The sequence below is a fragment of the Oncorhynchus keta genome, chromosome 24 (genome assembly GCF_023373465.1).
Source record: "Oncorhynchus keta strain PuntledgeMale-10-30-2019 chromosome 24, Oket_V2, whole genome shotgun sequence".
Taxonomy (NCBI): domain Eukaryota; kingdom Metazoa; phylum Chordata; class Actinopteri; order Salmoniformes; family Salmonidae; genus Oncorhynchus; species Oncorhynchus keta.
In genome coordinates, this window is record NC_068444.1 from 2,284,079 (window position 1) to 2,356,167 (window position 72,089).

At 40.8% G+C, this 72,089-nt stretch overlaps 2 protein-coding genes across 2 annotated transcripts; one reads left to right on the forward strand and one right to left on the reverse strand.

The window, feature by feature from the left end:
* Positions 1-4,555: 4,555 nt before the first annotated feature.
* Positions 4,556-6,550, forward strand: LOC127911258 (uncharacterized). Its single transcript, XM_052477421.1, has one exon. It carries the CDS (start codon positions 4,556-4,558, stop codon positions 6,548-6,550), a length of 1,995 nt encoding a protein of 664 aa, XP_052333381.1.
* Positions 6,502-35,561, reverse strand: LOC118380112 (isthmin-1). The gene is made up of 6 exons (XM_035767107.2): positions 34,292-35,561; positions 29,713-29,937; positions 24,551-24,872; positions 13,712-13,855; positions 11,042-11,131; positions 6,502-7,360 (listed from the first exon to the last, which is right to left on the reverse strand). The coding sequence occupies exons 1-6, from the start codon at positions 34,430-34,432 to the stop codon at positions 6,843-6,845; spliced, it is 1,440 nt and encodes a 479-aa protein (XP_035623000.2). The 5' UTR covers positions 34,433-35,561; the 3' UTR covers positions 6,502-6,842.
* Positions 35,562-72,089: the final 36,528 nt, after the last annotated feature.

The following is a 72,089-nucleotide window of genomic DNA, read 5'->3' on the forward strand; positions in this document are numbered from 1 at the left end:
AGAGCAGATCCATAGGGTAGAGTGGAGGGCAGATCCATAGGGCAGAGTGGAGGGCAGATCCATAGGGCAGAGTGGAGGGCAGATCCATAGGGCTGAGTGGAGGGCAGATCCATAGGGCTGAGTGGAGGGCAGATCCATAGGGTAGAGTGGAGAGCAGATCCATAGGGCAGAGTGGAGGGCAGATCCATAGGGCAGAGTGGAGGGCAGATCCATAGGGCAGAGTGGAGGGCAGATCCATAGGGCAGAGTGGAGGGCAGATCCATAGGGCAGAGTGGAGGGCAGATCCATAGGGCAGAGTGGAGGGCAGATCCATAGGGCAGAGTGGAGGGCAGATCCATAGGGCAGAGTGGAGGGCAGATCCATAGGGCAGAGTGGAGGGCAGATCCATAGGGCAGTGTGGAGAGCAGATCCATAGGGCAGAGTGGAGGGCAGATCCATAGGGCAGAGTGGAGGGCAGATCCATAGGGCAGAGTGGAGGGCAGATCCATAGGGTAGAGTGGAGGGCAGATCCATAGGGTAGAGTGGAGGGCAGATCCATAGGGCAGAGTGGAGGGCAGATCCATAGGGCAGAGTGGAGAGCAGATCCATAGGGCAGAGTGGAGGGCAGATCCATAGGGCAGAGTGGAGGGCAGATCCATAGGGTAGAGTGGAGGGCAGAGTGGAGGGCAGATCCATAGGGCAGAGTGGAGGGCAGATCCATAGGGCAGAGTGGAGAGCAGATCCATAGGGCAGAGTGGAGAGCAGATCCATAGGGTAGAGTGGAGAGCAGATCCATAGGGCAGAGTGGAGAGCAGATCCATAGGGCAGAGGGAGAGCAGATCCATAGGGCAGAGTGGAGAGCAGATCCATAGGGCAGAGTGGAGGGCAGATCCATAGGGCAGAGTGGAGGGCAGATCCACAGGGTAGAGTGGAGGGCAGATCCACAGGGCAGAGTGGAGAGCAGATCCATAGGGCAGAGTGGAGAGCAGATCCATAGGGCAGAGTGGAGAGCAGATCCACAGGGTAGAGTGGAGGGCAGATCCACAGGGTAGAGTGGAGGGCAGATCCACAGGGTAGAGTGGAGGGCAGATCCACAGGGTAGAGTGGAGAGCAGATCCATAGGGTAGAGTGGAGAGCAGATCCATAGGGTAGAGTGGAGGGCAGATCCACAGGGTAGAGTGGAGAGCAGATCCATAGGGTAGAGTGGAGAGCAGATCCATAGGGTAGAGTGGAGAGCAGATCCATAGGGCAGAGTGGAGAGCAGATCCATAGGGCAGAGTGGAGAGCAGATCCATAGGGCAGAGTGGAGAGCAGATCCATAGGGCAGAGTGGAGAGCAGATCCATAGGGCAGAGTGGAGGGCAGATCCACAGGGCAGAGTGGAGGGCAGATCCACAGGGCAGAGTGGAGGGCAGATCCACAGGGCAGAGTGGAGAGCAGATCCATAGGGCAGAGTGGAGAGCAGATCCATAGGGCAGAGTGGAGAGCAGATCCACAGGGTAGAGTGGAGGGCAGATCCACAGGGCAGAGTGGAGAGCAGATCCATAGGGTAGAGTGGAGAGCAGATCCATAGGGTAGAGTGGAGAGCAGATCCATAGGGCAGAGTGGAGAGCAGATCCATAGGGCAGAGTGGAGGGCAGATCCATAGGGCAGAGTGGAGGGCAGATCCACAGGGTAGAGTGGAGGGCAGATCCATAGGGCAGAGTGGAGAGCAGATCCATAGGGCAGAGTGGAGAGCAGATCCATAGGGCAGAGTGGAGAGCAGATCCACAGGGTAGAGTGGAGGGCAGATCCACAGGGTAGAGTGGAGGGCAGATCCACAGGGTAGAGTGGAGGGCAGATCCACAGGGTAGAGTGGAGAGCAGATCCATAGGGTAGAGTGGAGGGCAGATCCATAGGGTAGAGTGGAGGGCAGATCCACAGGGTAGAGTGGAGAGCAGATCCACAGGGTAGAGTGGAGAGCAGATCCACAGGGTAGAGTGGAGAGCAGATCCACAGGGTAGAGTGGAGAGCAGATCCATAGGGTAGAGTGGAGAGCAGATCCATAGGGCAGAGTGGAGAGCAGATCCATAGGGCAGAGTGGAGAGCAGATCCATAGGGTAGAGTGGAGAGCAGATCCATAGGGCAGAGTGGAGGGCAGATCCACAGGGCAGAGTGGAGGGCAGATCCACAGGGCAGAGTGGAGAGCAGATCCACAGGGCAGAGTGGAGAGCAGATCCATAGGGCAGAGTGGAGAGCAGATCCATAGGGCAGAGTGGAGAGCAGATCCATAGGGCAGAGTGGAGAGCAGATCCATAGGGCAGAGTGGAGAGCAGATCCATAGGGCAGAGTGGAGAGCAGATCCATAGGGCAGAGTGGAGAGCAGATCCATAGGGTAGAGTGGAGGGCAGATCCATAGGGTAGAGTGGAGAGCAGATCCATAGGGTAGAGTGGAGAGCAGATCCATAGGGTAGAGCGGAGAGCAGATCGGGTTCGTCAACAACAACAAAAATAAACAAGTGCATTCTAAATAAACAAGTGTATTCTAAATAAACAAGTGTATGATCACATATGGGACCCGGAATATCATATATCTGCCCAAGTTACCTTCAGGAGAGGGCGGTAGAAAGCTAGCCCTGACCACAGCCAGTCTGTGTGTTATGTCTGGTAGTCAGGGGTGTCTCTCTGTAGCTTCTGATGGGTCAGGGTGGGTGTCACTCAAAACATAGTGTCCAATTGGGCAATGGAGATACCTGAGTTCTCCTTTTGACCAATCAGAAACAAATTAAAATAACATAAAAATCTACATTTTTTTTCTGAATCTACATCAAGCGGTCCTTTTTAACCCCAAAACTTAAAGAATTATCAGACAGAATATTGGCAACATCCATTATACAGTTTTACTTTTAATCATTACATTGATCATTACAGAGGCATATATCATACAAATGAAGGCTCTGTGTTTGGCTGATGGTAAGGAGACTGTGTTGTGATGATACTGTGTTTGGCTGATGGTAAGGAGACAGTGTTATGATACTGTGTTTGGCTGATGGTAAGGAGACTGTGATGATACTGTGTTTGGCTGATGGTAAGGAGACTGTTATGATACTGTGTTTGGCTGATGGTAAGGAGACTGTGTTATGATACTGTGTTTGGCTGAGGGTAAGGAGACTGTGATGATACTGTGTTTGGCTGATGGTAAGGAGACTGTGATGATACTGTGTTTGGCTGATGGTAAGGAGACTGTGTTATGATACTGTGTTTGGCTGAGGGTAAGGAGACTGTGATGATACTGTGTTTGGCTGATGGTAAGGAGACTGTTATGATACTGTGTTTGGCTGATGGTAAGGAGACTGTGTTATGATACTGTGTTTGGCTGATGGTAAGGAGACTGTGTTATGATACTGTGTTTGGCTGATGGTAAGGAGACTGTGATGATACTGTGTTTGGCTGATGGTAAGGAGACTGTGTTATGATACTGTGTTTGGCTGATGGTAAGGAGACTGTGTTATGATACTGTGTTTGGCTGATGGTAAGGAGACTGTTATGATACTGTGTTTGGCTGATGGTAAGGAGACTGTGTTATGATACTGTGTTTGGCTGATGGTAAGGAGACTGTGTTATGATACTGTGTTTGGCTGATGGTAAGGAGACTGTGATGATACTGTGTTTGGCTGATGGTAAGGAGACTGTGTTATGATACTGTGTTTGGCTGATGGTAAGGAGACTGTGTTATGATACTGTGTTTGGCTGATGGTAAGGAGACTGTGATACTGTGTTTGGCTGATGGTAAGGAGACTGTGTTATGATGATACTGTGTTTGGCTGATGGTAAGGAGACTGTGATGATACTGTGTTTGGCTGATGGTAAGGAGACTGTGTTATGATACTGTGTTTGGCTGATGGTAAGGAGACTGTGTGATGATACTGTGTTTGGCTGATGGTAAGGAGACTGTGTTATGATGATACTGTGTTTGGCTGATGGTAAGGAGACTGTGTTGATGATGATACTGTGTTTGGCTGATGGTAAGGAGACTGTGTTATGATGATACTGTGTTTGGCTGATGGTAAGGAGACTGTGTTATGATGATACTGTGTTTGGCTGATGGTAAGGAGACTGTGTTATGATACTGTGTTTGGCTGATGGTAAGGAGACTGTTATGATACTGTGTTTGGCTGATGGTAAGGAGACTGTGTTATGATGATACTGTGTTTGGCTGATGGTAAGGAGACTGTGTTATGATACTGTGTTTGGCTGATGGTAAGGAGACTGTGTTATGATGATACTGTGTTTGGCTGATGGCAAGGAGACTGTTTGGCTGATGGTAAGGACCACATAATTTAGCCATGGAGCCCATTCTGATTGGCCAGCGAGGGGTCAAGGAGACAGTGCCTATGATACTGTGTTTGGCTGATGGCATCAACTGTTTGGCATTCACAAAAGCCATGCCCATTCTGATGCACCACCGCCTGCCATCAAAACCCAGCATTCTGTAGCATCAACTTGTTCATTCATCAAAACCCAGCCCTTATGCACCACCGCCTGCCATCAAAACCCAGCCCTTATGCACCACCGCCTGCCATCAAAACCCAGCCCTTATGCACCACCGCCTGCCATCAAAACCCAGCCCTTATGCACCACCGCCTGCCATCAAAACCCAGCCCTTATGCACCACCGCCTGCCATCAAAACCCAGCCCTTATGCACCACCGCCTGCCATCAAAACCCAGCCCTTATGCACCACCGCCTGCCATCAAAACCCAGCCCTTATGCACCACCGCCTGCCATCAAAACCCAGCCCTTATGCACCACCGCCTGCCATCAAAACCCAGCCCTTATGCACCACCGCCTGCCATCAAAACCCAGCCCTTATGCACCACCGCCTGCCATCAAAACCCAGCCCTTATGCACCACCGCCTGCCATCAAAACCCAGCCCTTATGCACCACCGCCTGCCATCAAAACCCAGCCCTTATGCACCACCGCCTGCCATCAAAACCCAGCCCTTATGCACCACCGCCTGCCATCAAAACCCAGCCCTTATGCACCACCGCCTGCCATCAAAACCCAGCCCTTATGCACCACCGCCTGCTATCAAAACCCAGCCCTTATGCACCACCGCCTGCCATCAAAACCCAGCCCTTATGCACCACCGCCTGCCATCAAAACCCAGCCCTTATGCACCACCGCCTGCCATCAAAACCCAGCCCTTATGCACCACCGCCTGCTATCAAAACCCAGCCCTTATGCACCACCGCCTGCCATCAAAACCCAGCCCTTATGCACCACCGCCTGCCATCAAAACCCAGCCCTTATGCACCACCGCCTGCCATCAAAACCCAGCCCTTATGCACCACCGCCTGCCATCAAAACCCAGCCCTTATGCACCACCGCCTGCTATCAAAACCCAGCCCTTATGCACCACCGCCTGCCATCAAAACCCAGCCCTTATGCACCACCGCCTGCCATCAAAACCCAGCCCTTATGCACCACCGCCTGCCATCAAAACCCAGCCCTTATGCACCACCGCCTGCTATCAAAACCCAGCCCTTATGCACCACCGCCTGCCATCAAAACCCAGCCCTTATGCACCACCGCCTGCCATCAAAAACCCAGCCCTTATGCACCACCGCCTGCCATCAAAACCCAGCCCTTATGCACCACCGCCTGCTATCAAAACCCAGCCCTTATGCACCACCGCCTGCCATCAAAACCCAGCCCTTATGCACCACCGCCTGCCATCAAAACCCAGCCCTTATGCACCACCGCCTGCCATCAAAACCCAGCCCTTATGCACCACCGCCTGCTATCAAAACCCAGCCCTTATGCACCACCGCCTGCCATCAAAACCCAGCCCTTATGCACCACCGCCTGCTATCAAAACCCAGCCCTTATGCACCACCGCCTGCTATCAAAACCCAGCCCTTATGCACCACCGCCTGCCATCAAAACCCAGCCCTTATGCACCACCGCCTGCCATCAAAACCCAGCCCTTATGCACCACCGCCTGCCATCAAAACCCAGCCCTTATGCACCACCGCCTGCCATCAAAACCCAGCCCTTATGCACCACCGCCTGCCATCAAAACCCAGCCCTTATGCACCACCGCCTGCCATCAAAACCCAGCCCTTATGCACCACCGCCTGCTATCAAAACCCAGCCCTTATGCACCACCGCCTGCTATCAAAACCCAGCCCTTATGCACCACCGCCTGCTATCAAAACCCAGCCCTTATGCACCACCGCCTGCTATCAAAACCCAGCCCTTATGCACCACCGCCTGCTATCAAAACCCAGCCCTTATGCACCACCGCCTGCTATCAAAACCCAGCCCTTATGCACCACCGCCTGCTATCAAAACCCAGCCCTTATGCACCACCGCCTGCTATCAAAACCCAGCCCTTATGCACCACCGCCTGCTATCAAAACCCAGCCCTTATGCACCACCGCCTGCTATCAAAACCCAGCCCTTATGCACCACCGCCTGCTATCAAAACCCAGCCCTTATGCACCACCGCCTGCTATCAAAACCCAGCCCTTATGCACCACCGCCTGCTATCAAAACCCAGCCCTTATGCACCACCGCCTGCTACTGAGACAATCATTCTGGTTATGAAAATAGCCAAAAATATTTCTGACACGCCCCCGAACCTGTAGCCCTCGCGACAGTGGTTAGATTTACCATTGAGTTAGGTTTTATTAAAATAAAGTCCATAGTCTCTGTTGAGGACAATGATGTGTCCATGTGAGCAATACGTTGTCTGATATCAACAGACAGACCTGTTCATTTGGACTCTAGCCTTGGATGGTTTGAAGCAGCAATTGAAGTTCAAGATTCATACAAATATTTCATATGTTTTTCCCTTTAATATGTTAATCTCTCCAGTTCTAAAACTCCCATGCCTCCTCAACTTGTTTGAGGTAATCCTCATCCAGGGGGTTGTCTGGGCACTTCTGCCCGTTGTTAGGAGGCCTGACCTGGTTATAGCGACTCCAGTCCCCCTTACAGATGATCCAGGGCAGGACGTCGACCTTGTAGTGGAGGTCAGCAGAGAACTCGTTGCTGATGAGGTTGGGTGTTCCTGCTCCTTTACCCCGGGTGATGAGCTTCATGTTGTCATTGTAGCAGCAGTGCTGTGCGGCCAGAGTAGTGGACTCTAGAGTTAACATGGAGCGGATGCAGTACCGGGCCGTGGGTTTGTAGATCTCTAGTTTCTCCTTGGGGCCGCTGGCGTCTTTCCAGCGGAAGGCCCGGCGTGTGGCGGGGTCGGGGACGTCGGCCGTGCTGTAGGCCACCTCGGTGGGGTAGGAGCAGGGGCAGCTGGGGAGGTCGTTGGAGACTTTGATCATGTATTTCTTCAGGAACTCAGACTTACAGTTCATCCAGCGTTCACAGCTGTCTGTGTCTAGAAGACAGAGACAGAGTTAGAGAGAAGACAGAGACAGAGACAGAGTTAGTTAGCTGGATCTGGGGTCTATGAGAGACAGAGACAGAGTTAGTCTGGATCTCTCCCTACAGCTGTCTGGGTCTAGAAGACATTAGAGACAGAGACAGAGTTAGTCTGGATCTCTCCCTACAGCTGTCTGGGTCTAGAAGACATTAGAGAGACAGAGACAGAGTCTGGGTCTAGTTAGCAGAGTTAGTCTGGATCTCTCCCTACAGCTGTCTGTGTCTAGTCTGGATCTCTCCCTACAGCTGTAGAAGACAGAGACAGAGTTAGTCTGGAGACATTAGAGACAGCCTGGATCTCTCCCTACAGCTGTCTGGGTCTGTGTCTAGAAGACATGAGAGACAGAGACAGAGTTAGTCTGGATCTCTCCCTACAGCTGTCTGGGTCTAGAAGACATTAGAGACAGAGACAGAGTTAGTTAGCCTGGATCTCTCCCTACAGCTGTCTGGGTCTAGAAGACATTAGAGACAGAGACAGAGTTAGCCTGCTGTCTGGGTCTAGAAGACATCAGAGACAGAGTTAGTTAGTCTCCTCCCTACAGCTGTCTGGGTCTAGAAGACATGACAGAGACAGAGTTAGTTAGCCTGGATCTCCCCTACAGCTGTCTGGGTCTAGAAGACATTAGAGACAGAGACAGAGTTAGTTAGCCTGGATCTCCCCTACAGCTGTCTGGGTCTAGAAGACATTAGAGACAGAGACAGAGTTAGTTAGCCTGGTTATCTCTCCCTACAGCTGTCTGGGTCTAGAAGACATTAGAGACAGAGACAGAGTTAGTCTGGGATCTCTCCCTACAGCTGTCTGGGTCTAGAAGACATTAGAGACAGAGACAGAGTTAGTCTGGATCTCTCCCTACAGCTGTCTGGGTCTAGAAGACATGAGAGACAGAGACAGAGTTGGTTAGCCTGGATCTCCCCCTACAGCTGTCTGGGTCTAGAAGACATTAGAGACAGAGACAGAGTTAGTCTGGATCTCTCCCTACAGCTGTCTGGGTCTAGAAGACATTAGAGACAGAGACAGAGTTAGTCTGGATCTCTCCCTACAGCTGTCTGGGTCTAGAAGACATTAGAGACAGAGACAGAGTTAGTCTGGATCTCTCCCTACAGCTGTCTGGGTCTAGAAGACATTAGAGACAGAGACAGAGTTAGTCTGGATCTCTCCCTACAGCTGTCTGGGTCTAGAAGACATTAGAGACAGAGACAGAGTTAGTTAGCCTGGATCTCTCCCTACAGCTGTAGAAGACATTAGAGACAGAGACAGAGTTAGTCTGGATCTCTCCCTACAGCTGTCTGGGTCTAGAAGACATCAGAGACAGAGTTAGTCTGGATCTCTCCCTACAGCTGTCTGGGTCTAGAAGAGACAGAGTTAGTTAGCCTGGATCTCTCCCTACAGCTGTCTGAAGACATTAGAGACAGAGACAGAGTTAGTCTGGATCTCTCCCTACAGCTGTCTGTGTCTAGAAGACATTAGAGACAGAGACAGAGTTAGTCTGGATCTCTCCCTACAGCTGTCCGTGTCTAGAAGACATTAGAGACAGAGACAGAGTTAGTCTGGATCTCTCCCTACAGCTGTCTGGGTCTAGAAGACATTAGAGACAGAGACAGAGTTAGTCTGGATCTCTCCCTACAGCTGTCTGGGTCTAGAAGACATCAGAGACAGAGTTAGTCTGGATCTCTCCCTACAGCTGTCTGGGTCTAGAAGAGACAGAGTTAGTTAGCCTGGATCTCTCCCTACAGCTGTCTGGGTCTAGAAGACATCAGAGACAGAGTTAGTCTGGATCTCTCCCTACAGCTGTCTGGGTCTAGAAGAGACAGAGTTAGTTAGCCTGGATCTCTCCCTACAGCTGTCTCGGTCTAGAAGAGACAGAGTTAGTTAGTCTGGATCTCTCGCTCTCTTCCCCTCTCGCTCGGCCCCTTTATTTCATTAAAAAAATGTTGCTTTATTGGTTTGACGTAACAATGTGCATATGGCCAAATATCGTATTGGTCCCGTAGACATATTTTGCAGGCGTTATTGCTAGGTCGCTATGTGCAGCATGTTAAAGTTGTAGCAAAATAAAGATGTGTGTGTTTCTCCTGGCTGAGGTTATTGGGACCAGATGGCAGAGCAGGTTATTGGGACCAGATCAAAGAGATCAGATCACAGAGCGTGTTATTGGGACCAGATCACAGAGCGTGTTATTGGGACGAGATCACAGAGCATGTTATTGGGACCAGATGGCAGAGCAGGTTATTGGGACCAGATCAAAGAGCAGGTTATTGGGACCAGATCAAAGAGCATGTTATTGGGACCAGATCACAGAGCGTGTTAAAACCAGATGGCAGAGCATGTTATTGGGACCAGATGGCAGAGCATGTTATTGGGACCAGATGGCAGAGCATGTTATTGGGACCAGATCACAGAGCATGTTATTGGGACCAGATCACAGAGCATGTTATTGGGACCAGATCACAGAGCATGTTATTGGGACCAGATTGGGACCAGAGCATGTTATTGGGACCAGATCACAGAGCATGTTATTGGGACCAGATCAAAGAGCATGGGACCAGATATTGGGACCAGATCACAGAGCATGTTATTGGGACCAGATCACAGAGCAGAGTGTGCTATTGGGACCAGATATTGGCATGACCAGATCACAGAGCATGTTATTGGGACCAGATCAAAGAGCATGTTATTGGGACCAGATCACAGAGCATGTTATTGGGACCAGATCAAAGAGCATCTTATTGGGACCAGATCACAGAGCATGTATTGGGACCATTGGGACCAGATCACAGAGCATGTTATTGGGACCAGATCACAGAGCATGTTATTGGGACCAGATCACAGAGCATGTTATTGGGACCAGATCACAGAGCATGTTATTGGGACCAGATTGGGACCAGAGCATGTTATTGGGACCAGATTGGGACCAGAGCATGTTATTGGGACCAGATTGGGACCAGAGCATGTTATTGGGACCAGATTGGGACCAGAGCATGTTATTGGGACCAGATCAAAGAGCATGTTATTGGGACCAGATCACAGAGCATGTTATTGGGACCAGATCAAAGAGCATCTTATTGGGACCAGATCACAGAGCAGAGTGTGCTATTGGGACCATATTGGGATCAGATCACACAGCATGTTATTGGGACCAGATCACAGTGTGTTATTGGGACGAGATCGCAGGGGGTGTTATTGGGACCAGATCACAGAGCAGAGTTTGCTGTGTTCTTCCTCTCCTCTTTCTCCTCCTCCATCCCAGTGAAGAAATGTGGCCCAGTGAAGGTCTGAGGAATGATAAGCAGGCCCAGTGAAGGTCTGAGGAATGATAAGCAGGCCCATGAAGGCTGAACTGTGCAGGGTGGACCATAGAAATACAATGACAAGAGCAGTAATTCCCACTAAAAATCAATGGACTGTGCAGAGAAGACTGGACCCGGGTTTGGAGTTAAGTCGATTACATTTTAGTAGAGTCAGGACGTAAATGGAAATTGAGACTGAAAATACATGTAATTGACTGAATCGACATGGGATCCCAACCCTGAGTTGGACACCAAACGCTAAATAGAATCATGTTTGAAGAACCTGACACATAGCTAGAGGGATGAATCTGATGAAAATAAAAAGAGAGTAAAGAGGGAAGAATCTTACCGACACCAAAGAGCTCTGTAGCGTTGAACTCATCGGTTCCAGCCAGTAGACTGACCTCAGTGGCGGCTGTCTTAAACACATCTTCAATACCTTTAGACAGACACCAATAATAATGATAATAATACCTGCACACAGAGACATGGTCAGTTAATGATGTAACAGGCGGCAGCGTGGCCTAGTGGTTAGAGCGTTGGACTAGTAACCGGAAGGTTGCGAGTTCAAACCCCCGAGCTGACAAGGTACAAAATCTTTCGTTCTGCCCCTGAACAGGCAGTTAACTCACTGTTCCCAGGCCGTCATTGAAAATAAGAATGTGTTCTTAACTGACTTGCCTGGTTAAATAAAGGTAAAATAAAAAATAAATGATCACTTCTACATCTATAATAAAGCGCTGGTCTGCCTTCTTAACACTATCAACAAACGCAGGTCCTACAGGCCCCTCGTTGTTGCACCTAGACTACTGTTCAGTCGTGTGGTCAGGTGCCACAAACAGGGCAGCACGGCGAGCTCTTAAATGTACCAGGAGAGCGGCCATGAATAATATGCATGTCAATCTCTCCTGGCTCAAAGGTTGATTTCATCACTACTTGTATTTGTGTGAAGTATTGACATGTTGAATGCACTGAGCTGTCTGTTTTAAACTACTAGCTCACAGCTCAGACACCCATGCATACCCCACAAGACATGCCACCAGAGGTCTCTTCACAGTCCCCAAGTCCAGAACAGACTATGGGAGGCGCACAGTACTACATAGAGCCATGACTACATGGAACTCTATTCCACAGTACTACATAGAGCCATGACTACATGGAACTCTATTCCACAGTACTACATAGAGCCATGACTACATGGAACTCTATTCCACAGTACTACATAGAGCCATGACTACATGGAACTCTATTCCATAGTACTACATAGAGCCATGACTACATGGAACTCTATTCCACAGTACTACATAGAGCCATGACTACATGGAACTCTATTCCACAGTACTACATAGAGCCATGACTACATGGAACTCTATTCCACAGTACTACATAGAGCCATGACTACATGGAACTCTATTCCACAGTACTACATAGAGCCATGACTACATGGAACTCTATTCCACAGTACTACATGGAACTCTATTCCACAGTACTACATAGAGCCATGACCACATGGAACTCTATTCCACAGTACTACATAGAGCCATGACTACATGGAACTCTATTCCACAGTACTACATAGAGCCATGACTACATGGAACTCTATTCCACAGTACTACATAGAGCCATGACTACATGGAACTCTATTCCACAGTACTACATAGAGCCATGACTACATGGAACTCTATTCCACAGTACTACATAGAGCCATGACTACATGGAACTCTATTCCACAGTAACTACATAGAGAATGACTTTAAAACCAGATAAAAATACACCTTGTGGAACAGCGGGGACATAGAGCCATGACTACATGAACTCTATTCCACATCAGGTAACTGATGCAGCAGTAGAATCAGATTTTAAAACCAGATAAAAATACACCTTGTGGAACAGCGGGGACTGTGAAGAGACACACACGTACACATGGGTTTTGTAGATATATGTGGTAATACAATAGTGGCCTGAGGAAACACAATGAGTTGTGAAAAGTATTGTAATGTTTTAAATTGTATATAACTGCCTTAATGTTGTTGGATACCCGGGAAGAGTAGCTGCTGCCTTGGCAGGAACTAATGGGGATCCATAATAAACCCCAGGAAGAGTAGCTGCTGCCTTGGCAGGAACTAATGGGGATCCATAATAAACCCCAGGAAGAGTAGCTGCTGCCTTGGCAGGAACTAATGGGGATCCATAATAAACCCCAGGAAGAGTAGCTGCTGCCTTGGCAGGAACTAATGGGGATCCATAATAAACCCCAGGAAGAGTAGCTGCTGCCTTGGCAGGAACTAATGGGGATCTATAATAAACCCCAGGAAGAGTAGCTGCTGCCTTGGCAGGAACTAATGGGGATCCATAATAAACCCCAGGAAGAGTAGCTGCTGCCTTGGCAGGAACTAATGGGGATCCATAATAAACACCAGGAAGAGTAGCTGCTGGCTTGGCAGGAACTAATGGGGATCCATAATAAACCCCAGGAAGAGTAGCTGCTGCCTTGGCAGGAACTAATGGGGATCCATAATAAACCCCAGGAAGAGTAGCTGCTGCCTTGGCAGGAACTAATGGGGATCCATAATAAACCCCAGGAAGAGTAGCTGCTGCCTTGGCAGGAACTAATGGGGATCCATAATAAACCCCAGGAAGAGTAGCTGCTGGCTTGGCAGGAACTAATGGGGATCCATAATAAACCCCAGGAAGAGTAGCTGCTGCCTTGGCAGGAACTAATGGGGATCCATAATAAACCCCAGGAAGAGTAGCGATAGACTTTTAAAGGCAATTTCCCCCACCGTTCACAAAGATCACATTGGCTGTAAATGCTGCAGATGTCGATTCAAGTAGAAAACACCTTTAAAAGAACATTTAACTGATGACCAGGGATTCACTAGGAACCAAACACAACCAAATGAGGAGGGACCTACCTTGTCCAATATAAACTCTTGCTTTCATCACAACTGTTTTCTACGGTTTGGACTAATAATTACAACCCTGGATCCACACACACACACACACCCTCCCTCCTTACCTGGGCAGGGTGGCATGTCACAGGTGCGTGACTCTGTGGCGCTGCAGGCGTAACCACATGACCTGATCCTCTTCTGGTTCCCGTTCCCACAGGTTACACTGCATGGAGACCAGTTACTCCAGCCACCGTCTCCATCTATATAGTCTGGAGTGGGGGGGGGGGGCAGAAAGAGAGCAAGAGAGAGAGAAACACAGAGAGAGAAACAGAGAGAGAAAGAGAGGGAGAGGGAGAAGGTGAAAGTGGGAAACGGAGAAAACACTGTCAATATAAGGCAGTACACAGAGTAGCCAGCCAAATAGAAAAGGTAGCTAGCCAGGGCAATCTGGGCTGTCTAAGGGGTTGTCTAATATTGTTTTCCAACAAGCTCTCTTTTGGTCTGATAAATTCTAACGCCTTGATTCCATCCTAAATACACAGCTAAATGTTTAAATACTTTAATGAGTTTACATTGGTGAAATTAGCTGTGATTTTACAAAAAAAATGACTGAATTCAGTGTATTGTTAGTTGTTTTGGATATGGTCCAGGTCTTTATGTTCAGGACTATTTTCTAAGTAAGAAAACATTAATCCTTTAACATTAAATCCATCTTCTCTTGAGATTAAAGTCACATGTACAGTTTTACTGCAAGATATGAATTGAAGATATGAATTGAAGATATGAATTGCCACAATTTGTTCTTTATATTATTTATTTATTTTCATTTATTTTTAAAATATCAGTTAAATCACCGAAGGAATTTCAGTATTTTCGAATCTCTTCGTGAATGGCAGAATGTCATTTATTCATAAAATGTATTGTTTAGCAACTGAGCTACAGATTTCTTCTTGAAGAGTCTGCTAACTTCCAGAAGAATGACAGCTGATGTGTTTAAAATGATGCCACGTCTGCAACTGTAGGAGTGGAGAAATAAACGTGGTAGCACCGGAAAGCTGAAATCTCCCTCTTTTTAACGATGGCAATTAAACGTCTGTCTGATTTCCTGTTTGTCACACATTTTGATGGCAGAGGACAAGTACACGTGGGCAGGTCTAGCGTATAATAAGGTCTAGTGTATAATAAGGTCTAGTGTATAATAAGGTCTAGCGTATAATAAGGTCTAGCGTATAATAAGGTCTAGCGTATAATAAGGTCTAGCATATATAATAAGGTCTAGCATATATAATAAGGTCTAGCATATATAATAAGGTCTAGCATATATAATAAGGTCTAGCATATATAATAAGGTCTAGCATATATAATAAGGTCTAGCATATATAATAAGGTCTAGCGTATAATAAGGTCTAGCGTATATAATAAGGTCTAGCGTATAATAAGGTCTAGCGTATAATAAGGTCTAGCGTATAATAAGGTCTAGCGTATAATAAGGTCTAGCGTATAATAAGGTCTAGCGTATAATAAGGTCTAGCGTATAATAAGGTCTAGCGTATAATAAGGTCTAGCGTATAATAAGGTCTAGCGTATAATAAGGTCTAGTGTATAATAAGGTCTAGTATATAATAAGGTCTAGCGTATAATAAGGTCTAGTGTATATAATAAGGTCTAGCATATAATAAGGTCTAGTGTATAATAAGGTCTAGCATATATAATAAGGTCTAGCGTATAATAAGGTCTAGCATATTCAAAGTGCGCCTCAGCAGATTTTTTTTTTCATGTTCCATATTCTTTAAAATGAAAAGAAGCTGTGTCAATTTATGAAGTGGGGGAAAAAAAGTTGCCGGAAAATAAGTTTGTGACCGTCTGTTTAGTCTACGGGAAAAACACTGAGAAAGCTGCAGACACATTGAGCTTTTCTGTACAAAAATACGGGTTCAGATTAGAGGATAGAGGTTAATAGTCAGGCTATTCAGGGCAGGAGGCGGACGAGGGAGATCCTCTGAGATGAGTCCAATGAGGAACTTGATATTTTTGACCGTCTCCGTGGTAACCCCGTTGATGAGGATGGGGGTGTGTCCAGCCTGGTTGATCCACAATCAGATCCTTTGTATTGCTGATGTTGCGGAAGAGGTTGTTGACTTGGCACCACGTCCGTCAGAGTGCCTACCTCCTCCCTGTAGGCTGTCTAGTCGTTGTTGGTGATCAGGCCTACTACTGTCGTGTCATCAGCCAACTTGATAATGGAGTTGGAACTGTGAGGCCAGTCAGTTGTGGATATACAGGGAGTAAAAGAGGGGACTGAGGACACACCCTTGTGGGGCCCCTGAGTTGATAATCAGTGTCGGGAGGGAATTTTGCCTACCTTCCCCACCTTGGGGTGGACTGTCAGGAAGTCCAGGACCCAGTTGCATAGGGAGGAGTTCAGACCCAGGGCCGTATGCTTTGTGCTAAGAAGACACTATGGTATTGAAAGCAGAGCTTTAGTCGAAGAAAAGCATCCTCACATATGCATTCCTTTTGTCCAGGTGGGTGAGGGCAGTGTGCGGTAATATGGCGATTGCTTCGTTCGTGGATCTGTCAGGGCAGTAGATGAATTGGAGAGGGTTGAGTGTGTCAGGGAGGGAGGAGGTGATATGGTCTTTGATTAGCCTCTCTAAGCACTTCATGATGAAGGAAGTGAGGGCTACGGGTCATTTCGGTTACTTTCACGGGCACTGGGATGATAGTGGACATCTTGAAGCAGGTGGGGATAACGGCCTTCACTAGAGAGATATTGAAAATGTCAGAGAACAAAACAGCCAGCTGGTCTGTACATGCTCAGGAGGACACGGCTAGAGATGCCATCTGGCCCGGCACGGCTAGAGATGCCATCTGGCCCGGCACGGCTAGAGATGCCATCTGGCCCGGCAGACCTTATAAGTGAGGGTTTGAAAGAGTTCCATACGTCCTCTGTGGAGACCGTCAGTACGTAGCCCTCATTATCCTCAAGGGGCTTCGGCTGCTTAGTCGTTGTTGTGCTTGAAGTGTGAGAAAAAGGTGTTTAGCTCATCTGGTAGGGTGGTGTTGGTGACCGCGATGTAGCTAACTTTCTTTTTGTAATCCGTGATCGTTAGGAGCCCATGCCACATGACCGACCCGCTGAATTGTACATACACACACTTTCTTTACACCAAATGCAAACATACGAACAACTTACAGACTAAAACAAAGATTACATCTCCTCTGTGATTACATCTCCTCTGTCCAGACCCACATGCTCCATTCCTAGTACCTGGTCACTCCTCCATCCCCCAGTGTGGTCGTAGTCTAACTATAGTCCAGGGCAGAGTGAGTGAGTTTCAGTTTTATCAATTACAATATAATATAATAATATACCTGGAAGTATTTGGCAAGAAAATAGATTTTCCAGGAAAGTTTCTGACGCAACACAACTTAATGAGCTGCTTTGCCAAGTTCTACCTTGGGAGGTCGGTGGGTCCTGGGCACTTAACTCTCTGTAATACTCTCAAATGAAGTGGAAAAAAAATACTCGTCTTGGCACAAGTCACATTCAAATGAGTCCTGCTTTTTTCTGACTGTTAATGTGTTGTTTGGAAATGGAGCTGAAATGGCAATAAATTCCCAATGATGAAGTTTAATAAAAATACATGGAAACATTTCCTCTGGCTGAACTGAGTACTAAACTATTACATTAAACGTATGGCACACACGAGCGCACGTGCGCGCACACGCACACACATCACCCCCTCACCACCTCACCAACATCTGCCACACATTGTCTTAATTTCATAGATTAAAGTCTAGATAGCAGCGTAGCCCCTTCCTCTACCCCCCTGCCACTACACCCCCATACACAAATTACACTTAAAGCGCACTAGTCACAGCTCTCACAGAAACACAGAACAGCCCACTCACAGCAGGACCAGCAGCACAGAACCATATTTTATGAGAGCGGGGTCATTTTTCATACAACCTTCCCACAATGTTCTGGGAAAGGTGCAGGATACCCAGCTAACACATAACGTTCTGAGAACCATATGTTTCTGATGTGGGAATTTCAGTACAACAGCATAACGTTTCCTACAGGTTTCCACATGGTTCCATTTAAAGTCATGTTCTCAGAACATTAAAATGTCCTATAAAAACAAGAAAACATTAGTAACGTTCAAAGACCTAAGATTCTAAGAATGTTATTTAAAAACATTTCTGTCCTCAGCGTCAACACATCTCGATCCTCTATTTTGTTAAGTGTGTTCAGGAGTGTTGGCCACGCCCACTATTTGGCCACACCTGATCTTAATGAGTGCTGGGTGGCAGGTAGCCTAGTGGGTTAAGATCGTTAGGCCGGTAACTGAAAGGTTGGCAGTTCGAATCTCTGAGCCGACTTGGTGAAAACTATGACGATGTGCCCTTGAGCATGGCACTTAACCCTAATTGCTCCTATAAGTCGCTCTGGATAAGAGTGTCTGCTAAATGATTAAAATGTAAATGTAGTGTGTCTCCTTTGAAATGTTTGAATAGACAAAAATGAACATGTCATGCTAGTTCCATCCTGGACTGATTCCATGAATAGAGAATAGAAGATTCTAGGTTTGAATCTCACTGACGCTGTGCCGCAATAAAACAAAATAAAAAGGTAATGTGCTTAATCCCTAAAAAATGAATTATGTGTCAAATCGAATCAAATTGTATTAGTCACAAGCGCCAAATACAACAGGTGTAGACCTTCGTGAAATGCTTACTTACGAGCCCCAAACCAACAATGCAGTTGAACCTTTTTGTGATAGGGGGCAGCATTTTCACTTTTGGATGAATAGCGAACTGCCTCCTACTCTGACCCAGATGCGAATATATGCATATTATTATTACTATAGGACAGAAAACCCTCTGAAGTTTCTAAAACTGTTTGAATGAAATGCGAAAACCTGAGAGAAATCCAACCAGGAAGTAGGACATTTGAGGTTTGTAGTTTTTCAAAGCTTGGCCTACCGAATACACATTGAGATATGGATAAAGTTGCACTTCCTACAGCTTCCACCGTCTTTTGAAACTTGAATGAGGATTCTGCTATAAAGGAGGGGCTCATTAGACCTCTTTGAGTCAGTAGTCTGGCAGAGAGCCTTGGTCTCATGACGCGCGCTCCCTACAGAGTTACCTCTCGTAACTCTCATAAGGAATACTCCGGTTGGAACATTATTGATGTGTTATGTTAAAAACATCCTAAAGATTGATTCCATACATTGTTTGACATGGATGATGTGCCTGCACCTCGTGAAGATGGATTACTGGGCTGAACATGCTAACAACAAGTGGCTATTTGGACATAAATGATGGAACAAATCATTAATTTATTGTCAAACTTGGATTCCTGGGAGTGCCTTCTGATGAAGATCCTCAAAGGTAAGTGAATATTTATGGTGTTGTTTCTAACTTTGTTGATTTTATTTTTTATTTTTATTTCACCTTTATTTAACCAGGTAGGCTAGTTGAGAACAAGTTCTCATTTGCAACTGCGACCTGGCCAAGATAAAGCATAGCAGTGTGAACAGACAACAGAGTTACACATGGAGTAAACAATTAGCAAGTCAATAACACAGTAGAAAAAAATGGGCAGTCTATATACAATGTGTGCAAAAGGCATGAGGAGGTAGGCGAATAATACAATTTTGCAGATTAACACTGGAGTGATAAATGATCAGATGGTCATGTACAGGTAGAGATATTGGTGTGCAAAAGAGCAGAAAAGTAAATAAATAAAAACAGTATGGGAATGAGGTAGGTGAAAAAGGGTGAGCTATTTACCTATAGACTATGTACAGCTGCAGCGATCGGTTAGCTGCTCAGATAGCTGATGTTTGAAGTTGGTGAGGGAGATAAAAGTCTCCAACTTCAGCGATTTTTGCAATTCGTTCCAGTCACAGGCAGCAGAGTACTGGAACGAAAGGCGGCCAAATGAGGTGTTGGCTTTAGGGATGATCAGTGAGATACACCTGCTGGAGCGCGTGCTACGGATGGGTGTTGCCATCGTGACCAGTGAACTGAGATAAGGCGGAGCTTTACCTAGCATGGACTTGTAGATGACCTGGAGCCAGTGGGTCTGGCGACGAATATGTAGTGAAAAATCGATAAAAACGAATGTCAAAAATGTTATAAATTGATTCGCATTTTAATAAGGGAAATAAGTATTTGACCCCCTATTTGACCCCCTCTCAATCAGAAAGATTTCTGACCCCCAGGTGTCTTTTATACAGGTAACGAGCTGAGATTAGGAGCACACTCTCAACCTCTTGAAACTAGGAGGCACTATTTTTATTTTGGAAAAATAACGTCCCAAAGTAAATGGGCTATTTCTCAGGACCAGATGCGGGAATATGCATATAATTGACATCTTAGCACATTCTAAAGTTTCCAAAACTGTAAAAATATTGTCTGTGAGTATAACAGAACTGATATTGCAGGCGAAAGCCTGAGAAAAATCCAATCAGGAAGTGACTCTTATTTTGAAACCCCTGTCTTTCTATGCATCTCTATTGCCCATTGAAGGGGATATCAACCAGATTCCTTTTTCCATGGCTTCCCTAATGTGTCTACAGCCACTAGACATAGTTTCAGGCTTTTATTTTGAAAAATGAGCGTGAATGACAACATTGCGTCAGTGGTCAGGTGTGGTGACTCAGAGTGATTTGTGCATAATAGACAAAGCATTGTTCCTCTCGCTCCTACTGAAAAGCCAATTGTTTGCCATGTTTCTGTCGATATTATGGATCTAATTTGGAGTTTTTTTCGGCGTTGTCATGACAGCAATTTCCGGTGGATTTCTCAACAAAACGTGGACAAGAAACGGAGATATTTCGGCTATAAAAATATTATTTATGGAACATTTGCTGTCTAACTGGGACATCCGAAGATCATCAAAGGTAAATGATTTAATTTGATTGAAAAAATTTAAAAATGGCTGTATTTTTTTGACTTGGCTATGACCTAACATAATCATATGTTGTGCTTTCGCTGTAAAGCATTTTTGAAATCAGACATGATGGGTAGATTAACAAGATATTTATCTTTCATTTGCTGTATTGGACTTGTTAAAGTTCCATATTTCCAAAAAATTATTGTTGAATTTCGCGTGCTGTCTTTTCAGCGGAATGTTGTCAAGGGGTTCTGCTAGCGCTAGAAAGGTTAAAAAAATAGATAAGAATAAGAGATAATAGTAATGAGTAATTAAAGAGCAGCAGTGAAATAACAATATTCAGTTGAAGTCGGAAGATTAAATACAACCCATTTTCTTGGTAACAAACTATAGTTTTGGCAAGTCGGTTAGGACATCTACTTTTGTGCATGACACAAGTAATGTTTCCAACAATTGTTTACAGACAGATTATTTAATTTATAATTCACTGTATCACAATTCCAGTTGGTCAGATGTTTACATACACTAAGTTAACTGTGCCTTTAAACAGCTTGGAAAATTCCAGAAAATTATGTCATGGCTTTAGAAGCTTCCAATAGGCTAATTTACATAATTTGAGTCAATTGGAGGTGTACCTGTGGATGTATTTCAAGGCTTAACTTATTGCTTGACATTGGATAAAGTGCTTGACATCATAGGAAAATCTAAAGAAATCAGTCAAGATTGTAGACCTCCAAGTCTGGTTTATCCTTGGGAGCAATTTCCAAACGCCTGAAGGTACCAAGTTCATCTGTACAAACAATAGTACATAACTATAAACACCATGGGACCAAGCAGCCGTCATACCGCTCAGGAAGGAGACGTGTTCTTTCTCCTAGAGATGAACATACTTTGGTGCGAAAAGTGCAAATCAATCCCAGAACAACAGCAAAGGCCCTTGTGAAGATGCTGGAGGAAACTGGCACAAAAGTATCTATATCCACAGTAAAACGAGTCCTATATCGACATAACCTGAAAGGCCGCTCAGCAAGGAAGAAGCCACTGCTCCAAAACCACCATAAAAAAGCCAGGCTACGGTTTGCAACTGCACATGGGGACAAATATTGTATTTTTTGGAGAAATGTCCTCTGGTCTGATGAAACAAAAATAGAACTGTTTGGCCATAATGACAATCGTTATGTTTGGAGGATAAAGGGGGAGGCTGGGAAGCCGAAGAACACCATCCCAACAGTGAAGCACGGGGGTGGCAGCATCATGTTGTGGGGGTGCTTTGCTGCAGGAGGTGCTGGTGCACTTCACAAAATAGATGGCATCATGAAAATAATGTGGATATATTCAAGCAACATCTCAGGACATCAGTCAGGAAGTTAAAGCCTGGTCGCAAATGAGTCTTCCAAATGGACAATGACCCCAAGCATACTTCCAAAGTTGTGGCAAAATGGTCAAGGTATTGGAGTGGCCATCACAAAGCCCAGACCTCAATCCTATAGAACATTTGTGGGCAGAACTTAAAGTGTGTGTGAGCAAGGAGGCCTACAAACCTGTCTGTCTCAGTTACACCAGCTCTGTCAGGAGGAATGGGACAAAGTTCACCCAACGTATTGTGGGAAGCTTGTGGAAGGCTACGAGAAACGATTGACCCAAGTTAAACATTTTAAAGGCAATGCTATCAAATACTAATTGAGTGAACGTGATGAAAGATTGCTACTCATTGAGTGTATATAAACTTCTGACCCCTTGGGAATGTGATGAAAGAAATAAAAGCTGAAATAAATAATTCTCTCTACTATTATTCTGACATTTCACATTATTAAAATAAAGTGGTGATTCTAAATGACCGAAGACAGGGAATTTTTTACTAGGATTAAATGTCAGGAATTGTGAAAAACTGAGTTTAAATGTATTTGGCTAAGTTGTATGGACTTCAGCTGTATACAGGGGGGTTCTGGTACAGAGTCAATGTGCGGGGGCTCGGGTTAGTTGAGGTAGCACATGCAGGTAGAGTTAATTAAAGTGTCCTATCTGTGTGTGGCGTTCCAAAGAGTTAACCTAAACTAGCAGTGTTATTAAAAATGTCAAATAACCTACAATTTCCATTAATAAAAACCTCCCAGGAAAACCTTCAAGGAACCAAAGTAAAAGGTTCTCACAACCTCAAAATGAACGACCACAGACCTGGCTCAGTCTCTGCTGAGTGACCGTCAGTACCACAGACCTGGCTCAGTCTCTGCTGAGTGACAGTCAGTACCACAGACCTGGAATTAGTCACTACTGAATGACAGTCAGTACAACTGACCTGGCTCAGTCACTGCTGAGTGACAGTCAGTACAACAGACCTGGCTCAGTCACTGCTGAGTGACAGTCAGTACCACAGATACAGTAACATGAGTTCCTGTGACCTGATAAGTCCTAAATAGTCAGTAAACATGGGCTTAGGGTTTGAATAAGAATGTAACAATTTATAAACCTGCTCATTCATTCCTGACAGCCGTACCCAGATGGATAAAATGACATTTCTCCTCTCTCTCTCCATAGCACCCACATTCCTGTTTAACAGTGTTATGTTTGAGCTGGTGGACAAGCTGAGACATGGTGTGGATGGATACTGTACGAACCATGGGGAGGGTGAATTATTCTACATCAAATGTATCTATCTAGCAGGCCAGCTGTGGGGGGTGGGGGGGGGCGAGAGAGAGAGGGGTGTGTATATAGACAGTTATTGAGAATGATATGAACTGGTCTGCTATTCCCCCATGTAGTGCAATTCTTTTGACCAGAAAAGTACCCAGCTAGCACACTGGTTCCTTGGAAGTTGTGGGAATGTATGATTTTGGTTTCACATTGGTTGTGGAATGAAGCCATACGTTTCCTGACCGGTAAAACAGACAGTTTATTAAATGGTCTGAGAACAGAAGCCTGTTCTGGGAATGTTTATTTTTAGGTTGCAGGGAGATTCTGAGAACCTTTTACTCTGGTTCCTTGAAAGCTTACCTTGTAGATTTTATTAATGTTCTGATAACAGAAATTGTAGGTTCCTTAAAAACTTTGACTGAATGTTTCAATGCTAGTGTACTATAGTGTTCTTGTGTTTTTTTTAACATCCTTGTAATAATTTGAGAAAATTACTTTAAAATAGAACCTGAAGAAACGCTGAAGTACTGAAATTCCCACAGAAGAAAGTCGTTTCTTAACGTTCTCTTAACTATTTAAGAACATTCCCAATGTCAAACCAGTTGGAGAACGTTCCTAGACCATTACCAAAATTGAAACAAAATTGAAATGAAATTAACTATGTTCAAACGTACAGGAAACATTCTGTTAAAGTAATGAAATGCTAAGAAAATAAAATGTGCCGAGAATGCTTGGCTTTGGAACAACTATCCTGCACCATTCTCCAGAACGTTGTGGGAAGGTTGTATGCAAAATAACCATGGGACAAACCACGCTCTAAGACACATATGGTTCTCAGAACATTATGTGCTAGCTGGGTAGTGCACTATTAGGGAATATAGGGTGCCATTTGGGAAGCATCCTGATGTGGCCTTGTTCTTGTCGGAGGACTTTGATGTTCGAGAGGTGTCCTTTTCTGTCACGCACACACACAATGGACAAATCCATCTGATGAAACTAAAGAGTCTTTCATTTGACCCTGCTGGTCATCTATGAACGTTTGAACATCTTGGCCATGTTCTGTTATAATCTCCACCCGGCACAAGCAGAAGAGGACTGGCCACCCCTCAGAGCCTGGTTCCTCTGTAGGTTTCTTCCTAGGTTTTTTGCCTTTCTAGGGAGTTTTTCCTAGCCACCGTGCTTCTACACCTGCATTGCTTGCTGTTTGGGGTTTTAGGCTGGGTTTCTGTACAGCACTTTGAGATATCAGCTGATGTAAGAAGGGCTTTGTAAATACATTTGATTTAAGGCTTCAATCATACACCCGCTTTCTGTGTCAAACACGCTTGCACACTTAGAATACACATATATACAAATACACACAGCCCTTAACACAAACACAAACACGTACTCTTGCCGTCAGTCCCCCTCACACTACACTCACCATATTCAGCCTGAACCTTGCTGGCACGTCCTCCTCCTGCGCCTCCTCTCCTCTCCCAGCCCCCTAGTGGTTTTAGGAAGTTACTATCCTCTGTGTTACTGCCACTTGCTACTCCTCCTCTGTAGGTGGGCTGCTGCTCCCTAGCCTGCTCCTTGGGTCGACGTGGGGTCAAGACCGAAGAAGAAGAGGAGGAGGAGGATGAAGAGGAGGTGGTTTGCCACCAGTTTCTCCAGTTGGGAGCGGCCAAACCTGGTTTGTTCTCCTTCTTCAGACCTTTCTCATGCTCCGCCCCTTCTAGATCATCCACCACCTCTATGGTCACCTGGAGGGGAGGGAGAGGGAGAGGGAGAGGGAGAGGGAGAGGGAGAGGGAGGAGCAGGGTCCAAGGTAAGTGTGTCTGTCTGGAGTGTATCTGTATGTCTGTTGGGAGGGCAACAACATCCTCTCAGATCTAACATTAAAAATAACTTTTATTGCTGCGACTTGATTTAGACGTGAAATCAGTCTTGATACAATTGTACATTGTCAATTATTTGATGCATTGTTTACTTCTCATACTTCTCTTACCATCCAGCCTGTTATCCTCACTAGGGTACGTGGGATGGTAGCGTCCCACCTGACCAACATCCAGTGAAATAGCAGAGCGCCAAATTCAGAAACAGATATACTCATATTACAAATTCATAAAACATACAAGTGTTATATACATCGGTTTAAAGATTAACTTCTTGTTAATCCAGCCGCTGTGTCAGATTTCAAAAAGGCTTTACAGCGAAAGCAAACCATGCGATTATTTGAGGACAGCGCCCAGCAGATTATTACATACAGTTACCAGCCAAGTAGTAGTAGTCACAAAAGTCAGAAATAACAATAAAATTAATCACTTACCTTTGATGATCTTCATATGGTTGCACTCACAAGACTCCCAATTACTCAATAAATGTTTATTTTTTTTTCGATAAAGTCCCTCTTTATATCCAAAAATCTCAGTTTTGTTCAGTAATCCACAGGCTCAAAGGCAGTTACAACAGGCAGATGAAAAATCCGAAAAGTAAAGTTCGTAGAAACATGTCAAACGATGTTTATAATCAATCCTTAGGTTGTTTTTAGTCATAATAATCAATAACATTTCAACCGGACAAAAGCTTTGTCAATATAAAAGGAAAACAAGGCAGCCCTAGAGAAGTTATATTCCAGACACAAATACAAAACACCAGTCTGTCTAGCCTAGCCTAGCCTGTTATATTCCAAACACAAAACACCAGTCTGTCTAGCCTAGCCTAGCCTAGCCTGTTATATTCCAAACACAAAACACCAGTCTGTCCAGCCGGTTACATTCCAGACACAAAACAACAGTCTGTCTGGTCTAGTTTTGATACTCTGAGGAATAAAATACAAATCAAGAGTAAAAAGGTCAAGTCCCTGAGCAGTCCCACTGAGCCTACAAGCTTGGTATAGTCCTGACTCATTGGCTCATTCCCCTCGTTTTCAAGTGCACCTCGTGACTCACTGGTCTGGTATCTCTGGTAAAATGGGAGGTTAGCTTCCTTGTCAATTAGGCTAGCTAGCTTCCTAAAAAGGAGATAGTCACAACACTGCCACATAGCAACAAACAACTTAGTTTTCAAATAAGAGCAACTTGAAGCATTTCGATCCGTTGTGCGAGGGGAGGATATATTGGCATTTTTTAGGGTGCATGATACCTTTTCTTCGGAAATCTGGAGAGCTGGTTGGGGAAGATCGGGAGAGATGGGTTTGGCCTCAGTCCTATACAGCTCCAAAATCATCTGAATTGTTGTGGATTAAGTCCATATGACCTACATATGGTATACTCTTACCAAAAAAGGTTATGTATGGAACCAACATTTTTTCTTTTCATATATATATATGGAAAGATATAGTATATATATATGGAAAGATATAGTATATATATATGGAAAGATATAGTATATATATATGGAAAGAAAAAATGTTGGTTCCATAGTGGGGAGAACAAGTATTTGATACACTGCCGATTTTGCAGGTTTTCCTACTTACAAAGCATGTCTGTCATTTTTTATCATAGGTATACTTCAACTGTGAGAGACGGAATCTAAAACAAAAATCCAGAAAATCACATTGTATGATTTCTAAACTGCTTCGAGGGGTGACTGTTGTTGATGTGTGCAGAGGGTCCCTGGTTTGCGCCCGGGTATGGGCGAGGGGACGGTCTAAAGTTATACTGTTACATCAACAACAGGCACCCACGAAGCATCGTTACCCCTCGCAGAGCAAGGGGAACCACCACTTCAAGGTCTCAGAGCAAGTGACGTCACCAATTGAAACGCTATTTAGCGCGCACCGCTAACTAAGCTAGCCGTTTCACATCCGTTACACCAGCACCACCGCTAAATAAGCTAGCCGTTTCACATCCGTTACACCAGCACCACCGCTAACTAAGCTAGCCGTTTCACATCCGTTACACCAGCACCACCGCTAACTAAGCTAGCCGTTTCACATCCGTTACACTCACCCCCGTTTTGACCTTCCTCCTTTTCCGCAGCAACCAGTGATCCGGATCAACAGCATCAATATAACAGTAAAGAACCACGACTCGTCAGTGAAGAGCACTTTTTGCCAGTCTTGTCTGGCCCAGCGACGGTGGGTTTGTGCCAATAGGCAACATTGTTGCCGGTGATGTCTGGTGAGGACCTGCCTTACAGCCTATTGTGGACAGCCTGAGCACTGATGGGGCGGCAGGGTAGCCTAGTGGTTAGAGCATTGGACTAGTAACCGAAAGGCTGCAAGTTCAAATCCCCGTGCTGACAAGGTACAAATTTGTCGTTCTGCCCCTGAACAAGTAGTTAACCCACTGTTCCTAGGCCGTCATTGAAAATAAGAATTTGTTCTTAACTGACTTGCCTGGTTAAATAAAGGTAAAATAAAATAATATTAAAAATGGGGGGGATTGTGCATTCCCGGTGTAACTCTGCAGTTGATGTTTGCCATCCTGTTCCTGTCCCGCAGGTGTGATGTTCGGATGTACCGATCCTGTGCAGGTGTTGTTACATGTGGTCTGCCACTGCGAGGATGATCAGCTGTCCATCCTGTCTCCCTGTAGCGCTGTCTTAGGCGTCTCACAGTACGGACATTGCAATTTATTGCCCTGGCCACATCTGCAGTCCTCATGCCTCCTTGCAGCATGCCTAAGGCACGTTCACACAGATGAGCAGGGGCCCCGGGCATCTTTCTTTTGGTGTTTTTCAGAGTCAGTAGAAAAAGGTCTCTTTAGTGTCCTAAGTTTTCATAACTGTGACCTTAATTGCCTACCGTCTGTAAGCTGTTAGTGTCTTAACGACCGTTCCACAGGTGCATGTTTATTAATTGTTTATGGTTCATTGAACAAGCAGTGTTTAAACCCTTTATAATGTTATTTGGATTTTTACAATTTATCTTTGAAAGACATGGTCCTGAAAAAGGGACGTTTCTTTTTTTGCTGTGTTCATATTTGTTTATTTATTTTCCCTTATTGTACATGAACATATGTTTCCCATGCCAATAAAGCTCTTTGAATTTATTTTAATTGTTGAGAGAAAGGGTAGTGATGTCCACCAGGGTATCCTGCCTCTTCCTGTTTGCTCTTCCTGCCTCTTCCTGTTTGCTCTTCCTGCCTCTTCCTGTTTGCTCTTCCTGCCTCTTCCTGTTTGCTCTTCCTGCCTCTTCCTGTTTGCTCTTCCTGTTTGCTCTTCCTGCCTCTTCCTGTTTGCTCTTCCTGCCTCTTCCTGTTTGCTCTTCCTGCCTCTTCCTGTTTGCTCTTCCTGCCTCTTCCTGTTTGCTCTTCCTGCCTCTGTTTACAAGGACGGACAGTGTTACCTGTCTGTTGACAAGGAGGGACAGTTACCTGTCTGTTGACAAGGAGGGACAGTTACCTGTCTGTTGACAAGGAGGGACAGTGTTACCTGTCTGTTGACAAGGAGGGACAGTGTTACCTGTCTGTTGACAAGGAGGGACAGTGTTACCTGTCTGTTGACAAGGAGGGACAGTTACCTGTCTGTTGACAAGGAGGGACAGTGTTACCTGTCTGTTGACAAGGAGGGACAGTTACCTGTCTGTTGACAAGGAGGGACAGTTACCTGTCTGTTGACAAGGAGGGACAGTGTTACCTGTCTGTTGACAAGGAGGGACAGTGTTACCTGTCTGTTGACAAGGAGGGACAGTGTTACCTGTCTGTTGACAAGGAGGGACAGTGTTACCTGTCTGTTGACAAGGAGGGACAGTGTTACCTGTCTGTTGACAAGGAGGGACAGTGTTACCTGTCTGTTGACAAGGAGGGACAGTGTTACCTGTCTGTTGACAAGGAGGGACAGTGTTACCTGTCTGTTGACAAGGAGGGACAGTGTTACCTGTCTGTTGACAAGGAGGGACAGTGTTACCTGTCTGTTGACAAGGAGGGACAGTGTTACCTGTCTGTTGACAAGGAGGGACAGTGTTACCTGTCTGTTGACAAGGAGGGACAGTGTTACCTGTCTGTTGACAAGGAGGGACAGTGTTACCTGTCTGTTGACAAGGAGGGACAGTGTTACCTGTCTGTTGACAAGGAGGGACAGTGTTACCTGTCTGTTGACAAGGAGGGACAGTGTTACCTGTCTGTTGACAAGGAGGGACAGTGTTACCTGTCTGTTGACAAGGAGGGACAGTGTTACCTGTCTGTTGACAAGGAGGGACAGTGTTACCTGTCTGTTGACAAGGAGGGACAGTGTTACCTGTCTGTTGACAAGGAGGGACAGTGTTACCTGTCTGTTGACAAGGAGGGACAGTGTTACCTGTCTGTTGACAAGGAGGGACAGTGTTACCTGTCTGTTGACAAGGAGGGACAGTGTTACCTGTCTGTTGACAAGGAGGGACAGTGTTACCTGTCTGTTTACAAGGAGGGACAGTGTTACCTGTCTGTTTACAAGGAGGGACAGTGTTACCTGTCTTTTTACAAGGAGGGACAGTGTTACCTGTCTGTTTACAAGGAGGGACAGTGTTACCTGTCTGTTTACAAGGAGGGACAGGGTTACCTGTCTGTTTACAAGGAGGGACAGTGTTACCTGTCTGTTGACAAGGAGGGACAGTGTTACCTGTCTGTTGACAAGGAGGGACAGTGTTACCTGTCTGTTTACAAGGAGGGACAGTGTTACCTGTATGTTTGGGTTCTGTCGGTTTATATCAGCCTTGGAGAGGTCAGGGAAGTTGCTGAGGTCCAGGAGGAAGGCCCCAGGCCTGTCTCTCTGCAGGCTGCCTCCTGTAGCCTGACTCGGGGCCCAGGGGAGGGCAGCAGGCCTCTGGGCTGACTGGGGCTCTGATCCCCTCCACTTCCCTGGACCCTGCTGGGCTAACAAACTGCTCTCTGTTCTGACATTATTCTAGATGGGGGGAGAGAAAGAGAGAGAGAGAAAGAGATATTTGAGTATTATGATATTTGTCCGTCAGTAACTTTCACACTTATCATTATTCATGATTAATTCAGGATTATCTGTAGTCATGGTAGCATCCACATTAATGTAGAAGTGTTTAGAAATATATTATATTCTTATTTACAATAAGAGTGACTCCAGAATGACACAATACATTATTTACCATTAATTTCTGTTCGGCTAAAAAGAATCTGAAACACAGCAAATGCAACCAACAAGTTGTAGTCTTTATATGTAGGTAAACTCATATTTGAAAGACAGTGAAAATAAAATATTTCAAGAATCCTATTAAAATGAATGTAATCAAACCAAACTGCGGCAAATACAACACGTGTAAACTTTACCGTGAAATGCTTACTGACAAGCCCCTAACCGACAGTGCAGTTCAAGACGAAAATATTGACCAAATAGACGAAAATAAAAAGTAACACAATAAGAATAGCGAGACTATATACAGGGGGCACTGGTACAGAGTCGGCGCGCAGGGGGTACAGGTTAGTAGAGGTAATCTGTACATGTAGGTGGGGAGGGGAGTGACTGCATACTGTGCTAGGACATAATCATTGTGTCCTATAGGATTATGGGAGCAAATATTACCCTTTTTACTACTTTAATACACAAGTGAATTTGTTACAATACTTTTGGTCCCCTAAAATGGGGAAGCTGTGTCCAAAAAGTGCTGTCATTTCTAAATGGTTCACCCAATATGGATAGAAATACCCTCAAATGAAGGCTGACAGTCTGCTATTTAACCTTACAGTCATTATATCATTTCCAATCCAACGTGCTGAAATACAGAGTCAAAACAACAAGAAATATGTCATAGTCCCCAATACTTTTAGAGCTGACTGTATTTATTTAGGGCAATCAGTTTAACCTTCCTTAAACCAAACAGAGAGAACCATATTATTCTCAGTTGTCCTGTAATTTCTGTGCCTGTTTGATGGATGGGGGTCAGACTGTACCTCTACACCTGGCCCCCCACAGAAACCAGGGCCTGTATGAAGTGTCTCAGAGTAGAAATTATGATCTAAGATAATTTCTGACATTTAGATCAGAATGAATAAGATTAGATTTAACAGATCCTCTGAAGCGCTTTGTGGATACGGGCCCTGGCCTCCCCCTTTTAGATCTTTACCTCTGTACCCACTATAGAGGACCACTTAGCGACATCAGATTGATCCCTCTCCCCAAGCTAGGCCACCTCATTACTCACAACACATCAGCTAAAGCCCACAGAGCCAGTACCTGTGACAGGGCTATTCCCAATCGGTTCTCCATCCTATCCTGGGTTATTTCATTGTTCTTTGATGGTTTCATTTATGTCTAAAATACTATGGCCCTGCTCTGTCCACACTAATTAGAGTTGGTGGTTTCTACTAGAAGTGGATCTGGTACACTCCACAGAGCAGGGCTTTACAGAACAGTGGCCAGAAAAAAAAGCTATTGCTTATAAAGAAAAAATAAGCAAACACGTTTGATGTTTGCCACAAAGCATGTGGGAGACTCCCCAAACATATGGATGAAGGTACTCTGGTCAGATGAGTCTAAAATGTAGCTTTTTGGCCATCAACGAAAATGTCTGGCGTAAACCCAACACCTCTCATCTCCCCGAGAACACTATCCCCACAGAGAAGCATCATGCTGTGGGGATGTTTTTCATCGTCAGGGACTGGGAAACTGGTCAGAATTGAAGGAATGATGGATGGCGCTAAATACAGGGAAATTCTTGAGGGAAAGATTGCATGTCCTCCTGTGCAGGAAAATTGTAATCAATAAAAGAGTGATCAAATTAAGACCCTACATCTGTACTAATATGGTATTTTCAAAGATATTTATATACAGTACCAGTCATAAAGTTTGGCCACACCATATGGAATTATGTAGTAACCAAAAACAAAATGTTAATCAAATCAAAATATATTTTATATTTGAGGTTCATCAAAGTAGCTGCCCTCTGTCCTGTGCACTGTGGCTATTTTAGATGTGCAGCTCGAACCATAGAACTAGAATGACTGATTTTAGAATGGATATAATTCTAATTCTAGAACAGGGTCAAGTCCATTGGTGGATATCAGTTCAATTGATTCTGATGATGGAGAGTCCTAAATACGTCTACGGTAATAAATCATACGGACCTGGTTAAAACAGGTGGAGACAAGGGTCAGCCTGAACAAACAGACACATTTCCGGTCATCAAAGGGGATTAAATGTGATGGATTTGAGTTAAAATGGGGAGACAAAAAGAGAGGTTTTATTTTGCCTGTAAAGCTGCAGTATAACAGTGGTTTGAAAGTAAAGGCAGCAACAGTGCGGGTGTAAACGTGTGGGAGAGAGAGAGAGACCTTCTGTTGGAAAGCTAACTATAAATAGTAAAGCATTAACTAGAAATGTCATGTGATACCAGAAAGCCAATCAGAGCCGAGTGTTCCTTGTGGCTACAGGCCACACCATTGGGATGTGGTTGGAAGGGTGGGTAGCTCTAGCGCTGACCTCTCTCCCCATCCCCAAGTAGGAGACTAGGGTGACTGTGGTGAGGCTGTGATGACAAGAGTAGTGCCTGCAGCTAAGGCATGGAATCCCCAACTATGATGAAGGTGAGTGGACTATGACCATGTGACCCCTCTCTCCATCTTCCATTTCACCTCTTACTACCAGCCTCTTCAAGGGGATAATATTGTGTGTGTGTGTGTGTGTGTGTGTAACAGTATAATTTTAAACCGTCCCCCTCGCCCATACCCGGGCGCGAACCAGGGACCTTCTGCACGCATCAACAACAGTCACCCACGAAGCATCGTTACCCATCGCTCCACAAAACTACTACTTCAAGGTCTCAGAGCAAGTGACGTAACCGATTGAAACGCTATTTAGCGCACACCGCTAACTAAGCTATCCGTTTCACATCCGTTACACGTGTGTGTGTGTGTGTGTGTGTGTGTGTGTGTGTGTGTACCATTTCACCTCCTACTCCCGGCCTCTCCCAGGGGACTGAGGCTCTATGAATGGTCTCTTTATACTGTATATCAGGATACTCAAGTGCTATTTGAGAAGGTCTGGTCCCACACATGTCCGAGGTGGCAGGAGATCTGGATGGATAATGTAATTTACCGCCTTCGTAACAAACCCCCACCTCGCAACCCATGCGACCCCAAACTGTTCAAACGCCTCTTGTCGGCAGAGAGAGAATCAAACCGTTTTCAAAGATAATTTCCCGCAATTCTGCGCATTCTTCATTGTCTTGTGTGTTTTTGTGATACCAGGGGTCGAAGCTGTAAACTGCAAGCCGCGTGAGGGCCAGCATATGAGGAATGACGACAGAAAACTGTATGCAAGCCCGAACAAGTAAAACATATATATATATATAGATATACAGTACCAATCAAAAGTTGTAGAACACCTACTCATTCAAGGGGTTTTCTTTATTTGTTAGTCTTTTCTACATTGTAGAATAAGAGTGAATGTAACGATTCTCGTTGGTGGAGAGGAGGACCAAAATGCAGCGTGGCAAATGTTCGTCATATTTCCATTGAACAACTAAACACTACACAAAATAACAACGAAGAGAAAACAAAACAGTTCTGCCAGGTGAACCAGACATTAAACACCCACAACCAAAATGGGGAAAACAGGTTACCTAAGTATGATTCTCAATCAGAGACAACGAACGACACCTGCCTCTGATTGAGAACCATACTAGGCCAAACACATAGAAACATAACACAGAAAAAAGTACCTAGACTTCCCACCCCAACTCACGCCCCGACCAAAAAAAAAAAGAGACATAAAAAAAGAACTAAGGTCAGAACGTGACAGTGAAGACATCACTATGAAATAACACGTATTATTCTGCAATGTAGAAAATAGTAAAAATAAAGAAAAACCCTTGAATGAGTAGGTTTTCTAAAACTTTTGACAGGTACTGTACAGATATTATTTTGGGACCCGTGGTCCGTTTTGACACCGTTCTGGGTCTGGATCCGATCAGCCCGTTGAGTTTGGGAGAGGGGGGGGGGCTGTATATCATAAACCCCAAACCTCAATGACTCTTTGGGAATGTGTTCATCCATAATATATCGTGTCTGTTATCCAACTCTGTGGTCATTTAAATAGACCCTTTGCACTTCCCATTTCAGACCCAATGTGTTACAGAAGCATTTCTGGAAAGGACTGTGGAACCCATAGAATACAGGCTTATTCCCCATGTTGATATTGAGCCATAACCCCAAACTCAATAGCCTAGAGTCCCTGCAATGTAAACTGCACTGCAGGTTCCGACAGAATAGAATCATTAAATAGCACTCACCTCTGCAATCACTGTATACTGCTGATCCTGGCTCGAAGTTAAATTCCCTTGATTCAGCGGGCTGCTCCTTAACACCGTAATATGTAAGGTAAGAAGTAGAAGTCCTAAAAGCAACAACAGTTCTGCCGCCAATCGAACCATCTTTTTCACCCTACTCGTCTTGGGTCCCTGCTGTGTGACAGGGGGTCCGCCGCCAACTCCTCCCGCTCCAGACACTCCAAGCTCCGGATCCGCTGCGGGCGAGGAGTCACAACACCACTTCGGAGCCACTTCGAGGTTCAGAAGTACACTTTTAATGGGAAAGGGGGGGGTAGGACGTAATAAAATACAATCTGTCAAAAGTTTGTGTTTGGAATCAGGTTAGGTTGATTTTGTTTATTTTGAATTACATCAGACCAGCCTCGGCGGAGAGCGTTCTTCAAATGTGCCAAAAAGTGAGTCCGGATTCGCTGTGTAAAAAGGATAACGTTAAACCAAAGTTAAAGGTCCATTCAGCAAGGTTTTCTGTGGTATCCCCTTGAACTGTGCTCCTTCTATGTTGGCATGGATCTCCAAAGTTAATTATCCAAATGCTGCCAGGGCGACTGAATAACACTACCCATGAGAAAAGTATTTAAATAACAGCGGGACAATTGTCTTGCGCACAATTTAGTATGTTATAGAAATGTAGGCTCTTGCTTGTTGCACTCCAGGCGCAGTCCTCTGCACGATCAAGAAACGTGCAGCCCAGTTCCAGACCCGTGTTTCCCCCCACTGCAATTCTCCACTGTTTACACGAATACTTTGGCCCAGCTTCAGAATCAAACCTCGTTCCCTTCTCTCTCTCATCTGTGGTATGCAGCACTCCTGGGTTTTGATGCTTTGGACACAAATGATCCCTTATGCATTACATAGGCTATCCCCTATCCAAAAATTGTCATTTTGAATTTGCGTAGAGAGTGAACTAGCTGGTGTGGCTACCTTTCGCACACCATCCAACCGCCAAGAAGTGGATCCCCCCCAAAAATAATACTTTCTAGTTTGAATAGTTGTCCATTTCAACCACGAACATTATCCGTCCATTAGTGGCGAATATAGGCGTGGTGGTGGTAATTCTGGGCTGAGTTCTGCGCAGCATAAAACCAGCAGCTATCCAATCCAAGCTCCAAGTGCGTCCCGTTCCTCACCGTGTCCAAATGGTGTAAACCAAACCGCAGTCAATCCACACTCCTATACTATGGGCATGCTATACAGGCTGTTGTCTGTCGCAGCGCGCTGCCAGTGATTTTTTTAATACGCCCCTCTGCTGGTTTGCTGTCAGCTCCCCCTCCCCTTTCTCACCCTTCAGCGCCCGATACGCGTCATGTCTAGAAGGGTCATGTCAAATTGACTTCGAACGTATATATATTGTATTTTATCTAACCCGAACTATTTTCCTAACCTTAAGTTAATTCTCCTAACCTGTTACGTTAATTGTCTCAACCTGTTACGTAATTCTCTCAATGTACTAGATACATTCTAACCTGCTACGAAAAATCACTTCTGACATTTAGTTCATCGCTTCTCGTCAAAACCCTGTGACGCACGCGGGAGGGATGGTGGCAAGTCAAATCACCAAGGCTCTACATCACAATCAAGTCACAGGCCACCTACTCTGTCGGGTAGGTATTTGCACATGTGCCTGATGTTATTACAGGAACTGGACATATGGACTTCAAACATGAATATATTTCAAATGAACATTATACTTTTAAGCACTTTGTTTATTGCCCTCTTCAAAGGACCTGGTCACTGATCACCCAGTGACATCTCCTTCTGTTCCCAATAGTACAGTTCCCTAAAACAAATGGAAACTTTAAAGGGTGACTGCACTTCCTGATTTACCCTTGTTTTTCCATTAATGCTCATTAAGAAATGCTAGCTGCCATGACTGAATGCAAACAACCATTGTCTTGGGGGTGTGGTTTGATGTGGGTGTTTCTTGGGTGTGTCTTTGCCATTCAATAACAACAAATAAGGCCATTAGTGAGTACAGCAATATTAGCTAAGCTAGCTTTGCTATAGAGAGAACAAAGTTTTGAAGTTGAGTGCTTTTCAAAATGGTCAGCTAATTCAGTTCTATGTGTAGGCTAAAGCTTACCGTATGCTTCCCAGCATATATTATGGCAACATTTTCTGAAGTTCGTTTCGGTCTTTGGCAGGGTTTTTTTCGGCTGTTTGTGCACACAAAACATTTGAGAGGTAAGTCAATTTTTTTTGTAGCTGAAGTCTACACCCCTTCGTCGGTGATTGGTTAATAGTACTACTGTTAGTAGGAGTGGGAACATTAAGTGTTTGTTGTCATCGAACAAGAGATGACTAGTTTTCATGCAGAATATTTCACTTGAGAAATACTGCACCAAACAGCTTATCTAGATTTAAAATTGCGTGTCTAAGACCTCCTTGGAAAAAAAAAACATCATTACAGATGTCTTCAAAAAGAACGGAGAACCTAGGCATCCAAGACACAGCCATTTTTCCAGCCAAAGAGAGGAGTCACAAAAGGCAGAAATAGAGAATTAATCACCAACCTTTGATGATCTTCATCAGATGACACTCATAGGACTTCATGTTACACAATACATGTATGTTTTTGTTTGATAAAGTTCATATTTATATACAAAAATCTGAGTTTACATTGGCGCATTACGTTCAGTAGTTCCAAAACATCTGGTGATTTTGCAGAGAGCCACATCAATTTACGCATCAATTTACTCATCATAAATGTTGATGAAAATACAAGTGTTATGCATGGAACTTTAGATAAACTTCTCCTTAATCTTGAAACTACCCACCCCGGATCCGGGAGGATTGTCATCAATTACACCAATTAGCATAGCGCAACAGTCAAAAAATATTACTAGAAAATATATGTTCTATATATGATATATTTTTCCCTCACATCAAACGAACTAACTATGGAGCAGGATAACATTCATTTTTTTGGACCTCGACATTAATAAAAATGACCGGTTGTTTGCACACATCTATCTTTAGGAAGCCTACTGTAACGGTTTTCTTTAGTCGAAGGAGAGGCGGACCAAAATGCAGCTTGGTTATTATTCATGGTTCTTTAATAAAGAAACTATACATGAATAGACTAACAAAACAAACAAAACAAGAAATGTGAAAAACCAGAACAGCCCTATCTGGTGCAAACACAGAGACAGGAACAATCACCCACAAAACCCAACAGGCTACCTAAATATGGTTCCCAATCAGAGACAATGACTAACACTTGCCTCTGATTGAGAACCATATCAGGCCAAACATAGAAATAGACAAACTAGACATGTAACATAGAAGGACATACATTTTGTGACTATTAAAACCTTCCCTAACCAGAAACCGTGGATGGGTGGCAGCATTCATGCTAAATTGAAAGCATGTTCCACCATATTTAATCGTGGCAAGGAGACTGGGAATCTGGTCGAATACAATCAGTGTAGTTATTCCCTCCATAAGGCAATCAAACAAGCAAATTGTCAGTATAGAGACAAAGTGGAGTCACATTTCAACGGCTCAAACACAAGACGTATGTGGCTGTTTCTACAGACAATCACAGATTACCAGCCCCGTCGCGGACATCTATGTCTTGTATCCAGACAAACTAAACACCTTCTTTGCCCGCTTTGAGTATAACACAGTGCCACTGACGCGGCCCACTACCAAGGACTGTGGGATCTCCTTCTCCATGGTCGACATGAGTAAAACATTTAAATGTGTTAACCCTCGCAAGGCTGCTGGCCCAGCCGGCATCCCTAGCCACATCCTCAGAGCATGTGCAGACCAGCTGGCTGTAGTGTTTATGGACATTGTCAATCAATCCCTATCCCAATCTGCTGTCCCCACATGCTTCAAGATGGCCACCATTATTCCTGTTCCCAAGTAAGCAAAGGTAACTTAACTAAATTACTATCGACCCGTAGCACTCACTTCTGTCATCATGAAGTGCTTTGCGAAACTAGTCAAGGATCATATCACCTCCACCCTACCTGACACTCTGGACCCACTCCAATTTGCTTACCGCCCCAATAGGTCCACAGACGATGCAATCTCAACCACACCGCACACTGCCCTATCCCATCTGGACAAGGGGAATACTATGTAAGAATGCTGTTCATTGACTACAGCTCAGCTTTAAACCCCATAGTACCCTCCAAACTCATCATTAAGCTTGAGACCCTGGGTCTCGACCCCACCCTGTGCAACTGGGTCCTGGACATTCTGATTGGCTGCCCCCAGGTGGTGAAGATAGGAAACAACATCTCCACTCCTCAACACTGGGGCCCCACAAGGGTGCGTTCTCAGTCCCCTCCTGTACTCCCTGTTCACCCACGACTGCGTGGGAATGCACACCTCCAACTCAATCATCAAGTTTGCAGACAACACAACAGTGGTAGGCTTGATTACCAACAACGACGAGACAGCTTACAGGGAGGAGGTGAGGGCCCTCGGAGTGTGGGGTCAGGGAAATAACCTCTCACTCAATGTCAGAAAAACAAAAGAGATGATCGTGGACTTCAGGATAGGGAGCACCTCCCTATCTACATCGACGAGACAGCAGTGGAGAAGGTGGACAGTTTTTAAGTTCCTCAGTGTACAAACTGTATCACCGACAAACTGAATTGGTCCACCCACACAGACAGCGTGGTGAAGAAGGCAAAACAGCGCCTCTTCAACCTCAGGTGGCTTGTCACCGAAAACACTCAAACGTTTACAGATGCACAATTGAGAGCATCCTGGCGGGCTGTATCACCGCCTGGTACGGCAACTGCACCACCCACAACCGCAGGGCTCTCCAGAGGGTGGTGCTGTCTGCACAACGCATCACTGGGAGCAATGTAACATGAAGGCAAAAAATATCATCAAGGACAACAACCACCCGAGCCACTGCCTGTTCACCCCGCTATCATCCAGAAGGTGAGGTCAGTACAGGTGCATCAAAGCTGGGACAGAGAGACTGAAAAACAGCTTCTATCTCAAGAACATCAGATTGTTAAATAGCCATCACTAGCACAGACAGGTGGCTGCTTACCTACAGACTTGATATCATTGGCCAGTTTAATAAATAGATCACTTGTTGCTTTAATAACACCACTTTAAGAATGTTTACATATATCGCATTACTCATCTCATATATATATACTGTATACTGTATCCTTATATCTATTCTTTACTATCTATTGCATCTTAGCTACTCTGTCACTGCTCATCCATATATTTTATACTTATATATTCTCATCCCATTTCTTTACTAGATTGTGTGTATTAGGTTTTGTTGTAGAATTTCTGATATTATCTGTTAGATACTGCTGCAAGCATTTCGCTACACTCGCATTAACATCTGCTAACCATGTGTATGTGACAAATAAAATTTGATTTGATTTGATCTACTAACCATGTGTATGTGACCAATAAAATGTCATTTGATTTTTGCTGCTTTTTCCTTGTTTAAAAAAAAAAGGGAAGATCTTAAGGTAGTATATGAGCCTAGCCGAGTTCTGCTGGGAGCAAATCCCAACCTAAAAATGAGGACGCCTTAAAACTTGTGTTTCGCTGACAGCAGCGTTCACCCTAATGCTAAGAACAGTTCACATGGGAGAAAGGCTTCGGGTTTCTTCTATTGAATGTGACAGTAGGGGTCTCCTCTATCGGACCTTTGAACCCGGGCCACCAATGACAAATGCCCTAACTGCTGTCTCAATAAGGGATATCTCTAGGTCATGTGCTTATTGGGCCAGAATAGTTAGCCCCTGTCCAGAACAAGGCCAAACCCTTCCTCCCTAGGTATTTGGTCGATCTGAAACAACCAAATAGGTGCGAGCAGTAGGATGAATGCTCTTTGAAGTAAATCACAACTCTGTTAAAAAAGTCAAGAAAAATGATTGTATTAATCATAGTGATTCAGGAGTTCTCATGAAACGTGTGTAGAACATGAGTATGTTCTATTATGAGAACATGGCAACCGTGTCCTGTGTATGTTTGATGTTAGTAACCATGTTCTGGGTTTGTTCTGTTTGACATTAAGGCAACGTTCTTCTACCTCTAACACCAAAACATGCTTAAAAGGTTCTCAGAAGGTTTTCTGCAAACATGGATAGAATGTTCCCCTAACTAACAGAAAACTGGACTCAAACATTAGGGGAACATTACGGGGAACATTACAAAAACGTTCTCACTCCCTAGAATTGTTAGTTGGGTGCCCTGTTTTGATTCTAAATGCCAATGGTCTACAGTTAGCTGTTGTTAGCAAGGTAGCTAGCTAATGTGACTTATGCACATCTTCCTCTGACATGCTACTTCATGTAGGGGGTGGACCTCTACATGTTGTCTGGACAGTTGGGGTGGACCACTACATGTTGTCTGGACAGTTGGGGTGGACCTCTACATGTTGTCTGGACAGTTGGGGGTGGACCTCTACATGTTGTCTGGACAGTTGGGGTGGACCTCTACATGTTGTCTGGACAGTTGGGGTGGACCTCTACATGTTGTCTGGACAGTTGGGGTGGACCTCTACATGTTGTCTGGACAGTTGGGGTGGACCTCTACATGTTGTCTGGACAGTTGGGGGTGGACCTCTACATGTTGTCTGGACAGTTGGGGTGGACCACTACATGTTGTCTGGACAGTTGGGGGTGGACCACTACATGTTGTCTGGACAGTTGGGGTGGATCTACATGTTGTCTGGACAGTTGGGGGTGGACCTCTACATGTTGTCTGGACAGTTGGGGTGGACCTCTACATGTTGTCTGGACAGTTGGGGGTGGACTTCTACATGTTGTCTGGACAGTTGGGGTGGACCTCTACATGTTGTCTGGACAGTTGGGGTGGACCTCTACATGTTGTCTGGACAGTTGGGGGTGGACCTCTACATGTTGTCTGGACAGTTGGGGTGGACCTCTACATGTTGTCTGGACAGTTGGGGTGGACCTCTACATGTTGTCTGGACAGTTGGGGTGGACCTCTACATGTTGTCTGGACAGTTGGGGTGGACCTCTACATGTTGTCTGGACAGTTGGGGTGGACGTCTACATGTTGTCTGGACAGTTGGGGTGGACCTCTACATGTTGTCTGGACAGTTGGGGTGGACCTCTACATGTTGTCTGGACAGTTGGGGTGGACCTCTACATGTTGTCTGGACAGTTGGGGTGGACCTCTACATGTTGTCTGGACAGTTGGGGTGGACCTCTACATGTTGTCTGGACAGTTGGGGTGGACCTCTACATGTTGTCTGGACAGTTGGGGTGGACCTCTACATGTTGTCTGGACAGTTGGGGTGGACCTCTACATGTTGTCTGGACAGTTGGGGTGGACCACTACATGTTGTCTGGACAGTTGGGGTGGACCTCTACATGTTGTCTGGACAGTTGGGGGTGGACCTCTACATGTTGTCTGGACAGTTGGGGGTGGACCTCTACATGTTGTCTGGACAGTTGGGGGTGGACCTCTACATGTTGTCTGGACAGTTGGGGGTGGACCTCTACATGTTGTCTGGACAGTTGGGGTGGACCTCTACATGTTGTCTGGAGAGTTGGGGGTGGACCACTACATGTTGTCTGGACAGTTAGGGTTAGGTTTCTAGTTTTGAGTCGGTTGATCCACTTCCATCTCTGATACGTGGAAGCCGAAGGGGGGGGAAGGGAGGGGGGTGCACTCCACATCATATACACGCGGGCCGGCAGGGTCCGGGCGTGGCCGGCCAAAGTAGTAGGCCCCATGGTTGCCCACTTGTAGATTAACCCATTGGTTGGGTTAAAGACTGTCTGTCCGTAGGGTTAGGGTTAGGTATAGTTTTTCAAATGGTTAGGGTTAGGGTAAGGTATAGTTTTTATAATGGTTAAGGTTAGGGTTAGAGGTTTTAGGGTAAGGTATAGTTTTTAGAATGGTTAAGGTCAGGGTAAGGGTTAGGGTAAGGTATAGTTTTTAGAATGGTTAAGGTTAGGGTTAGGGTTAGGTAGGTCTGTCAACTCGACATAGGATCAGGCAAAACCGTTAGGGGTTAGGGTTTCTAGATCTACTGTCTCTATTATATCACAACAGATCAGCTAGATCTACTGTCTCTATTATATTATGACAGACCAGCTAGATCTACTGTCTCTATTATAACAGACCAGGTAGATCTACTGTCTCTATTATATTATGACAGTCCAGCAATATCTACTGTCTCTATTATATTATGACAGACCAGCTAATTCTACTGTCCATATTATAATATGACAGACCAGCTAGATCTACTGTCTCTATTATAAAATGACAGACCAGGTAGATATACTGTCTCTATTCTATTATGACAGACCGGCTAGATCTACTGTGACTATTATATTATGACAGACCAGCTAGATCTACTGTCTCTATGTCTCTATTGGGTAGATCTACTGTCTCTATTATATTATGACAGACCAGGTAGATATACTGTCTCTATTCTATTATGACAGACCAGCTAGATCTACTGTGTCTGTTATATTATGACAGAACAGGTCGATATACTGTCTCTATTATATTATGACAGACCAGGTAGATCTACTGTCTCTATTATAAAATGACAGACCAGGTAGAACTACTGTCTCTATTATACTATGACAGACCAGCTAGATCTACTGTCTCTATTATATTTTGACAGACCAGGTAGATCTACTGTCTCTATTATATTATGACAGACCAGCTAGATCTTCTGTCTCTATGTCTCTATTGGGTAGATCTACTGTCTCTATTATATTATGATAGACCAGCTAGATTTACTGTCTCTATTATATTTTGACAGACCATGTAGATCTACTGTCTCTATTATATCATGACAGACCAGGTAGATATACTGTCTCTATTATATTATGACAGACCAGCTAGATCTACTGTCTATTATATTTTGACAGACCAGGTAGATCTACTGTCTCTATTCTATTATGACAGACCAGCTAGATCTACTGTCTCTATTATATTATGACAGACCAGCTAGATCTAGTGTCTCTATTATATTATGACAGACCAGGTAGATATACTGTCTCTATTATATTATGACAGACCAGCTAGATCTACTGTCTCTATGTCTCTATTGGGTAGATCTACTGTCTCTATTATATTATGATAGACCAGCTAGATCTACTGTCTCTATTATATTTTGACAGACCATGTAGATCTACTGTCTCTATTATATTTTGACAGACCAGGTAGATATACTGTCTCTATTATATTATGACAGACCAGCTAGATCTTCTGTCTCTATGTCTCTATTGGGTAGATCTACTGTCTCTATTATATTATGATAGACCAGCTAGATTTACTGTCTCTATTATATTTTGACAGACCATGTAGATCTACTGTCTCTATTATATCATGACAGACCAGGTAGATATACCGTCTCTATTATATTATGACAGACCAGCTAGATCTACTGTCTATTATATTTTGACAGACCAGGTAGATCTACTGTCTCTATTATATTATGACAGACCAGCTAGATCTACTGTCTCTATTCTATTATGACAGACCAGCTAGATCTACTATGTATATTATATTATGACAGACCAACTAGATCTACTGTCTCTATTATAAAATGACAGACCAGGTAGATCTACTGTCTCTTATATTATGACAGACCAGCAAGATCTAGTGTCTCTATTATATTATGACAGACCATGTAGATATACTGTATCTATTCTATTATGACAGACCAGCTAGATCTACTGTGTCTGTTATATTATGACAGACCAGATAGATCTACTGTCTCTATTATAAAATGACAGACCAGGTAGAACTACTGTCTCTATTATATTATGACAGACCAGCTAGATCTACTGTCTCTATTATATTTTGACAGACCAGGTAGATCTACTGTCTCTATTATATTATGACAGACCAGGTAGATATACTGTCTCTATTATATTATGACAGACCAGCTAGATCTACTGTCTCTATTATATTATGACAGACCAGCTAGATCTACTGTCTCTATTATATTATGACAGACCAGGTAGATATACTGTCTCTATTATATTATGACAGACCAGCTAGATCTACTGTCTCTATTATATCTATTGACAGACCAGGTAGATCTACTGTCTCTATTATATTACGATAGACCAGCTAGATCTACTGTCTCTATTATATTTTGACAGACCATGTAGATCTACTGTCTCTATTATATTTTGACAGACCCGGTAGATCTACTGTCTCTATTATATTATGACAGACCAGCTAGATCTACTGTCTCTATTATATTATGATAGACCAGCTAGATCTACTGTCTCTATTATATTTTGACAGACCATGTAGATCTACTGTCTCTATTATATTTTGACAGACCCGGTAGATCTACTGTCTCTATTATATTATGACAGACCAGCTAGATCTACTGTCTCTATTATATTATGATAGACCAGCTAGATCTACTGTCTCTATTATATTTTGACAGACCATGTAGATCTACTGTCTCTATTATATTTTGACAGACCCGGTAGATCTACTGTCTCTATTATATTATGACAGACCAGCTAGATCTACTGTCTCTATTATATTATGACAGACCAAGTAGATATACTGTCTCTATTATATTTTGACAGACCAGGTAGATCTACTGTCTCTATTATATTATGACAGACCAGGTAGATCTACTGTCTCTATTATATTTTGACAGACCCGGTAGATCTACTGTCTCTATTATATTATGATAGACCAGCTAGATCTACTGTCTCTATTATATTTTGACAGACCATGTAGATCTACTGTCTCTATTATATTTTGACAGACCAGGTAGATATACTGTCTCTATTATATTATGACAGACCAGCTAGATCTTCTGTCTCTATGTCTCTATTGGGTAGATCTACTGTCTCTATTATATTATGATAGACCAGCTAGATTTACTGTCTCTATTATATTTTGACAGACCATGTAGATCTACTGTCTCTATTATATCATGACAGACCAGGTAGATATACTGTCTCTATTATATTATGACAGACCAGCTAGATCTACTGTCTCTATTATATTTTGACAGACCAGGTAGATCTACTGTCTCTATTATATTATGACAGACCAGCTAGATCTACTGTCTCTATTATATTATGACAGACCAGCTAGATCTACTATGTCTCTTATATTATGACAGACCAGCTAGATCTACTGTCTCTATTATATTATGACAGACCAGGTAGATCTACTGTCTCTATTATATTATGACAGACCAGCAAGATCTAGTGTCTCTATTATATTATGACAGACCATGTAGATATACTGTATCTATTCTATTATGACAGACCAGCTAGATCTACTGTGTCTGTTATATTATGACAGACCAGATAGATCTACTGTCTCTATTATAAAATGACAGACCAGGTAGAACTACTGTCTCTATTATATTATGACAGACCAGCTAGATCTACTGTCTCTATTATATTTTGACAGACCAGGTAGATCTACTGTCTCTATTATATTATGACAGACCAGGTAGATATACTGTCTCTATTATATTATGACAGACCAGCTAGATCTACTGTCTCTATTATATTATGACAGACCAGCTAGATCTAGTGTCTCTATTATATTATGACAGACCAGGTAGATATACTGTCTCTATTATATTATGACAGACCAGCTAGATCTACTGTCTCTATGTCTCTATTGGGTAGATCTACTGTCTCTATTATATTACGATAGACCAGCTAGATCTACTGTCTCTATTATATTTTGACAGACCATGTAGATCTACTGTCTCTATTATATTTTGACAGACCAGGTAGATCTACTGTCTCTATTATATTATGACAGACCAGCTAGATCTACTGTCTCTATTATATTATGACAGACCAGCTAGATCTACTGTCTCTATTATATTTTGACAGACCAGTAGATCTACTGTCTCTATTATATTTTGACAGACCAGCTAGATCTACTGTCTCTATTATATTATGACAGACCAGCTAGATCTACTGTCTCTATTATATTATGATAGACCAGCTAGATCTACTGTCTCTATTATATTTTGACAGACCATGTAGATCTACTGTCTCTATTATATTTTGACAGACCCGGTAGATCTACTGTCTCTATTATATTATGACAGACCAGCTAGATCTACTGTCTCTATTATATTATGACAGACCAAGTAGATATACTGTCTCTATTATATTTTGACAGACCAGGTAGATCTACTGTCTCTATTATATTATGACAGACCAGGTAGATCTACTGTCTCTATTATATTTTGACAGACCCGGTAGATCTACTGTCTCTATTATATTATGACAGACCAGCTAGATCTACTGTCTCTATTATATTATGACAGACCAAGTAGATATACTGTCTCTATTCTATTATGACAGACCAGCTAGATCTACTTTGTCTATTATATTATGACAGACCAGCTAGATCTACTGTCTCTATTATAAAATGACAGACCAGGTAGAACTACTGTCTCTATTATATTATGACAGACCAGCTAGATCTACTGTCTCTATTATATTTTGACAGACCAGGTATATCTACTGTCTCTATTATATTATGACAGACCAGCTAGATCTACTATGTCTATTATATTATGACAGACCAACTAGATCTACTGTCTCTATTATAAAATGATAGACCAACTAGATCTACTGTCTCTATTATATTATGACAGACCAGCTAGATCTAGTGCCTCTATTATATTATGACAGACCAGGTAGATATACTGTCTCTATTCTATTATGACAGACCAGCTAGATCTAGTGTCTCTATTATATTATGACAGACCAGCTAGATCTACTGTCTCTATTATATTATGACAGACCAGGTAGATCTACTGTCTCTATGTCTCTATTGGGTAGATCTACTGTCTCTATTATATTATGATAGACCAGCTAGATCTACTGTCTCTATTATATTATGACAGACCAGCTAGATCTACTGTCTCTATTATATTATGACAGACCAGGTAGTTAGACTGTCTCTATTCTATTATGACAGACCAGCTAGATCTAGTGTCTCTATTATATTATGACAGACCAGGTAGATATACTGTCTCTATTCTATTATGACAGGCCAGCTAGATCTACTGTGTCTATTATATTATGACAGACCAGGTAGATATACTGTCTCTATTATATTATGACAGACCAGCTAGATCTACTGTCTCTATTATATTTTGAAAGACCAGTTAGATCTACTGTCTCTATTATATTATGACAGACCAGCTAGATCTACTGTCTCTATTATATTATGACAGACCAGCTAGATCTACTGACTTTATTATATTATGACAGACCATCTAGATCTACTGTCACTATTATATTATGACAGACCAGCTGGATCTACTGTGTCTATTATATTTTGAAAGACCAGTTAGATCTACTGTCTCTATTATATTATGACAGACCATCTAGATCTACTGTCACTATTATATTATGACAGACCAGCTAGATCTACTGTCTATTTTATTATGAAAGACCAGCTAGATCTACTATCTCTTTATATTATGACAGACCAGCTAGATCTAGTGTCTCTATTATATTATGACAGACCAGCTAGATCTACTGCCTCTATTGTATTATGAAAGACCCGCTAATCTACTATCTCTATTATATTATGACAGACCAGCTAGATCTAGTGTCTCTATTATATTATGACATACCAACTAAATCTACTGTCTCTATTATATTTTGACAGACCAGGTAGATCTACTGTCTCTATTATATTATGACAGACCAGCTAGATCTACTGTCTCTATTATATTTTGACAGACCAGGTAGATCTACTGTCTCTAGTATACTATGACAGACCAGCTAGATCTACTGTCTCTATTATATTATGACAGACCAGCTAGATCTACTGTCTCTATTATAAAATGACAGACCAGGTAGATATACTGTCTCTATTATATTTTGACAGACCAGCTAGATCTACTGTCTCTATTATATTATGACAGACCAGCTAGATCTACTGTCTCTGTTATATTATGACAGACCAGCTAGATCTACTGTCTCTATTATATTATGACAGACCAGCTATATCTACTGTCTCTATGTCTCTATTATATTATGACAGACCAGCTAGATCTACTGTCTCTATTGTATTATGACAGACCAGCTAGATCTACTGTCTCTATTATATTATGACAGACCAGGTAGATCTAATGTCTCTATTATAAAATGACAGACCAGGTAGATATACTGTCTCTATTATATTATGACAGACCAGCTAGATCTACTGTCTCTATTATATTATGACAGACCAGCTAGATCTACTGTCTCTATTATATTATGACAGACCAGCTAGATCTAGTGTCTCTATTATATTATGACAGACCAGGTAGATATACTGTCTCTATTATATTATGACAGACCAGCTATATCTACTGTCTCTATGTCTCTATTATATTATGACAGACCAGCTAGATCTACTGTGTCTGTTATATTATGACAGACCAGATAGATCTACTGTCTCTATTATAAAATGACAGACCAGGTAGAACTACTGTCTCTATTATATTATGACAGACCAGCTAGATCTACTGTCTCTATTATATTTGACAGACCAGGTAGATCTACTGTCTCTATTATATTATGACAGACCAGGTAGATATACTGTCTCTATTATATTATGACAGACCAGCTAGATCTACTGTCTCTATTATATTATGACAGACCAGCTAGATCTAGTGTCTCTATTATATTATGACAGACCAGGTAGATATACTGTCTCTATTATATTATGACAGACCAGCTAGATCTACTGTCTCTATGTCTCTATTGGGTAGATCTACTGTCTCTATTATATTACGATAGACCAGCTAGATCTACTGTCTCTATTATATTTTGACAGACCATGTAGATCTACTGTCTCTATTATATTTTGACAGACCCGGTAGATCTACTGTCTCTATTATATTATGACAGACCAGCTAGATCTACTGTCTCTATTATATTATGATAGACCAGCTAGATCTACTGTCTCTATTATATTTTGACAGACCATGTAGATCTACTGTCTCTATTATATTTTGACAGACCCGGTAGATCTACTGTCTCTATTATATTATGACAGACCAGCTAGATCTACTGTCTCTATTATATTATGACAGACCAGCTAGATCTACTGTCTCTATTATATTTTGACAGACCATGTAGATCTACTGTCTCTATTATATTTTGACAGACCCGCTAGATCTACTGTCTCTATTATATTATGACAGACCAGCTAGATCTACTGTCTCTATTATATTATGACAGACCAAGTAGATATACTGTCTCTATTATATTTTGACAGACCAGGTAGATCTACTGTCTCTATTATATTATGACAGACCAGGTAGATCTACTGTCTCTATTATATTATGACAGACCAGGTAGATCTACTGTCTCTATTATATTATGACAGACCAGCTAGATCTACTGTCTCTATTATATTATGATAGACCAGCTAGATCTACTGTCTCTATTATATTATGACAGACCAGCTAGATCTACTGTCTCTATTATATTATGACAGACCAGGTAGATCTACTGTCTCTATTATATTATGACAGACCAGCTAGATCTACTGTCTCTATTATATTATGACAGACCAGGTAGATATACTGTCTCTATTCTATTATGACAGGCCAGCTAGATCTACTGTGTCTATTATATTATGACAGACCAGGTAGATATACTGTCTCTATTATATTATGACAGACCAGCTAGATCTACTGTCTCTATTATATTTTGACAGACCAGTTAGATCTACTGTCTCTATTATATTATGACAGACCAGCTAGATCTACTGTCTCTATTATATTATGACAGACCAGCTAGATCTACTGTTTATTATATTATGACAGACCATCTAGATCTACTGTCTCTATTATATTATGACAGACCAGCTGGATCTACTGTGTCTATTATATTTTGAAAGACCAGTTAGATCTACTGTCTCTATTATATTATGACAGACCATCTAGATCTACTGTCACTATTATATTATGACAGACCAGCTAGATCTACTGTCTATTTATTATGACAGACCAGCTAGATCTACTGTCTCTATTATATTATGACAGACCAGCTAGATCTACTGTCTCTATTATATTATGACAGACCAGCTAGATCTACTGTCTCTATTGTATTATGAAAGACCAGCTAGATCTACTATCTCTATTATATTATGACAGACCAGCTAGATCTAGTGTCTCTATTATATTATGACAGACCAGGTAAATCTACTGTCTCTATTATATTTTGACAGACCAGGTAGATCTACTGTCTCTATTATATTATGACAGACCAGCTAGATCTACTGTCTCTATTATATTTTGACAGACCAGGTAGATCTACTGTCCTATTATATTATGACAGACCAGCTAGATCTAGTGTCTCTATTATATTATGACATACCAGCTAAATCTACTGTCTCTATTATATTATGACAGACCAGGTAGATCTACTGTCTCTATTATATTATGACAGACCAGCTAGATCTACTGTCTCTATTATAAAATGACAGACCAGGTAGATCTACTGTCTCTATTATAAAATGACAGACCAACTAGATCTACTGTCTCTATAATATAATGACAGACCAGCTAGATCTACTGTCTCTATTATATTATGACAGGCCAGGTAGATATACTGTCTCTATTCTATTATGACAGACCAGCTAGATATACTGTCTCTATTATATTTTGACAGACCAGCTAGATCTACTGTCTCTATTATATTATGACAGACCAGCTAGATCTACTGTCTCTATTATATTATGACAGACCAGCTAGATCTACTGTCTCTATTATATTATGACAGACCAGCTAGATCTACTGTCTCTATGTCTCTATTGACCAGGTAGATCTACTGTCTCTATTATATTACGATAGACCAGCTAGATCTACTGTCTCTATTATATTTTGACAGACCATGTAGATCTACTGTCTCTATTATATTTTGACAGACCAGGTAGATCTACTGTCTCTATTATATTATGACAGACCAGCTAGATCTACTGTCTCTATTATATTATGATAGACCAGCTAGATCTACTGTCTCTATTATATTTTGACAGACCATGTAGATCTACTGTCTCTATTATATTTTGACAGACCAGGTAGATCTACTGTCTCTATTATATTATGACAGACCAGCTAGATCTACTGTCTCTATTATATTATGATAGACCAGCTAGATCTACTGTCTCTATTATATTTTGACAGACCATGTAGATCTACTGTCTCTATTATATTTTGACAGACCAGGTAGATCTACTGTCTCTATTATATTATGACAGACCAGCTAGATCTACTGTCTCTATTATATTATGACAGACCAAGTAGATATACTGTCTCTATTATATTTTGACAGACCAGGTAGATCTACTGTCTCTATTATATTATGACAGACCAGGTAGATCTACTGTCTCTATTATATTATGACAGACCAGGTAGATCTACTGTCTCTATGTCTCTATTGGACCAGCTAGATCTACTGTCTCTATTATATTATGACAGACCAGGTAGATCTACTGTCTCTATGTCTCTGACAGGGTAGATCTACTGTCTCTATTATATTATGATAGACCAGCTAGATCTACTGTCTCTATTATATTATGACAGACCAGCTAGATCTACTGTCTCTATTATATTATGACAGACCAGGTAGATAGACTGTCTCTATTCTATTATGACAGACCAGCTAGATCTAGTGTCTCTATTATATTATGACAGACCAGGTAGATATACTGTCTCTATTCTATTATGACAGGCCAGCTAGATCTACTGTGTCTATTATATTATGACAGACCAGGTAGATATACTGTCTCTATTATATTATGACAGACCAGCTAGATCTACTGTCTCTATTATATTTTGAAAGACCAGTTAGATCTACTGTCTCTATTATATTATGACAGACCAGCTAGATCTACTGTCTCTATTATATTATGACAGACCAGCTAGATCTACTGTCTTTATTATATTATGACAGACCATCTAGATCTACTGTCACTATTATATTATGACAGACCAGCTGGATCTACTGTGTCTATTATATTTTGAAAGACCAGTTAGATCTACTGTCTCTATTATATTATGACAGACCATCTAGATCTACTGTCACTATTATATTATGACAGACCAGCTAGATCTACTGTCTATTTTATTATGAAAGACCAGCTAGATCTACTATCTCTTATATTATGACAGACCAGCTAGATCTAGTGTCTCTATTATATTATGACAGACCAGCTAGATCTACTGTCTCTATTATATTTTGACAGACCAGGTAGATCTACTGTCCCTAGTATACTATGACAGACCAGCTAGATCTACTGTCTCTATTATATTTTGACAGACCAGCTAGATCTACTGTCTCTATTATATTTTGACAGACCAGGTAGATCTACTGTCCTATTATATTATGACAGACCAGCTAGATCTAGTGTCTCTATTATATTATGACATACCAGCTAAATCTACTGTCTCTATTATATTTTGACAGACCAGGTAGATCTACTGTCTCTATTATATTATGACAGACCAGCTAGATCTACTGTCTCTATTATAAAATGACAGACCAGGTAGATCTACTGTCTCTATTATAAAAATGACAGACCAGCTAGATCTACTGTCCCTATATACTATGACAGACCAGCTAGATCTACTGTCTCTATTATAAAATGACAGACCAGGTAGATATACTGTCTCTATTATATTATGACAGACCAGCTAGATCTACTGTCTCTTTTATATTATGACAGACCAGCTAGATCTACTGTCTCTATTATATTATGACAGACCAGCTAGATCTACTGTCTCTATTATATTATGACAGACCAGCTAGATCTAGTGTCTCTATTATATTATGACAGACCAGGTAGATATACTGTCTCTATTATATTATGACAGACCAGCTATATCTACTGTCTCTATGTCTCTATTATATTATGACAGAGCAGCTAGATCTACTGTCTCTATTATATTATGACAGACCAGATAGATCTACTGTCTCTATTATAAAATGACAGACCAGGTAGAACTACTGTCTCTATTATATTATGACAGACCAGCTAGATCTACTGTCTCTATTATATTTTGACAGACCAGGTAGATCTACTGTCTCTATTATATTATGACAGACCAGCTAGATCTACTGTCTCTATTATATTATGACAGACCATGTAGATCTACTGTCTATATTATATTATGACAGACCAGATAGATCTACTGTCTCTATGTCTATATTGGGTAGATCTACTGTCTCTATTATATTATGATAGACCAGCTAGATCTACTGTCTCTATTATATTTTGACAGACCATGTAGATCTACTGTCTCTATTATATTTTGACAGACCAGGTAGATCTACTGTCTCTATTATATTATGACAGACCAGCTAGATCTACTGTCTCTATTATATTATGATAGACCAGCTAGATCTACTGTCTCTATTATATTTTGACAGACCATGTAGATCTACTGTCTCTATTATATTTTGACAGACCAGGTAGATCTACTGTCTCTATTATATTATGACAGACCAGCTAGATCTACTGTCTCTATTATATTATGATAGACCAGCTAGATCTACTGTCTCTATTATATTTTGACAGACCATGTAGATCTACTGTCTCTATTATATTTTGACAGACCAGGTAGATCTACTGTCTCTATTATATTATGACAGACCAGCTAGATCTACTGTCTCTATTATATTATGACAGACCAAGTAGATATACTGTCTCTATTATATTTTGACAGACCAGGTAGATCTACTGTCTCTATTATATTATGACAGACCAGGTAGATCTACTGTCTCTATTATATTATGACAGACCAGGTAGATCTACTGTCTCTATGTCTCTATTGGGTAGATCTACTGTCTCTATTATATTATGATAGACCAGCTAGATCTACTGTCTCTATTATATTATGACAGACCAGCTAGATCTACTGTCTCTATTATATTATGACAGACCAGGTAGTTAGACTGTCTCTATTCTATTATGACAGACCAGCTAGATCTAGTGTCTCTATTATATTATGACAGACCAGGTAGATATACTGTCTCTATTCTATTATGACAGGCCAGCTAGATCTACTGTCTCTATTATATTATGACAGACCAGGTAGTTAGACTGTCTCTATTCTATTATGACAGACCAGCTAGATCTAGTGTCTCTATTATATTATGACAGACCAGGTAGATATACTGTCTCTATTCTATTATGACAGGCCAGCTAGATCTACTGTGTCTATTATATTATGACAGACCAGGTAGATATACTGTCTCTATTATATTATGACAGACCAGCTAGATCTACTGTCTCTATTATATTTTGAAAGACCAGTTAGATCTACTGTCTCTATTATATTATGACAGACCAGCTAGATCTACTGTCTCTATTATATTATGACAGACCAGCTAGATCTACTGACTTTATTATATTATGACAGACCATCTAGATCTACTGTCACTATTATATTATGACAGACCAGCTGGATCTACTGTGTCTATTATATTTTGAAAGACCAGTTAGATCTACTGTCTCTATTATATTATGACAGACCATCTAGATCTACTGTCACTATTATATTATGACAGACCAGCTAGATCTACTGTCTATTTTATTATGAAAGACCAGCTAGATCTACTATCTCTTATATTATGACAGACCAGCTAGATCTAGTGTCTCTATTATATTATGACAGACCAGCTAGATCTACTGCCTCTATTGTATTATGAAAGACCCGCTAATCTACTATCTCTATTATATTATGACAGACCAGCTAGATCTAGTGTCTCTATTATATTATGACAGACCAACTAAATCTACTGTCTCTATTATATTTTGACAGACCAGGTAGATCTACTGTCTCTATTATATTATGACAGACCAGCTAGATCTACTGTCTCTATTATATTTTGACAGACCAGGTAGATCTACTGTCCCTAGTATACTATGACAGACCAGCTAGATCTAGTGTCTCTATTATATTATGACATACCAACTAAATCTACTGTCTCTATTATATTTTGACAGACCAGGTAGATCTACTGTCTCTATTATATTATGACAGACCAGCTAGATCTACTGTCTCTATTATATTTTGACAGAGCAGGTAGATCTACTGTCTCTATTATACTATGACAGACCAGCTAGATCTACTGTCCCTAGTATACTATGACAGACCAGCTAGATCTACTGTCTCTATTATAAAATGACAGACCAGGTAGATATACTGTCTCTATTATATTATGACAGACCAGCTAGATCTACTGTCTCTATTATATTTTGACAGACCAGCTAGATCTACTGTCTCTATTATATTATGACAGACCAGCTAGATCTACTGTCTCTGTTATATTATGACAGACCAGCTAGATCTACTGTCGCTATTATATTATGACAGACCAGCTATATCTACTGTCTCTATGTCTCTATTATATTATGACAGACCAGCTAGATCTACTGTCTCTATTGTATTATGACAGACCAGCTAGATCTACTGTCTCTATTATATTATGACAGACCAGGTAGATCTAATGTCTCTATTATATTATGACAGACCAGCTAGATCTACTGTCTCTATTATAAAATGACAGACCAGGTACATATACTGTCTCTATTATATTATGACAGACCAGCTAGATCTACTGTCTCTATTATATTATGACAGACCAGCTAGATCTACTGTCTCTATAATATTATGACAGACCAGCTAGATCTACTGTCTCTATTATATTTTGACAGACCAGCTAGATCTACTGTCTCTATAATATTATGACAGACCAGGTAGATATACTGTCTCTGTTATATTATGACAGACCAGCTAGATCTACTGTCTCTATTATATTATGACAGACCAGGTAGATCTACTGTCTCTATATCTCTATTATATTATGACAGACCAGCTAGATCTACTGTCTCTATTGTATTATGACAGACCAGCTAGATATACTGTCTCTATTATATTATGACAGACCAGCTAGATCTACTGTCTCTATTGTATTATGACAGACCAGGTCGATATACTGTCTCTATTATATTATGACAGACCAGGTAGATATACTGTCTCTATTATATTATGACAGACCAGCTAGATCTACTGTCTCTATGTCTCTATTATATTATGACAGACCAGCTAGATCTACTGTCTCTATTGTATTATGACAGACCAGCTAGATCTACTGTCTCTATTATATTATGACAGACCAGCTAGATCTACTGTCTCTATTTTATTATGACAGACCAGCTAGATCTACTGTCTCTATTATATTATGACAGACCAGCTAGATCTACTGTCTCTATTATATTATGACAGACCAAGTAGATATACTGTCTCTATTATATTATGACAGACCAGCTAGATCTACTGTCTCTATTGTATTATGACAGACCAGCTAGATATACTGTCTCTATTATATTATGACAGACCAGCTAGATCTACTGTCTCTATTGTATTATGACAGACCAGGTCGATATACTGTCTCTATTATATTATGACAGACCAGGTAGATATACTGTCTCTATTATATTATGACAGACCAGCTAGATCTACTGTCTCTATGTCTCTATTATATTATGACAGACCAGCTAGATCTACTGTCTCTATTGTATTATGACAGACCAGCTAGATCTACTGTCTTTATTTTATTATGACAGACCAGCTAGATCTACTGTCTCTATTATATTATGACAGACCAGCTAGATCTACTGTCTCTATTGTATTATGACAGACCAGGTCGATATAATGTCTCTATTATATTATGACAGACCAGGTAGATATACTGTCTCTATTATATTATGACAGACCAGCTAGATCTACTGTCTCTATTATATTATGACAGACCAGCTAGATCTACTGTCTCTATAATATTATGACAGACCAGGTAGATATACTGTCTCTATTATATTATGACAGACCAGCTAGATCTACTGTCTCTATTATATTATGACAGACCAGGTAGATCTACTGTCTCTATGTCTCTATTGGGTAGATCTACTGTCTCTATTATATTATGACAGACCAGCTAGATCTACTGTCTCTATTATATTATGACAGACCAGCTAGATCTACTGTCTCTATTATATTATGACAGACCAGGTAGTTATACTGTCTCTATTCTATTATGACAGACCAGCTAGATCTATTGTCTCTATTATATTATGACAGACCAGGTAGATATACTGTCTCTATTCTATTATGACAGACCAGCTAGATCTACTGTGTCTATTATATTATGACAGACCAGCTAGATCTACTGTCTCTATTATAAAATGACAGACCAGGTAGATCTACTGTCTCTATTATATTATGACAGACCAGCTAGATCTACTTTCTCTATTGTATTATGACAGACCAGCTAGATCTACTGTGTCTATTATATTATGACAGACCAGCTAGATCTACTGTCTCTATTATAAAATGACAGACCAGCTAGATCTACTGTCTCTATTGTATTATGACAGACCAGCTAGATCTACTGTCTTTATTTTATTATGACAGACCAGCTAGATCTACTGTCTCTATTATATTATGACAGACCAGCTAGATCTACTGTCTCTATTATATTATGACAGACCAGCTAGATCTACTGTCTTTATTTTATTATGACAGACCAGCTAGATCTACTGTCTCTATTATATTATGACAGACCAGCTAGATCTACTGACTTTATTATATTATGACAGACCATCTAGATCTACTGTCACTATTATATTATGACAGACCAGCTGGATCTACTGTGTCTATTATATTTTGAAAGACCAGTTAGATCTACTGTCTCTATTATATAATGACAGACCAGCTATATCTACTGTCTCTATTATACTATGACAGACCAGGTAGATCTGCTGTCTCTATTGTATTATGACAGACCAACTAGATCTACTGTCTCTATTATATTATGACAGACCAGCTAGATCTACTGTCTCTATTATATTTTGACAGACCAGCTAGATCTACTGCCTCTATTGTATTATGAAAGACCCGCTAATCTACTATCTCTATTATATTATGACAGACCAGCTAGATCTAGTGTCTCTATTATATTATGACATACCAACTAAATCTACTGTCTCTATTATATTTTGACAGACCAGGTAGATCTACTGTCTCTATTATATTATGACAGACCAGCTAGATCTACTGTCTCTATTATATTTTGACAGACCAGGTAGATCTACTGTCCCTAGTATACTATGACAGACCAGCTAGATCTAGTGTCTCTATTATATTATGACATACCAACTAAATCTACTGTCTCTATTATATTTTGACAGACCAGGTAGATCTACTGTCTCTATTATATTATGACAGACCAGCTAGATCTACTGTCTCTATTATATTTTGACAGAGCAGGTAGATCTACTGTCTCTATTATACTATGACAGACCAGCTAGATCTACTGTCCCTAGTATACTATGACAGACCAGCTAGATCTACTGTCTCTATTATAAAATGACAGACCAGGTAGATATACTGTCTCTATTATATTATGACAGACCAGCTAGATCTACTGTCTCTATTATATTTTGACAGACCAGCTAGATCTACTGTCTCTATTATATTATGACAGACCAGCTAGATCTACTGTCTCTGTTATATTATGACAGACCAGCTAGATCTACTGTCGCTATTATATTATGACAGACCAGCTATATCTACTGTCTCTATGTCTCTATTATATTATGACAGACCAGCTAGATCTACTGTCTCTATTGTATTATGACAGACCAGCTAGATCTACTGTCTCTATTATATTATGACAGACCAGGTAGATCTAATGTCTCTATTATATTATGACAGACCAGCTAGATCTACTGTCTCTATTATAAAATGACAGACCAGGTACATATACTGTCTCTATTATATTATGACAGACCAGCTAGATCTACTGTCTCTATTATATTATGACAGACCAGCTAGATCTACTGTCTCTATTATAAAATGACAGACCAGGTAGATATACTGTCTCTATTATATTTTGACAGACCAGCTTGATCTACTGTCTCTATAATATTATGACAGACCAGGTAGATATACTGTCTCTGTTATATTATGACAGACCAGCTAGATCTACTGTCTCTATTATATTATGACAGACCAGGTAGATCTACTGTCTCTATATCTCTATTATATTATGACAGACCAGCTAGATCTACTGTCTCTATTGTATTATGACAGACCAGCTAGATATACTGTCTCTATTATATTATGACAGACCAGCTAGATCTACTGTCTCTATTGTATTATGACAGACCAGGTCGATATACTGTCTCTATTATATTATGACAGACCAGGTAGATATACTGTCTCTATTATATTATGACAGACCAGCTAGATCTACTGTCTCTATGTCTCTATTATATTATGACAGACCAGCTAGATCTACTGTCTCTATTATATTATGACAGACCAGCTAGATCTACTGTCTCTATTGTATTATGACAGACCAGCTAGATCTACTGTCTTTATTTTATTATGACAGACCAGCTAGATCTACTGTCTCTATTATATTATGACAGACCAGCTAGATCTACTGTCTCTATTGTATTATGACAGACCAGGTCGATATAATGTCTCTATTATATTATGACAGACCAGCTAGATCTACTGTCTCTATTGTATTATGACAGACCAGCTAGATATACTGTCTTTATTATATTATGACAGACCAGCTAGATCTACTGTCTTTATTGTATTATGACAGACCAGCTAGATCTACTGTCTCTATTATATTATGACAGACCAGCTAGATATACTGTCTCTATTATATTATGACAGACCAGCTATATCTACTGTCTCTATGTCTCTATTATATTATGACAGACCAGCTAGATCTACTGTCTCTATTGTATTATGACAGACCAGCTAGATCTACTGTCTTTATTGTATTATGACAGACCAGCTAGATCTACTGTCTCTATTATATTATGACAGACCAGCTAGATCTACTGTCTCTATTATATTATGACAGACCAGCTAGATCTACTGTCTCTATTATAAAATGACAGACCAGGTACATATACTGTCTCTATTATATTATGACAGACCAGCTAGATCTACTGTCTCTATTATATTTTGACAGACCAGCTAGATCTACTGTCTCTATAACATTATGACAGACCAGGTAGATATACTGTCTCTATTATATTATGACAGACCAGCTAGATCTACTGTCTCTATTATATTATGACAGACCAGGTAGATCTACTGTCTCTATGTCTCTATTGGGTAGATCTACTGTCTCTATTATATTATGACAGACCAGCTAGATCTACTGTCTCTATTATATTATGACAGACCAGCTAGATCTACTGTCTCTATTATATTATGACAGACCAGGTAGTTATACTGTCTCTATTCTATTATGACAGACCAGCTAGATCTATTGTCTCTATTATATTATGACAGACCAGGTAGATATACTGTCTCTATTCTATTATGACAGACCAGCTAGATCTACTGTGTCTATTATATTATGACAGACCAGCTAGATCTACTGTCTCTATTATAAAATGACAGACCAGCTAGATCTACTGTCTCTATTATATTATGACAGACCAGCTAGATCTACTGTCTCTATTGTATTATGACAGACCAGCTAGATCTACTGTCTCTATTATATTATGACAGACCAGCTAGATCTACTGTCTCTATTATAAAATGACAGACCAGGTAGATCTACTGTCTCTATTATATTATGACAGACCAGCTAGATCTACTGTCTCTATTGTATTATGACAGACCAGCTAGATCTACTGTCTCTATTATATTATGACAGACCAGCTAGATCTACTGTCTCTATAATATTATGACAGACCAGGCAGATCTACTGTCTCTATATCTCTATTATATTATGACAGACCAGCTAGATCTACTGTCTCTATTGTATTATGACAGACCAGCTAGATATACTGTCTCTATTATATTATGACAGACCAGCTAGATCTACTGTCTCTATTGTATTATGACAGACCAGGTCGATATACTGTCTCTATTATATTATGACAGACCAGGTAGATATACTGTCTCTATTATATTATGACAGACCAGCTAAATCTACTGTCTCTATGTCTCTATTATATTATGACAGACCAGCTAGATCTACTGTCTCTATTGTATTATGACAGACCAGCTAGATCTACTGTCTTTATTGTATTATGACAGACCAGCTAGATCTACTGTCTCTATTATATTATGACAGACCAGCTAGATCTACTGTCTCTATTATATTATGACAGACCAGCTAGATCTACTGTCTCTATTATAAAAATGACAGACCAGGTACATATACTGTCTCTATTATATTATGACAGACCAGCTAGATCTACTGTCTCTATTATATTTTGACAGACCAGCTAGATCTACTGTCTCTATAACATTATGACAGACCAGGTAGATATACTGTCTCTATTATATTTTGACAGACCAGCTAGATCTACTGTCTCTATTATATTATGACAGACCAGGTAGATCTACTGTCTCTATGTCTCTATTGGGTAGATCTACTGTCTCTATTATATTATGACAGACCAGCTAGATCTACTGTCTCTATTATATTATGACAGACCAGCTAGATCTACTGTCTCTATTATATTATGACAGACCAGGTAGTTATACTGTCTCTATTCTATTATGACAGACCAGCTAGATCTACTGTGTCTATTATATTATGACAGACCAGCTAGATCTACTGTCTCTATTATAAAATGACAGACCAGCTAGATCTACTGTCTCTATTATATTATGACAGACCAGCTAGATCTACTGTCTCTATTGTATTATGACAGACCAGCTAGATCTACTGTCTCTATTATATTATGACAGACCAGCTAGATATACTGTCTCTATTATATTATGACAGAACAGGTAGATCTACTGTGTCTATTATATTATGACAGACCAGCTAGATCTACTGTCTCTATTATAAAATGACAGACCAGGTAGATATACTGTCTCTATTATATTATGACAGACCAGCTAGATCTACTGTCTCTATTATATTTTGAAAGACCAGTTAGATCTACTGTCTCTATTATATTATGACAGACCAGCTAGATCTACTGTCACTATTATATTATGACAGACCAGCTAGATCTACTGTCTCTATTATATTATGACAGACCAGCTAGATCTACTGTCTCTATTATATTATGACAGACCAGCTAGATCTACTGTCTCTATTATAAAATGACAGACCAGGTACATATACTGTCTCTATTATATTATGACAGACCAGCTAGATCTACTGTCTCTATTATATTATGACAGACCAGCTAGATATACTGTCTCTATTATAAAATGACAGACCAGGTAGATATACTGTCTCTATTATATTTTGACAGACCAGCTAGATCTACTGTCTCTATTATATTATGACAGACCAGCTAGATCTACTGTCTCTATAATATTATGACAGACCAGGTAGATATACTGTCTCTGTTATATTATGACAGACCTGCTAGATCTACTGTCTCTATTATATTATGACAGACCAGGCAGATCTACTGTCTCTATATCTCTATTATATTATGACAGACCAGCTAGATCTACTGTCTCTATTGTATTATGACAGACCAGCTAGATATACTGTCTCTATTATATTATGACAGACCAGCTAGATCTACTGTCTCTATTATATTATGACAGACCAGCTAGATCTACTGTCTCTATATCTCTATTATATTATGACAGACCAGCTAGATCTACTGTCTCTATTGTATTATGACAGACCAGCTAGATCTACTGTCTCTATTATATTATGACAGACCAGGTAGATCTAATGTCTCTATTATATTATGACAGACCAGCTAGATCTACTGTCTCTATTATAAAATGACAGACCAGGTACATATACTGTCTCTATTATATTATGACAGACCAGGTAGATATACTGTCTCTATTATATTTTGACAGACCAGCTTGATCTACTGTCTCTATTATAAAATGACAGACCAGGTAGATATACTGTCTCTATTATATTTTGACAGACCAGCTTGATCTACTGTCTCTATAATATTATGACAGACCAGGTAGATATACTGTCTCTGTTATATTATGACAGACCAGCTAGATCTACTGTCTCTATTATATTATGACAGACCAGGTAGATCTACTGTCTCTATATCTCTATTATATTATGACAGACCAGCTAGATCTACTGTCTCTATTGTATTATGACAGACCAGCTAGATATACTGTCTCTATTATATTATGACAGACCAGCTAGATCTACTGTCTCTATTGTATTATGACAGACCAGGTCGATATACTGTCTCTATTATATTATGACAGACCAGGTAGATATACTGTCTCTATTATATTATGACAGACCAGCTAGATCTACTGTCTCTATGTCTCTATTATATTATGACAGACCAGCTAGATCTACTGTCTCTATTATATTATGACAGACCAGCTAGATCTACTGTCTCTATTGTATTATGACAGACCAGCTAGATCTACTGTCTTTATTTTATTATGACAGACCAGCTAGATCTACTGTCTCTATTATATTATGACAGACCAGCTAGATCTACTGTCTCTATTATATTATGACAGACCAAGTAGATATACTGTCTCTATTATATTATGACAGACCAGCTAGATCTACTGTCTCTATTGTATTATGACAGACCAGCTAGATATACTGTCTCTATTATATTATGACAGACCAGCTAGATCTACTGTCTCTATTGTATTATGACAGACCAGGTCGATATACTGTCTCTATTATATTATGACAGACCAGGTAGATATACTGTCTCTATTATATTATGACAGACCAGCTATATCTACTGTCTCTATGTCTCTATTATATTATGACAGACCAGCTAGATCTACTGTCTCTATTGTATTATGACAGACCAGCTAGATCTACTGTCTTTATTGTATTATGACAGACCAGCTAGATCTACTGTCTCTATTATATTATGACAGACCAGCTAGATCTACTGTCTCTATTATATTATGACAGACCAGCTAGATCTACTGTCTCTATTATAAAATGACAGACCAGGTACATATACTGTCTCTATTATATTATGACAGACCAGCTAGATCTACTGTCTCTATTATATTTTGACAGACCAGCTAGATCTACTGTCTCTATAACATTATGACAGACCAGGTAGATATACTGTCTCTATTATATTATGACAGACCAGCTAGATCTACTGTCTCTATTATATTATGACAGACCAGGTAGATCTACTGTCTCTATGTCTCTATTGGGTAGATCTACTGTCTCTATTATATTATGACAGACCAGCTAGATCTACTGTCTCTATTATATTATGACAGACCAGCTAGATCTACTGTCTTTATTATATTATGACAGACCAGGTAGTTATACTGTCTCTATTCTATTATGACAGACCAGCTAGATCTAGTGTCTCTATTATATTATGACAGACCAGGTAGATATACTGTCTCTATTATATTATGACAGACCAGCTAGATCTACTGTCTCTATTATAAAATGACAGACCAGCTAGATCTACTGTCTCTATTATAAAATGACAGACCAGCTAGATCTACTGTCTCTATTATATTATGACAGACAAGCTAGATCTATTGTCTCTATTGTAATATGACATTATGACAGACCCGCTAGATCTACTGTCTCTATTATAAAATGACAGACCAGGTAGATATACTGTCTCTATTATATTATGACAGACCAGCTAGATCTACTGTCTCTATTATATTATGACAGACAAGCTAGATCTATTGTCTCTATAATATGACATTATGACAGACCAGGTAGATATACTGTCTCTATTATATTATGACAGACCAGCTAGATCTACTGTCTCTATTATATTATGACAGACCAGGTAGATCTACTGTCTCTATTATATTATGACAGACCAGCTAGATCTACTGTCTCTATTATATTATGACAGACCAGCTAGATCTACTGTCTCTATTATATTATGACAGACCAGCTAGATCTACTGTGTCTATTATATTATGACAGACCAGCTAGATCTACTGTCTCTATTATAAAATGACAGACCAGCTAGATCTACTGTCTCTATTATATTATGACAGACCAGCTAGATCTACTGTCTCTATTGTATTATGACAGACCAGCTAGATCTACTGTCTCTATTATATTATGACAGACCAGCTAGATATACTGTCTCTATTATATTATGACAGAACAGGTAGATCTACTGTGTCTATTATATTATGACAGACCAGCTAGATCTACTGTCTCTATTATAAAATGACAGACCAGGTAGATATACTGTCTCTATTATATTATGACAGACCAGCTAGATCTACTGTCTCTATTATATTTTGAAAGACCAGTTAGATCTACTGTCTCTATTATATTATGACAGACCAGCTAGATCTACTGTCACTATTATATTATGACAGACCAGCTAGATCTACTGTCTCTATTATATTATGACAGACCAGCTAGATCTACTGTCTCTATTATATTATGACAGACCAGGTAGATATACTGTCTCTATTATATTATGACAGACCAGCTAGATCTACTGTCTCTATTATATTTTGACAGACCAGCTAGATCTACTGTCTCTATTATATTATGACAGACCAGCTAGATCTACTGTCACTATTATATTATGACAGACCAGCTAGATCTACTGTCTCTATTATATTATGACAGACCAGGTAGATATACTGTCTCTATTATATTATGACAGAACAGCTAGATCTACTGTGTCTATTATATTATGACAGACCAGCTAGATCTACTGTCTCTATTATAAAATGACAGACCAGGTAGATATACTGTCTCTATTATATTATGACAGACCAGCTAGATCTACTGTCTCTATTATATTATGACAGACCAGCTAGATCTACTGTCTTTATTATATTATGACAGACCATCTAGATCTACTGTCACTATTATATTATGACAGACCAGCTAGATCTACTGTCTCTATTATATTATGACAGACCAGCTAGATCTACTGTCACTATTATATTATGACAGACCAGCTAGATCTACTGTCTCTATTATATTATGACAGACCAGCTAGATCTACTGTCTCTATTATATTATGACAGACCAGCTAGATCTACTGTCTCTATTATATTATGACAGAACAGCTAGATCTACTGTCACTATTATATTATGACAGACCAGCTAGATCTACTGTCTCTATTATATTATGACAGACCAGGTAGATATACTGTCTCTATTATATTATGACAGACCAGCTAGATCTACTGTCTCTATTATATTTTGACAGACCAGCTAGATCTACTGTCTCTATTATATTTTGACAGACCAGCTAGATCTACTGTCTCTATTATATTATGACAGACCAGCTAGATCTACTGTCACTATTATATTATGACAGACCAGCTAGATCTACTGTCTCTATTATAAAATGACAGACCAGGTAGATATACTGCCTCTATTATATTATGACAGACCAGCTAGATCTACTGTCTCTATTATATTATGACAGACCAGCTAGATCTACTGTCTTTATTATATTATGACAGACCATCTAGATCTACTGTCACTATTATATTATGACAGACCAGCTAGATCTACTGTCTCTATTATATTATGACAGACCAGCTAGATCTACTGTCACTATTATATTATGACAGACCAGCTAGATCTACTGTCTCTATTATATTATGACAGACCAGCTAGATCTACTGTCTCTATTATATTATGACAGAACAGCTAGATCTACTGTCACTATTATATTATGACAGACCAGCTAGATCTACTGTCTCTATTATATTATGACAGACCAGGTAGATATACTGTCTCTATTATATTATGACAGACCAGCTAGATCTACTGTCTCTATTATATTATGACAGACCAGCTAGATCTACTGTCTTTATTATATTATGACAGACCATCTAGATCTACTGTCTCTATTATAAAATGACAGACCAGGTAGATATACTGTCTCTATTATATTATGACAGACCAGCTAGATCTACTGTCTCTATTATATTATGACAGACCAGCTAGATCTACTGTCTCTATTATATTATGACAGACCAGCTAGATCTACTGTCTTTATTATATTATGACAGACCATCTAGATCTACTGTCACTATTATATTATGACAGACCAGCTAGATCTACTGTCACTATTATATTATGACAGACCAGCTAGATCTACTGTCTCTATTATATTATGACAGACCAGGTAGATATACTGTCTCTATTATATTATGACAGAACAGCTAGATCTACTGTCTCTATTATATTATGACAGACCAGCTAGATCTACTGTCTCTATTATAAAAAGACAGACCAGGTACATATACTGTCTGTATTATATTATGACAGACCAGCTAGATCTACTGTCTCTATTATATTATGACAGACCAGCTAGATCTACTGTCTCTATTATATTATGACAGACCAGCTAGATCTACTGTCTTTATTATATTATGACAGACCATCTAGATCTACTGTCACTATTATATTATGACAGACCAGCTAGATCTACTGTCACTATTATATTATGACAGACCAGCTAGATCTACTGTCTCTATTATATTATGACAGACCAGGTAGATATACTGTCTCTATTATATTATGACAGAACAGCTAGATCTACTGTCTCTATTATATTATGACAGACCAGCTAGATCTACTGTCTCTATTATAAAAAGACAGACCAGGTACATATACTGTCTGTATTATATTATGACAGACCAGCTAGATCTACTGTCTCTATTATATTATGACAGACCAGCTAGATCTACTGTCTCTATTATAAAATGACAGACCAGGTAGATATACTGTCTCTATTATATTTTGACAGACCAGCTAGATCTACTGTCTCTATTATATTATGACAGACCAGCTAGATCTACTGTCTCTATAATATTATGACAGACCAGCTAGATCTACTGTCTCTATATCTCTATTATATTATGACAGACCAGCTAGATCTACTGTCTCTATTGTATTATGACAGACCAGCTAGATATACTGTCTCTATTCTATTATGACAGACCAGCTAGATCTAGTGTCTCTATTATATTATGACAGACCAGGTAGATATACTGTCTCTATTCTATTATGACAGACCAGCTAGATCTACTGTCTCTATTATATTATGACAGACCAGCTAGATCTACTGTCTCTATTGTATTATGACAGACCAGCTAGATCTACTGTCTCTATTATATTATGACAGACCAGCTAGATATACTGTCTCTATTATATTATGACAGAACAGGTAGATATACTGTCTCTATTATATTATGACAGAACAGCTAGATATACTGTCTCTATTATATTATGACAGAACAGCTAGATCTACTGTCTCTATTATATTATGACAGACCAGCTAGATCTACTGTCTCTATTATAAAAAGACAGACCAGGTACATATACTGTCTGTATTATATTATGACAGACCAGCTAGATCTACTGTCTCTATTATATTATGACAGACCAGATAGATCTACTGTCTCTATTATATTATGACAGACCAGCTAGATCTACTGTCTTTATTATATTATGACAGACCATCTAGATCTACTGTCTCTATTATAAAATGACAGACCAGGTAGATATACTGTCTCTATTATATTATGACAGACCAGCTAGGTCTACTGTCTCTATTATATTATGACAGACCAGCTAGATCTACTGTCTCTATTATATTATGACAGACCAGCTAGATCTACTGTCTTTATTATATTATGACAGACCATCTAGATCTACTGTCACTATTATATTATGACAGACCAGCTAGATCTACTGTCACTATTATATTATGACAGACCAGCTAGATCTACTGTCTCTATTATATTATGACAGACCAGGTAGATATACTGTCTCTATTATATTAGGACAGAACAGCTAGATCTACTGTCTCTATTATATTATGACAGACCAGCTAGATCTACTGTCTCTATTATAAAAAGACAGACCAGGTACATATACTGTCTGTATTATATTATGACAGACCAGCTAGATCTACTGTCTCTATTATATTATGACAGACCAGCTAGATCTACTGTCTCTATTATAAAATGACAGACCAGGTAGATATACTGTCTCTATTATATTTGACAGACCAGCTAGATCTACTGTCTCTATTATATTATGACAGACCAGCTAGATCTACTGTCTCTATAATATTATGACAGACCAGCTAGATCTACTGTCTCTATATCTCTATTATATTATGACAGACCAGCTAGATCTACTGTCTCTATTGTATTATGACAGACCAGCTAGATATACTGTCTCTATTCTATTATGACAGACCAGCTAGATCTAGTGTCTCTATTATATTATGACAGACCAGGTAGATATACTGTCTCTATTCTATTATGACAGACCAGCTAGATCTACTGTGTCTATTATAGTATGACAGACCAGCTAGATCTACTGTCTCTATTATAAAATGACAGACCAGCTAGATCTACTGTCTCTATTATATTATGACAGACCAGCTAGATCTACTGTCTCTATTGTATTATGACAGACCAGCTAGATCTACTGTCTCTATTATATTATGACAGACCAGCTAGATATACTGTCTCTATTATATTATGACAGAACAGGTAGATATACTGTCTCTATTATATTATGACAGAACAGCTAGATATACTGTCTCTATTATATTATGACAGACCAGCTAGATCTACTGTCTCTATTATATTATGACAGACCAGCTAGATATACTGTCTCTATTATATTATGACAGAACAGGTAGATATACTGTCTCTATTATATTATGACAGAACAGCTAGATATACTGTCTCTATTATATTATGACAGACCAGTTAGATCTACTGTCTCTATTATATTATGACAGACCAGCTAGATCTACTGTCTCTATTATATTATGACAGACCAGCTATATCTACTGTCTTTATTATATTATGACAGACCATCTAGATCTACTGTCACTATTATATTATGACAGACCAGCTAGATCTACTGTCTCTATTATATCATGACAGACCAGCTAGATCTACTGTCACTATTATATTATGACAGACCAGCTAGATCTACTGTCTCTATTATATTATGACAGACCAGCTAGATATACTGTCTCTATTATATTATGACAGACCAGCTAGATCTACTGTCTCTATTATATTATGACAGACCAGCTAGATCTACTGTCTCTATAAAAGACAGACCAGGTAGATATACTGTCTCTGTTATATTATGACAGACCAGCTAGATCTACTGTCACTATTATATTATGACAGACCAGCTAGATCTACTGTCTCTATTATATTATGACAGACCAGGTAGATATACTGTCTCTATTATATTTTGACAGAACCAGCTAGATCTACTGTCTCTATTATATTATGACAGACCAGCTAGATCTACTGTCTCTATTATAAAAGACAGACCAGGTACATATACTGTCTCTGTTATATTATGACAGACCAGCTAGATCTACTGTCTCTATTGTATTATGAAAGACCAGCTAGATCTACTGTCTCTATTATATTATGACAGACCAGCTAGATATACTGTCTCTATTATATTTTGACAGACCAGCTAGATCTACTGTCTCTATAATATTATGACAGACCAGCTCGATCTACTGTCTCTATTATATTATGACAGACCAGCTAGATCTACTGTCTCTATATCTCTATTATATTATGACAGACCAGCTAGATCTACTGTCTCTATTGTATTATGACAGACCAGCTAGATCTACTGTCTCTATTACATTATGACAGACCAGCTAGATCTACTGTCTCTATTGTATTATGACAGACCAGGTCGATATACTGTCTCTATTATATTATGACAGACCAGCTAGATCTACTGTGTCTATTATAGTATGACAGACCAGCTAGATCTACTGTCTCTATTATAAAATGACAGACCAGCTAGATCTACTGTCTCTATTATATTATGACAGACCAGCTAGATCTACTGTCTCTATTGTATTATGACAGACCAGCTAGATCTACTGTCTCTATTATATTATGACAGACCAGCTAGATATACTGTCTCTATTATATTATGACAGAACAGGTAGATATACTGTCTCTATTATATTATGACAGAACAGCTAGATATACTGTCTCTATTATATTATGACAGACCAGCTAGATCTACTGTCTCTATTATATTATGACAGACCAGCTAGATATACTGTCTCTATTATATTATGACAGAACAGGTAGATATACTGTCTCTATTATATTATGACAGAACAGCTAGATATACTGTCTCTATTATATTATGACAGACCAGTTAGATCTACTGTCTCTATTATATTATGACAGACCAGCTAGATCTACTGTCTCTATTATATTATGACAGACCAGCTATATCTACTGTCTTTATTATATTATGACAGACCATCTAGATCTACTGTCACTATTATATTATGACAGACCAGCTAGATCTACTGTCTCTATTATATCATGACAGACCAGCTAGATCTACTGTCACTATTATAAAATGACAGACCAGCTAGATCTACTGTCTCTATTATATTATGACAGACCAGCTAGATCTACTGTCTCTATTATATTATGACAGACCAGCTAGATCTACTGTCTCTATTATATTATGACAGACCAGCTAGATCTACTGTCTCTTATAAAAAGACAGACCAGGTAGATATACTGTCTCTATTATATTATGACAGACCAGCTAGATCTACTGTCTCTATTATATTATGACAGACCAGCTAGATCTACTGTCTCTATTATAAAATGACAGACCAGGTAGATATACTGTCTCTATTATATTTTGACAGACCAGCTAGATCTACTGTCTCTATTATATTATGACAGACCAGCTAGATCTACTGTCTCTATAATATTATGACAGACCAGGTAGATATACTGTCTCTGTTATAT

Bases quoted from the DNA above. Each gene is read 5' to 3' on its own strand.
- LOC127911258 (XM_052477421.1), top strand. From the start codon at position 4,556: ATGCACCACCGCCTGCCATCAAAACCCAGCCCTTATGCACCACCGCCT.
- LOC118380112 (XM_035767107.2), bottom strand. From the start codon at position 34,432: ATGGTTCGATTGGCGGCAGAACTGTTGTTGCTTTTAGGACTTCTACTT. The intron at 29,938-34,291 runs GTGAGTGCTATT...CCCCCCATCTAG, and splicing joins AGTATACAGTGATTGCAGAG to AATAATGTCAGAACAGAGAG. The intron at 11,132-13,711 runs GTAAGGAGGGAG...GTCTGTCTAAAG, and splicing joins TGACATGCCACCCTGCCCAG to GTATTGAAGATGTGTTTAAG.